This window comes from Cucumis sativus, chromosome 3 (assembly GCF_000004075.3).
Source record: "Cucumis sativus cultivar 9930 chromosome 3, Cucumber_9930_V3, whole genome shotgun sequence".
Taxonomy (NCBI): Eukaryota; Viridiplantae; Streptophyta; class Magnoliopsida; order Cucurbitales; family Cucurbitaceae; genus Cucumis; species Cucumis sativus.
In genome coordinates, this window is record NC_026657.2 from 24,389,200 (window position 1) to 24,460,593 (window position 71,394).

General features: G+C 35.0%; 7 protein-coding genes across 8 annotated transcripts; 6 read left to right on the forward strand and 1 right to left on the reverse strand.

Annotated features, from left to right (window-relative positions):
* The first annotated feature begins 1,319 nt into the window (after positions 1-1,319).
* LOC101213224 (glutamate synthase [NADH], amyloplastic) lies at positions 1,320-12,525 on the forward strand. 2 transcript variants are annotated; one of them, XM_011653296.2, is made up of 22 exons: positions 1,320-2,194; positions 2,354-2,473; positions 2,765-2,878; positions 3,070-3,222; positions 3,358-3,458; positions 3,541-3,634; positions 4,103-4,212; positions 4,327-4,430; positions 4,591-4,770; positions 4,865-5,208; positions 5,289-5,350; positions 5,438-5,907; positions 5,997-6,866; positions 7,110-7,264; positions 7,550-7,711; positions 7,800-9,401; positions 9,542-9,757; positions 9,869-10,137; positions 10,301-10,606; positions 10,704-10,971; positions 11,092-11,349; positions 11,693-12,525. In XM_011653296.2, exons 1-22 carry the CDS (start codon positions 1,802-1,804, stop codon positions 11,999-12,001), a joined length of 6,660 nt encoding a protein of 2,219 aa, XP_011651598.1. In that variant the 5' UTR covers positions 1,320-1,801; the 3' UTR covers positions 12,002-12,525. The 2 variants fall into 2 exon arrangements, with proteins under 2 accessions (XP_011651598.1, XP_011651599.1); XM_011653297.2 differs by lacking the exons at positions 1,320-2,194; positions 2,354-2,473; positions 2,765-2,878; positions 3,070-3,222; positions 3,358-3,458 and adding an exon at positions 3,696-3,758 and having other exon boundaries at positions 3,596-3,612.
* A 6,438-nt stretch (positions 12,526-18,963) lies between these two features.
* Positions 18,964-21,950, forward strand: LOC105434923 (RING-H2 finger protein ATL20). The gene is made up of 2 exons (XM_011653300.2): positions 18,964-19,717; positions 21,395-21,950. Exons 1-2 carry the CDS (start codon positions 19,030-19,032, stop codon positions 21,817-21,819), a joined length of 1,113 nt encoding a protein of 370 aa, XP_011651602.1. The 5' UTR covers positions 18,964-19,029; the 3' UTR covers positions 21,820-21,950.
* A 2,797-nt stretch (positions 21,951-24,747) lies between these two features.
* LOC116402459 (uncharacterized mitochondrial protein AtMg00810-like) lies at positions 24,748-25,755 on the reverse strand. Its single transcript, XM_031881708.1, has one exon. It carries the CDS (start codon positions 25,753-25,755, stop codon positions 24,748-24,750), a length of 1,008 nt encoding a protein of 335 aa, XP_031737568.1.
* Positions 25,756-28,089: 2,334 nt separating this feature from the next.
* On the forward strand, positions 28,090-29,508 carry LOC101216443 (putative RING-H2 finger protein ATL21B). The gene is made up of 2 exons (XM_004151212.3): positions 28,090-28,741; positions 28,920-29,508. The coding sequence occupies exons 1-2, from the start codon at positions 28,090-28,092 to the stop codon at positions 29,342-29,344; spliced, it is 1,077 nt and encodes a 358-aa protein (XP_004151260.2). The 3' UTR covers positions 29,345-29,508.
* Positions 29,509-29,796: 288 nt separating this feature from the next.
* LOC101216198 (pentatricopeptide repeat-containing protein At3g49170, chloroplastic) lies at positions 29,797-32,853 on the forward strand. The gene has a single exon (XM_004151211.3). It carries the CDS (start codon positions 29,954-29,956, stop codon positions 32,501-32,503), a length of 2,550 nt encoding a protein of 849 aa, XP_004151259.1. The 5' UTR covers positions 29,797-29,953; the 3' UTR covers positions 32,504-32,853.
* Positions 32,854-38,570: 5,717 nt separating this feature from the next.
* Positions 38,571-39,750, forward strand: LOC116402460 (uncharacterized mitochondrial protein AtMg00810-like). Its single transcript, XM_031881709.1, has 3 exons — positions 38,571-38,682; positions 38,915-39,405; positions 39,502-39,750. Exons 1-3 carry the CDS (start codon positions 38,571-38,573, stop codon positions 39,748-39,750), a joined length of 852 nt encoding a protein of 283 aa, XP_031737569.1.
* A 13,028-nt stretch (positions 39,751-52,778) lies between these two features.
* Positions 52,779-55,456, forward strand: LOC101214188 (protein phosphatase 2C 51). Its single transcript, XM_004150268.3, has 3 exons — positions 52,779-53,513; positions 54,046-54,151; positions 54,682-55,456. The coding sequence occupies exons 1-3, from the start codon at positions 52,821-52,823 to the stop codon at positions 54,990-54,992; spliced, it is 1,110 nt and encodes a 369-aa protein (XP_004150316.2). The 5' UTR covers positions 52,779-52,820; the 3' UTR covers positions 54,993-55,456.
* Positions 55,457-71,394: the final 15,938 nt, after the last annotated feature.

Genomic DNA, 71,394 nt, shown 5'->3' on the forward strand with positions numbered 1-71,394 from the left:
GATGATGTTAAAGCAAAATATTAAAATATGAATTGAGAAAAATCACTAACTATTGGCCGCGTAAATTCCAGTGGCGGCCTTTTCTCCTAAATACTATTGGCCGCGTCTCTCCCTCTTCTCTTCTTTTTATATTTATTTCCTTTTTAACTTCTCATTTTTCCCTTTACATTTACACCAACCCCTCCCTCTCTTTTACCATTTTACCCCCACCCACCAGTTCTCATACTTACCCTACTTTCACATTTCTTCTTTCCTTTTTTTAATTTCCATCTTCACACTCTCATCCATTGCTGTAAAGTAGAAGGTCAAAATTAAAAGTTGCTCTTAAAATAAAAGGAATTTTAAAAAGTTGACTATAGGATTAGTTCGAGAGCTTGTGTTGTAATATTAATAAGCGATTATATAAAAAACAAATTAGAATCACTTCAAAATTTATCCTTTTATTATTGTTCTTTCTTATCTTAGATGTTAGAGATTTTAAAAGGTATGATTTGTTATGAAAGGGTTTAATTTTTTAATTAATTTGGTAAGCCAGTAGGAACGTAAGAGATAGATTGTATATGTAGTACATTAATTAAATTACTGTTAAATTACAAATTTGACCCAGATGATAGAATCCAGTGGTTAATAAATAAAACATTCATAAATGAACGTATAAACGAATGAAATAGGGGAGAGGGTATAGAAGGAATTGAGGCCACGAGAGTGCGAGGTTGGGTATGTTAAGTGACCTAAATACCCTCATCGACGTCTTTGATTTCCAATGAAATTTAAAAAAGTTATTACATAGTTGTATGGGTAATTGGTGTTAATTTATTGGTTTCAAAAGTAAACAGAAAACAAATATTCCATGTCAGTATAGGTTTTCTACTTTTACGGTCTCTTATTACATTTTTCCTTTTTCTTTTTGTTCCCAGTGGGATGTTTGAAGGTTCGGGTCCGAGTCTAGGTGGTATAATAAAAACGGTGGCGACCTATGACGGCAAAAGGAAAAACAACCGTGGAGGAAGGGGTTGTTGTATGATTAAGATAAAAGTTTTTATGATTTTATCTACGAGTGGGGTCCACCGTAAGCGGCTGTAGCGTGCCGCATAGGCCAAAGATCCACGTGGAATATTTTGAGAAATCTGAGCTGTCACTTTGTATTATAAAAATATGAAAACAAAAATAAACAGTAAGTAAATGACGAAATTAGCCCTCGGTTCCCTCCCCTGGGCTCTTGTGGTCCCCACGCTCTCTCTCACATCTTAAGAGAAAAAAAGAAAGAAAACTTTGTTTATCTCTCTCTCATCTATGCTTTCATTGTTGGGTTTTCTTTTTCTATAAATCCTCACTCATCTTCATCCTTATATGTGAAGAAGAAGAAATAAGAAACCTAATAGCACAACTGCTGCTGCTGAATTTATCGGCCGCTTCCACCGATTTTTCGGCTAAATCTGTTTGTTTGTTTAAACCTCTTTCCTCTTTAAATCTGCTGGTCGTAAGGAGATTTTTTCGATTTTCTTGCTTCCAGATTTGAATACATCTTCCTGATTTTCCCCCTAAACATAGCACCCAATATATTATTTAAATCATACTCCTTCTTTCTTAATCTTAATACAACTTTCTGTTTCTTTTTTTTTTTCTTTTTTCTTTCCTTTTTGATAAATCCTAAACACCCATTTCGTTAATTTTGAGTTTCTGTTTTGTTCATATATTCAACTCTCAGATCCGCTGAGTTGCTCTTTGTACGACGTGGGAATTCTATATTTGTGTATTGTGACAGTATATTTGTTGTATTAATCTCGTTTGTGATTATACAATGCTGGCGAAACCTGGTTCTCTTCTTAAACTTCCGGCTGCTCCTTACACATTTAATGATAACACCTCTGTTAAGCCTCAATTGAATGTTAACCCCAAAACTCGTTTAGGAGCGAGAGCTGCTCGATGTTCCGCTTCCAAGGGAACGTCCGGGTTGTTAAATGTGTCGGAGAAGAAGTTTTTTGGAGCCCGCTTGAGGGCTCCGGGATCTGGAAGAGTTCAGTTTTGGCATTTGGATGGTCCTGGCCGGTCACCGAAGCTCCGACTTGCTGTCCGGTCGGGTTTGTCGTCTGTGCCTGAGAAACCTCTTGGTCTTTATGATCCTTCGTTCGATAAGGACTCCTGTGGAGTTGGGTTTGTTGCTGAATTATCCGGCGAAACCAGCCGCAAAACGGTTAGCATCATGAGATTTTTGTTTTCTAAATTGTTTTTGTTTTGTGTATGGAAATATTGTATGCCATATTAGGGTTGGATTCCTTTGTAACGTGGATATGTATTCGGTATATTAGTATTAAAATTCTTTTTCGAATTTGGGTGGTTTTGCTTTTTGCAGATTACAGATGCTTTGGAAATGTTGGTTCGTATGTCACATAGAGGTGCTTGCGGTTGTGAAACAAATACTGGTGATGGAGCTGGAATTCTTCTTGCTCTTCCGCACGAGTTCTTTAAACAGGCATGAATTTTCGTATCGTTTTGCTTTCATTTTTAATTTTGATTAATTTCTTTTATGATTGTTCACAAAAATGTTTTTTTTTTTTTTTGAAGGAAATCTGATTCTTCTTTTCGATTTTGATTTACCTTCTACCATTTAAATATAATGATTAATCACGGTTTCATGAATGAATTATACGATACACAAGTAATATTTTACACGGAATATTGCGAAATTAATTACTAATTACCGAAAAAGTTTTCGTAGAAGATTGGTTCTTGTTTACCGGTACTGATAGTTGTCCTCTTTTAGGCGGCAAGAGATAATGGTTTCGAACTCCCACCGGCGGGGCAGTATGCCGTTGGCATGTTTTTCTTGCCCACTTCGGATTCTCGTAGAGAAGAGAGTAAAAAAGTATTTGCACAGGTATTTTTCTGCTACTGAATTTTCTTTTCATCTTTTTCTCTTGATTTTCTGCTCTAAGTAGGTAACTTGTAATTTCGAGCTAAGTTGTTCTATTCTGTTTAAAAATGTATTAGTTTAGTAGTTAAGTATGAAGTTCGTATGATGTAATCTGTGATCTATTGATGGTTCAATTCTGTATTTGCGTGTTTAAGGTTGCTGAATCACTTGGGCACTCTGTTCTTGGATGGCGGTCTGTGCAAACAGACAATACTGGATTGGGGAAGTCTGCCCTGCTGACGGAACCTGTGATTGAGCAAGTGTTCCTTACCCCAAGTACAAAATCGAAAGTTGACTTGGAGAAACAGGTGATCTTCCCATCCATTTTGTAATTTACTGGGGTCAGTAGTTTGGTCCTGCTATTTCTTTAATGTGCAATTATGAATCTATTTGGTTATGTTTAAATCTGAACCGGGTGGTTATTTGTGTGTTTTTTCAAATAGATGTACATATTAAGAAGGCTTTCAATGGTAGCAATTCGTGCTGCACTAAATCTCGAGCACGGTGGTGCTAGAGATTTCTACATATGTTCTCTCTCCTCAAGGTAATTCGGAAAGGGCGAGAATTTTCTATAAGATTTGACTTTAATTTTGTCAGAACATGAATTCACAGCCGTAATTTTGTAGGACTATTGTGTACAAAGGTCAGTTGAAGCCTGTACAATTGAAAGATTATTACCTGGATCTTGGGAATGAAAGGTTTACGAGCTACATGGCCCTGGTAAATATTTTATCCATTCACTTTCTTCTTCTCCACTAACTTCATATACTCCAACAAACAGCATGGGAACAACCAGTAACTGAAGAGAGATGCAAGGTTGAGGAATGACTTCTGAGGCATTGAGGTTTGAATGATCTCTTAAGTTCTTCCACTCCCTTGATTTCTTGTTAAATTTGGATGCTGGATTGGATGGTTGGGTGACTTTGGTAAGAAACCTCACTACCAAGTGAATCATATTTACAGAAACACAAGGCAGCCATCTGTGATCAGTTGGTCGAGAATTCAGCCTGCAATAGTCATTTGAAAAGAAATCGTTTTGTAACTGTCTAGCTTAGGCTATAAATCACTGTCAAGGTTGACCAAAGATGATGACTGCCTGTAATTTGTTGTTTCTCTTTATATTTTGCCAAAAGAAGGAATGATACAAAGAAAAAAGTGACAAATTGGGTTTTTAAAATATCTGTGCAGGTACACTCTCGGTTCTCAACCAACACTTTCCCTAGTTGGGATCGTGCTCAGCCTATGCGTGTTTTGGGCCACAATGGAGAAATCAACACCCTTAGAGGCAACGTGAATTGGTATGCTTTCTGAGTGGACTTATGAAAGTTGCTCATTCCCTTATTTATTCTCTTTCAATATCTTGTAAACTGCTTCATAGATTATTCTGAAGAAAACTTTTCTTTGTCCCTTAGGATGAAGGCACGTGAAGGTCTGCTGAAGTGTAAGGAACTCGGCCTATCAGAAGACGAGTTAAAACATCTATTGCCTATTGTGGATGCCAGTTCTTCAGATTCAGGTGAACTACGGCTATTTTTCATTTCATCTCTTTGGGCTTGTATGCATATATCTGCTTGTGCTCAACCTGTAAAACTGCTATTGTTCTTTGCCTGCTTATTGCATGATACATGGTTATAGATATATCTATTTATATTATTTTTTGGCTTTCCACCCTACAGGAGCTTTTGACGGTGTTCTTGAGCTTTTAATTAGAGCTGGTAGAAGTCTTCCAGAAGCTGTCATGATGATGATCCCTGAAGCATGGCAAAACGACAAGAATATGGATCCTCAGAGGAAGGCATTATATGAGTACTTCTCTTGTCTTATGGAACCATGGGATGGACCGGCTCTTATTTCATGTAATACATTATGATACTTATACTTCCAAATCACTTCAAATTTTGTTTTACATGAGAATTCTGAATTTTTGATGATTTGCAATATTTTTTGTAGTTACTGATGGTCGCTATCTTGGAGCTACTTTGGATCGCAATGGACTGCGGCCTGGTCGTTTCTATGTAACTCACAGTGGGAGAGTTATAATGGCCAGTGAGGTTGGTGTTGTAGACATTGCACCAGAAGATGTTTCACGGAAAGGAAGGCTCAACCCTGGGATGATGCTTTTAGTGGATTTTGAAAATCATGTTGTTGTAGACGATGAAGCCCTGAAGCAGCAATATTCTCTTGCTAGGCCTTATGGAGAGTGGCTTAAAAACCAGAAGATTGAGCTAAAGGACGTCATTAGCTCAATTGATAAAAGTGAAATGACTTCTCCAACGATTGCAGGAGCATTGTCTGTAAGTATGGATGGAGTCAATCACCCATAGCTATTCATTGATTATACTTGTCTAATGATTAACTCATTTATGACTTGTAGGCTGAGGACAATATGAACAATATGGGCATTCATGGCTTAATAACTCCCTTGAAAGCCTTTGGGTATGTATAATGAGCTGCTGCATAACCCATCTAAATCCATTCCTGTACTAAGGCAAACTGTAATTTCAATTTGAACTTTTTGTGCAGCTACACTACTGAAGCCTTGGAGATGTTGTTGCTTCCTATGGCAAAAGATGGTGTTGAGGCCCTTGGTTCCATGGGAAACGATACTCCCTTAGCTGTCATGTCCAACAGAGAAAAGCTCACCTTTGAGTACTTCAAGCAAATGTTCGCACAGGTTACAAATCCTCCCATTGATCCCATCAGAGAAAAGATAGTGACCTCCATGCAATGTATGATTGGTCCAGAAGGGGATCTAACTGAAACTACTGAAGAACAATGTCATCGGCTCTCATTGAAAGGTCCTCTCTTATCCATTGGAGAAATGGAAGCAATAAAAAAGATGAACTATAGGGGCTGGCGAAGTAAAGTTTTAGATATCACATATCCAAAATACCTTGGTAGGAGAGGATTGGAGGAGACCTTGGATAGGATTTGTTCTGAAGCTCAGAATGCAATTAACGAGGGTTTTACCACACTTGTTCTTTCTGATAGAGGTATTCTAGTGTTTTGCATTCTCATTTATGCTTTCTACTTTTAGTTATGCATCTTCTAACCTGTTTATTTTTCTCTATTTATTTTCTAGCATTCTCAAGCAAGCGTGTTTCTGTGAGCTCACTCCTGGCTGTTGGTGCTGTCCATCAGTATCTAGTTAAAAATCTAGAACGCACTCAAGTTGGCTTGATAGTAGAATCTGCAGAACCCCGTGAAGTTCACCATTTTTGTACACTTGTGGGGTTCGGTGCTGATGCTATATGCCCTTACCTGGCTATTGAAGCCATCTGGAGATTACAAATTGACGGAAAAATTCCGGCAAAATCAAGTGGGGAATTCCACACCAAGGAGGAATTGGTCAAAAAGTATTTCAAGGCAAGCAACTACGGGATGATGAAAGTTCTTGCGAAGATGGGAATATCAACTTTGGCCTCGTATAAAGGTGCCCAAATTTTTGAAGCACTTGGCCTTTCATCCGAAGTGGTTGAGAAGTGCTTTGCTGGAACTCCAAGCAGAGTTGAGGGTGCAACATTTGAGATGCTGGCTCGTGATGCGCATAATTTGCATGAAATGGCTTTCCCCTCTAGAGCTTTCCCCCCTGGTAGTGCAGAAGCTGTAGCATTACCAAACCCTGGGGATTATCATTGGCGGAAAGGTGGTGAAATTCACTTAAACGATCCAGTTGTCATGGCAAAATTGCAAGAGGCTGCTCGAACTAATAGTGTAAATGCCTATAAGGAGTACTCCAAGCTTGTCCATGAGCTAAATAAAGCATGTAATTTGAGAGGACTTCTGAAATTCAAAGAGACGGGAGCGAGTATTCCTTTGGATGAAGTGGAGCCTGCTAGTGAAATTGTTAAGCGCTTTTGCACTGGTGCAATGAGTTATGGATCAATCTCTCTGGAGGCACACACTACTTTGGCCATGGCGATGAACAAAATTGGTGGAAAATCGAACACAGGTGTGTCTTATTCTCAACCTCAAGTTCCTTCAAGGGAAATGGAGAATTTTCTAGTAGTTTTAATTTTTCCACCCTTCTTTCTGAGACCAATTTTTTCATTTTATTGTTTCATTCTTTTGGTCTTTTAACAAATATATACTTTGTCTCTCCCTTTAAACTTTCCAAACATAATGTTTTTTAGTGATAGATATTGGCATCATTACCTTTGCTATATGCTGAATTGTACGATAATTTCTGTTGAAGGTGAGGGAGGTGAGCAACCATCTCGAATGGAGCCTCTTCCTGATGGTTCAATGAATCCAAAGAGAAGTTCTATCAAACAAGTCGCGAGTGGGAGGTTTGGAGTTTCAATTTACTACCTCACTAATGCAGACGAACTGCAGATTAAAATGGCTCAGGTATTCTTTTGATATTTTGTTTGAATTCATCTGGTTGTTCATGTTGGTGTGTTTTCCTATTTGCATTCCATTTTGCCTCTTCACTCCTATTGGAACAGAGGTTCATCTTTTTTTTATGGAACTATGTTCATGGCAGATGTCGCTGTGTCTGCAAAGCACCTCTGGGTGTTTTTGCATCTTTAATTGATATCTACATTTGAATGTGGTGAGGTTAAATAAGAATTATCGCTATTTATTGTCTGAAAATTTGCTCTATTTTAATATGCAAAATTGTTATTGTGTCAGGGTGCCAAGCCTGGTGAAGGTGGTGAACTTCCTGGTCATAAAGTGGTTGGTGAAATTGCAAAAACGAGAAACTCTACAGCTGGGGTAGGGCTTATCAGCCCACCTCCTCATCATGATATATATTCTATTGAAGATCTTGCTCAGTTAATCCATGATCTCAAGGTAAATTAGGCTGTGAAGCCAATAGTATACAAATACAAACCTCTTACAACCGACTTTTTGAGTGTTTTTCTTTCCTGTTGGCTTTCAGAATTCAAATCCAGCTGCTCGGATTAGTGTGAAGTTGGTTTCTGAAGCAGGTGTTGGTGTAATTGCTAGTGGAGTTGTTAAGGGCCATGCAGATCATGTACTAATTTCAGGTCATGATGGAGGTACAGGTGCATCAAGGTGGACTGGCATCAAGAATGCTGGGCTTCCTTGGGAACTGGGGTTGGCTGAAACTCACCAAACTCTGGTTGCTAATGACCTTCGTGGTCGTACAGTGCTTCAGACGGATGGTCAATTAAAAACCGGAAGAGATGTGGCTATAGCTGCTTTGCTTGGTGCAGAGGAATTTGGCTTCAGCACTGCACCCCTTATCACAATGGGCTGCATTATGATGAGGAAGTGCCACAAAAACACATGTCCTGTTGGAATTGCTACTCAAGATCCTGTTCTTCGAGAGAAGTTTGCAGGAGAACCTGAACATGTGATCAACTTTTTCTTTATGGTAGCTGAGGAAATGAGGGAGATCATGTCACAGCTTGGATTTCGTACCGTCAATCAGATGGTTGGTCGTTCAGATGTGTTAGAAGTTGATAAAGAAGTTGCTTGGCAAAATGAGAAGCTAGAGAATATTGATCTATCTCTGCTTCTCAGACCTGCTGCTGATCTACGACCTGAAGCTGCTCAATACTGCGTGCAGAAACAAGATCATGGTCTGGACATGGCTTTGGATCAAAAACTGATTGCACTTTCAAAGTCTGCTTTAGAAAAAAGTATCCCTGTGTACATTGAAACACCAATCATCAATGTTAACCGTGCCGTCGGAACAATGCTTAGCCATGAGGTAACCAAGCGTTACCACATGGCTGGGCTTCCTTCTGAAACTATTCATATCAAATTCAGTGGAAGTGCTGGACAGAGTCTTGGAGCGTTTCTCTGCCCTGGGATAATGCTAGAGCTGGAGGGTGACAGCAATGACTATGTTGGCAAAGGATTATCAGGTGGCAAAATTGTTGTTTACCCACCAAAGGGAAGTTTATTTGATCCCAAGGAGAACATAATCATAGGTAATGTGGCTCTTTATGGTGCTACAAGTGGTGAGGCCTATTTCAATGGGATGGCAGCAGAAAGGTTTTGTGTTCGTAATTCAGGGGCAAAGGCTGTTGTGGAGGGTGTTGGCGATCATGGATGTGAATATATGACTGGTGGCACTGTTGTCATTCTTGGGAAAACTGGAAGGAATTTTGCTGCTGGTATGAGTGGAGGTATTGCTTATGTTCTTGACATGGATGGTAAATTTGAATCCCGATGCAATCTAGAGCTTGTGGATCTAGATAAAGTTGAAGAAGAGGATGATATTTTGACTCTAAAAATGATGATACAGCAGCATCAGCGTCACACATCAAGCAATTTAGCCAAAGAAGTCCTTGACAACTTTGAGAACCTATTGCCTAGATTTATTAAGGTCTTCCCAAGGGAATATAAGCGTATTCTTGCCAACATAAAAGTTCAAGAAGCTGTCAAAGAGGCTTCAGAACCATCTGCTAAAGATGCTGAGGAGTTGGATGAGGCAGAGTTAGTTGAAAAGGATGCTTTTGAGGAGCTCAAGAAAATGGCTGCTGCCTCGTTGAATGGGAATTCCGAACAGGTAACTTTTGAGTTCCAATAGACTAATTTACTTTAAAGTTTCATTGACCACTCTCCAGTTTGGAAGTCATTTTATCTTGATTGTTGTTAAATTTGATCTCCTTGCACCGTTCTGGTCTGACTTTGAACTTTCATCTAAAGGTTGAAAAGACAGAACCTCCAAAGAGACCTACTGAGATACCCGATGCTGTTAAGCATCGAGGTTTTATCGCTTATGAACGTGAAGGAGTGAAGTACAGAGATCCTAATGTTCGAATGGGAGATTGGAATGAGGTTATGGAGGAATCAAAACCTGGGCCGCTCTTAAAGACTCAATCAGCTCGATGCATGGATTGTGGTACCCCCTTTTGCCATCAGGTGACGATCATTGATGTCTTTCTTTTACTCTTATACAACGTGTTTTTTCCTACTTTACGAGCATTTACTTTCTTTTTTCTCACCCTGATCTTTTCTAAAAACTAATTTCAGGAGAACTCGGGTTGCCCTCTTGGTAACAAGATTCCTGAATTCAATGAGTTAGTTTATCAGAATAGGTGGCGTGAAGCCCTGGAGCGGCTTCTTGAAACAAACAACTTCCCAGAGTTTACTGGCCGTGTCTGCCCAGCACCGTGTGAAGGATCTTGTGTTCTGGGCATTATTGAGAATCCTGTGTCCATCAAAAACATTGAATGTGCCATCATAGACAAGGCCTTTGAAGAGGGGTGGATGATTCCACGGCCTCCCCAAGCGAGATCCGGGTATGCTGTTTTTTCTGTCATTCGTTGTGTAAGGCACCAACTTCGTGGATAGATCAACTTTTCTGTATTAGTAACTACTTTAATATTATTAGGACACCGTTATAATGGTTGTTTTGTTTTAAACCGCTCAATTCAATTTTAATAAATCTGTTAATGAATGCAGGAAACAAGTAGCTATTGTTGGGAGTGGACCAGCTGGCTTGGCTGCAGCCGACCAGCTAAATAAAATGGGACACAAGGTAACTGTGTATGAAAGAGCTGACAGAATTGGAGGACTTATGATGTATGGAGTTCCAAATATGAAGACTGACAAAGTGGATGTAGTTCAGCGGCGGGTTAACCTTATGGCAGAGGAAGGTGTTAACTTTGTTGTTAATGCTAATGTTGGAACTGATCCGTCATATTCTCTTGATCAGCTTCGCAAGGAAAATGATGCACTCGTTTTGGCTGTTGGTGCAACAAAACCAAGGTAAGTCTCTTTAATTTCGTAACCAATTTTGATGGACAGTTCCAATCATCTTGAAGAATATCTGGAATATAAGCTGAGTAATGTTTGTCGGTCTCAGGGACCTTCCTGTACCTGGACGAGAACTAGCTGGAGTCCATTTTGCCATGGAATTTCTTCATTCAAACACAAAGAGCTTGCTTGATAGCAATCTCCAAGACGGCAACTACATTTCTGCAAAAGACAAGAAGGTAGTTGTGATTGGTGGTGGTGACACTGGGACAGATTGCATAGGAACCTCTATAAGGCATGGTTGCAGTAGGATAGTAAACCTCGAGCTTCTTCCACAGCCGCCACAGACCAGGGCTCCCGGAAACCCTTGGCCGCAGGTTTGCCTTCTTTTTCCTTTTAACCTGTCATCCTGCTTTCTATAAGCAGTGGATGATTGTTGAATTACTTTGGTTGATGGGGTTATATATTCATTAAATTCACCATTTGCGGAGTTGCAGTGGCCTAGAATATTCCGAGTTGATTATGGGCACCAGGAAGCAGCTGCCAAATTCGGAAAAGATCCAAGAACATACGAGGTTTTGACTAAGCGGTTTATTGGAGATGAGAATGGGGTAGTGAAAGGACTTGAAGTAATTCGTGTTCAGTGGGAGAAAGATGCCGACGGAAGGTTCCAGTTTAAGGAGGTGGAAGGCAGCGAGGAAATAATAGAGGCGGATCTTGTTTTACTGGCGATGGGGTTCCTGGGGCCTGAATCGGTTAGTAGTTTCATTCATTACTAGAGAAAAGGAGTGCTTTTCAAGAAAGTAATTATTAAATTAGATTTTAAAAAAAAATTCTTATTATTTAAATTCTTAGGATAAAGGTTGTTTTAAGTACTCATTGAAGTGTTTCATAAGCTTTTTTTAGTAGTTGGTCGAGTACTTCAACATTTCTAAAATGAATTATCTTAAAGTTAAACCAACCACTTGATTGTACGGATGACTTATTATTGTTAACCTACAGTAAAACATGTCTAATCCGAGCCGAACTATGACAAACATACACAACACTTGCTGAAGTTGCTTAACATGTATGCTCTTGTTTCTTTGCATTTTACAGACAGTAGCAGAGAAGCTTAGCATAGAGAAAGACAATAGGTCTAACTTCAAGGCCGAGTATGGCCGCTTCTCAACTACTGTAGACGGAGTATTTGCAGCGGGAGACTGTCGTCGAGGCCAATCCCTTGTGGTTTGGGCTATCTCGGAAGGACGGCAAGCAGCTGCTCAGGTGGACAAGTATTTAGCAAAGGAGGACAAGGGGGGTATTGTAGGTGAAGGAGGGTATGAAGGCGTTGGTAACGGCTCTCAAGATTATAAAAATAGACAACAAGATAGTAGTAGTAGCAGCAGACACACAGTAATGACATAGGCGATAAAAGCTTTTGTCCAAGCTTTCCCCAAAAATGGAGAAAAGGAAAAATTCAAAATACTTTTGGCTGAAGAAAGATTTGATAACATTTTCTACTCAATAAAAAGCCAATTCCAGAGGGAGCACCCAGAAGCAAGGTGGTGCAGCATGTGAGGATTTGGTTTCTGCTGTTGGCTCTATTACTATTATTATTATATTTTTAGAAGGGTAAGGTAAAGGGAGGAATGGTGAATGATGATGTGGAGATAGGTTAAATAATATATAGTAGAGAGGTTTGTGATATTTGTAGTACTTTTGGTGGTTTTTACATTTTGTTTCTTATCATATGTTGATAGGTGTTTTGAAAATTCTCAATCCCCCTTTCAAGTTTTTAGATAGTTGGCTCTGTTTTTCTCAAAAATGAATAATGTACAGTTTGGGTTAATCTCTTTGATTATTGTTATGGGTTGTTGGCAAGTTAAAATGTTCTTGCACTTTGAAGTTGATTAATATCAGAATTTTGAAGTCAGATGGCTATTAAAATCTTTGCTTGCTCCTTCACGTTACTTTCGAATCTTCATACTTTTACATGGTCTTCAATAAAAAAGGCTTGTCTATTATACAGTGAAGGTACAAGTGGAATAATAATAATAATTAAAAACAAAACAAAACATACTTTTAGGACCAAATTTATGGATTTGGATTAAGAAAAAAAGGCATCTTTTTCATAGACTTTTTTTGGTTCCAAGTTTACTTTCTTTTAATCCAACCTTTAGACCGATTCTTAAGTTTATGTTTTAAAATACTTTAATTTTCTGCATCATACACGAATGTGTTTTTTTTACCCTTGTTAACTTCAAATTACGTGGCGTTTGGATTGGCTCTTGCTTCTTGAGTCATTTTTTACCCTTGTTGACTTCAAATTACGTGGGGTTTGGATTGGCTCTTGCTTCTCGAGTCATTTTTTATTTTATTTTATTGGCTCTTGCTTCTCGAGTCATTTTTTATTTTATTTTATTTTATTTTTATAGAAGATAGCTTTTTATCGCATTTTCTTATCCAAAGAAATTAAGAAAAAAATTCGAAAGTTGTGAAAAAAAAGACAAATTTCAATTTTGAACTTGGAATGGGTCTCTTCAAGGATTTTCCAATATTGAATTTAAAATAATGAGGGGTAGTTAACAAAAAATAATTAAAAATATTAACTTTTCAATTGGAGCCTCAAGCATACCTACTAACCCCCAAGTGGTTGACTCAAATACCTTTTTTACTATCACAATATTCAAAAGTTGATATGAAAGCAAAGCTACCATATTTGTTTATTGTGGTGTAAAAATAAAAAAAATTCTACAAAATACTCAATGGCAAATACTAAATCTACATTTCTTTAGAAAAAATGATTTACTACTGATTTTTTGTTTTTGTATTTAGAGATCGTTTTCCAGTTAGCTATGTCAAAGTTCCATTATTGCTCATGTGTCATTAAAAATTAAATATATATATGTCACATATTGAGTTTAGTGAGTCCTTTGCATATTTATTATTAACATACACCATTTTTCATTGGCACTTGCGTTGACCTTATGTAACTCATTCGATCAGCTCCATCTTCAAATAAAATTTACTCGTGGAAAACAATTTACTAAAACAATTTTTTTTTGTTTTTTTGCAAAGGTATTGTAATAAATGCTGGGTGAGGATTTGAACCCGGGACCTTTTGATCACATGAACATACATGTGTCAATTGAGCTAAACTCATGTTGATTTATTGTAAAAGAAATATAGCTAAATTTGTTAGTTTTAACCTTTGATTTAACTAGAGTTTTAACTAAAAGTCATGTAAAAGTCTATAAATACAAGTATCACTTTGATATTTGATGACAACAAAACAGAACGGAGATAACACCTTGCTCCCAAGCATAGTGATCGTAGGTGCTTGTCGAACCACTCTAAAATCTCGTGTGTTCATCTTTAATCTTATGTTATCAACATCTACACGCAAAGTGAATAAAGGAAAAGTAAAAGACAAATGGAGAGAGAACCTATCATTACATGCAAATAGGTGGTTGCTTTGTGTTCATACACGTGGTTTCCCTTACAAATCAGTATCAAAGCCTACAGAAAGATTCAATAAAGCTCCAAGAATCACATTCTTGATTTCAAGAAACTCAAAGATGGCAGTAACAAGGTATGATATTGAGAAGTTTGATGGTAAGAGAGATTTTACCTTATAGAAAGCCAAGATCAAAGTCATAGTCGACCAACAAAAGGCATTGAAAGCCCTAACAGATCCAAAAAAGCTACCTAAAACAATGACTCAAGAAGACAAAGAAACTATGGAGAATGCAGCTTATGGTGTCATAGTTCTAAACCTAAGTGACAATGTTCTTAGGGAAATCATTGGTGAAGAAACAACTTATGGAATGTGGACAAAATTGGATGAAATCTACAAGTCCAAAGATCTACCTAATCGTGCATACGTAAGGGAGATGTTCTTTACCTTCAAGATGGATGACAACAAATCTTTGACAAAAAATCTTGGAGAATTCCAAAAGCTGTCTTCAAATTTCAAAGAATTGGAAGACAACATTGGTGATGAAAATGAATCGTTTATTCTACTCAACTCACTTTCAGAAGCATACAAAGAAGTAAAATGGCTCTCAAATATGGAAGACAAAAAATTACCACAGACGATGTTATTTCGGCAATAAAAATCAGAGAATTAAAGATCAATTCAAAGAAAAGAGATCAAGCAAATGATGAAGGTTTGTTCTTAAAAGGAAGAGCAAAAGCAACTCAAAAGAATACAAGAATCGAAAAAAGAAATCAAAGCTTGAATGCAAATTTTGCCACAAAAAGGGACATCTTAGACAAGATTGTTTCTTCCTAAAGAAAAAGCAAAATCAAAAGAAACAAAAAAAAAAAAAAAAAAACAAAAAACAAGAAGAACCCAAGGCAGAAGCATCAGTAGTAGAACAAGCCATGTTTGTGTATTCATATGCCGTAACTATCTTAAAAAATTCAATTCAAACAGAAGGTAATAAAGATACTCATGATTGGGTACTTGATTAATGATTTTCATTCCATATGACACCATTAAAGGAATGGTTTACAACATACAAAGTGTGGAATGGAGGCCTAGTATACATGGGAAATGACAATGCTTGCAAGATAGTAGGCATTGGATCCGTAAGACTCAAACTTTAGGTATCTTATATTTTTCAAAAAGTTTAAGAGGTTTCAAAGAAGGAAATTTTTTGGTAAAGTATCAAGGAACAATACTTTAGGTGTTTTGAGTGTTTAAGGTTGACGAGAAAGAAGGATCGTAGAGATTGAACGTCTTAACTAACTTCAGAAAGGAGTTTCTCACAACTCACGTGGGCGTTTGCACCCAAATTGGTCTTGAAAGTTTAGAACTTGAGTCTAGTTTATTGAGGAAGGTTTTTGGGCATTTTGGATATGAGAAAGTTGGCTTTTTGGATAAGAGAAGGCGAGAAGGTCAGTTTCCGAGTGAATCCGAGTAAGATGCACTCCCGGCTACAGAACGCATAGTTTGGCGTTTTGGTATGAAATTTTGCAGTAAGAAATTTAACTCATTTTAGAGAAACTTTGTAGAAGGAAGTTTAATCAAAATAGCTACAGATTTGAAGTTATAACTTTTTCTAAGTCGGGTTATGCAGTCTGGGCAAGAAGTTAGGCGAGATGACCTTGGAAGTTAGCTAGACATTTTGGACAACTATGTGGCATGTTTACGGGAATCAATTTATGGATTCAGTGAAGTTTCAAAGCCTTGTTAGCATACGTTTTGAAGGGTAAAAGTAAGCAGGAGGTGTCTTAAGAAGGTTTAAGGTGGATTTAAGCAAGGATGAGGTGTCAACATGTACTCATGCAAGGAACTCTATATCTATAAATAGGCCAACTTCAGTATTGAGTTTCTCACAGTTCAATTGAGCCTTTTGAGTGATTTTACTCTCAAAAGTTTTTATTTTTAGTCTATTTTCTATATTGGGATTCCTAGTTTAATTTGAGAAAGGAAAATCTGAGTTTGAGTTAAAAGAAGAGAGAACGATCATTCTCGAGTAAAAACTGAACAATCTTTACTCCAAGGAGATTAAATGATGCATTCCATTGAATCTTTCACTGAAATTTTGAGGTAATATTATTAAGACATTTTGTAACAACTTTGTAGAAGGAAATATTTTTATTTGAGTTATGTATTTTAAGTTATAAAGCTCTAAAAAAGAAGAAGAGTTCTGGCCGAGAATGAGGTTTTGGGTAGTGGTCGAGTTTAAGAAATTAGTATAGCATTTTGGACATGTGTTTTGATTTTAAAGAGGTTTTTCTAAGCATTTTAAGGCTGTGTTTGATGTTTCAAAATGAAGAAAATTAATTGGAGTTTGTTTCCCATCATTTCAGGATAAAAGGAAATCAAGCAAGCTTATCAACCAAGGGTTTGATCTGAGATCTATGAGTGGTTTTCTTAAATGATTTATGTGATTTCACTTTATTATTTTAAAGAATGACTTCAAAGACAAAATAATTTCGAAAATGATTTATATGAAAAGTTTATATGTTTCAAGTGTGATTTATAACGATGAAAGCTTGATTTGATAAAGTATGGTTTGATGCTAACTTTTATGTGCACATAAAGAGTGAAGGCCATCATGGGGTATACAAACCACATGATGAAAAAGCAGGCTTACACGTTGAAAAGAGTGTATATAGCTTAGTGGCCTGAACAATAAGGGTGAATCGGTATGTTCTCGGATACTGTTGTTATAGTAGTCAAACGCAAGGTAATGAGACCAAACATAAAGAAAGGTTTATGTGAAATGAAATAACTTGAAGTTGTTTATGCAAAATGATGTTTATGAAAAAGTATTGCGAAAAGGATTTCATAAAACCTCACTAAGTCTTTTAGAGTTATTCTTTCAAAATTTACCTTCCAGGGTTTAGACGTTGGGGCCAAAAAGAAGAGGAATTTTGGGTTTGCTAGGCGAGAAGCTGCTAGTCGTTTAAGTTTAAGGGTTGATTTTTATCTTTTGGTTAAGTGTTGTATCATTATGTTCTTGTACTAAATGCCTTGTGGAGGAATAAAAGTTTAAAGTTGTTTTTATCTTTCCGCATTAAGTTCTTTATCGCCTAAAGGATATTTGTGAAGTTAATCATTTTGGCAATTAAGCTATGTTAAGGAAGTTAAGACGAGTGTCTTTTGACGTTTGACTGCTTCAAGGATGCTTGAGTCACATCGCGTCTAGCGAGACAAGCAAGCAGGTCTGCGGGGCGGGGTGTGACAGGACCTGTTACACTTAAGTTCAAAGATGGGACAACAACACTTCTTAGGAATGTGAGATGTTCCATCCTTGAAAAGAAATCTAATTTTCCCTGGCATGCTAGACTCCATAGGTTGTGAATACAAGAGCTCTGCTGGAAGGTTTGAAATATTAAAAGACTCCAAGGTTGTTCTTGTTGGTTTAAAAATCAGTGGAGTCTTTCTCATCAAAGAAGTGTCCATGAACAATGTTGCCCTAATTGTTTATGATGATATGCTGACTGAAAGGGATTTGTGGCATAGAATACTTTCTCATATAAGTGGAAAGAGTTTAAAAATGTTGTCAGAACAAGGATCCTTCCTAAATGAGTGGCTAACAAGCTTTCTTTCTGTGAGCATTTTGTAGTTGACAAGTCTACAAGACAAAGTTTTCAAAAGGCTGATCACAACACCAAAGATATCTTAGACTACATTTATTCCAACCTATGGGGACCCTCACAAACACCATCTTTAAATAATTTCAGGTATTTTATAATATTTACTGATGATTACCCTAGAAAGAGTTGGGTTTATTTCTTAAAGTCTAAAGACCAAACTCTAGGAAAATTTAAAGAATAATGGAAAGCCATGGTAGAAAAACAAACTTCTAAATATGTTAAATGTTTAAGAACTGATAATGGTTTAGAATTTTGTAGTGATGAATTCAATAACTTTTGCAAAGTACATGAAATAATGAGACATAGGACTGTTAGATATACCCCTCAACAAAATGGTGTTGCTGAAAGGTAAAATAGAACTAGAACCATAATTGATAGGGTTAGATGTCAAATGTCTAATGATTTAATTTCAAGAAATTTTTGGACAGAAGCTGTTTCTTATACTGTTTACACCCTTAATAGGTGCCCTCATCACTCTACAAACTTCCTAACACCTAAAGAAAAATGGTCTAAACATCCTTCTAATGTCATTGTCACCGTCGAATCTCATGATAACAAACTAAATGTTAATGTTGGGGAGAAAACCTCACATTATTACCAAAGAAACATTAATATATACAAAGTGCACTTTTGGCCTTGCAGTTACCTTCTACTCACTTGACATTCATAGATTGGTTATGCCAGCAATGCTTGTTGTGAGGATGAGTTTGGTTTTGATTGCTAGTGGCCTACGACCTTCAACGTTAACAAGTAGAAAAATAAAGAAATTAAAAGAAAACAATAACATAAGAATTAAAATTAAAGGTCTAAATCGAAGAAAAAAGAAATACATATTAGAAAGGTGTTTCCACCACGTAAAAAATTAATCCAATTATGAAAGCACTTTCTCAAAACATTATGGTACTCGTAAGCTAGTATACCGAACTTTTCAGATTAGGATGCTTTTGCACTCCATCACTTTCATAAACCTTTATGAGGTGTAGGATAATTACTTCTCTAATATTTTGTCCAAAATCCAAATCCGAACCCCTTCTCTACATCGATAAGATATGATATAATTTAGAAATTCAATTTGGATTTGTTCCTTGGTTTCTTCCATTTGTCCTTAAAGATCACATCAAGTGTAGATGGTAGCTTTCTTGGTCCTTAGGCCTACCAATCTTACTTCATTTCAATAGTTTCATTTGACTTTTCCCTTAGTTAATGCCATTTGTTTAATTAGAATCTACAACCAACTTGGGATTTCTTTAGAAGACAATATATATAAATCCACAACCAATATTATACAAATCCCTTCTTCTTCTCCCCTTTTTCCTTTTCTAAAAAAGTAAAAATAAATCATGCTTCATAATCGTCTCCTCGTCCCCTGCTTTCTCTGCTTCCTCTGTTTCCTCAACCTCACAACAACCTCAGAACTCTGTTTGGACTCCACCTGCAATGGTAGTTTTCAAACCATCCGATTCCCGTTCAGAATTCAAAACCAACAACCAAAATCATGTGGATACCCCGCGTTTGACTTAACATGTCATCCCTCAGGTCAACCATTAATCCATCTCCCATTTTCAGGGGAATTCATAGTTCAATACATAGATTACAAGAACCAAGAAATTTGGGTCAATGATCCAAACAACTGTCTTCCTCGAAAGATTCTGTCTCTTATGCTTTTTGGGTCGCCGTTTGATGCGAAAAACACTGTAGATTTCACCTTCTTTAATTGTTCGGGGAGTGATGAAATCCCATATGATTTCAATTTGAACCCAATTTCTTGCCTTAGTGGATTGTCGTATGCCGTATTTGCTTCTTCTTCTTCAATGGTGAATGAGATTTTGTCGTCGAGGTGTGAGTTGGTGAAGACTGTATCGGTGCCGATGAGTTTGGAGACGTATTCATGGGATTTGAGGAATGATCTGAGATTGGGGTGGAAAAAGCCTAATTGTAAGAAGTGCGAGTTAAATGGTGGAATATGTGGGATTAAACCCAATTCAACTAATGAAATTCAATGCAAATACAATACTTCGACTCAAAGTGGTAAGTTTCTTCTTTTCTTCATATTGTCTTTTCCTCTCCCTTTATACGTAACTTTACATGTCACCTTACAGACAAGTAGCTAGTTATTATAGTTTACGATTATATAGTTTAAGGTGTGATTAATTTAATTTGGATTATAGTACGAGTTTGTGTAAACTATTTTAATATAGAAAAATATAATTAAAGCTACAACAAAACATAAAAAGTAATAAATATAAAATATTAAAAAGTTAGCCGTAGTTAATTAGAAAATAAAAATAGTATTTACAACAATCAGAGGTAATTATTATAGTCTTATTAAATTATTGTCCAAACATTTTCTTAGTGTGGAAGGAAAAAAATTGATTGGAATAATAGGTGAAAGTTTTTATCTTTCTTAACCAGCATTGTCTTGGAAAACGAGTTATAATAGTTTTCTTATTCGTACGTTTTGGCCTAGATCGATGTTGAGATGAGAAATGTTTGTTTTCTTTAAGCAATGATTAAGTGCAACTAGTTTTATACATTATCTTTTTTCTTAAGATTTTTATAAAATCCTTTTTTGATAAACAAACTACCCGAAATTTGGTAGTTTTTCATTTGACTGTTGTCTGGGTTATGCCAATATGTTACTTATACGTGTAAAACATGGAAAACTAGCAAAAAAATAAAAAATATTTATACTTGTGTATTGAATTTGTGTCATTTTGTGATTTTTTTTAGCATGAAACCTAAATAGTTTGTTTTTTTCTATTAAACTATTTTATTATACTTAATTCTCTTTTTCTATAACTACTAGTGACTTGTAAAATAATTATTTCTTGCACTTCCAATGCGACTCACACTCTGATCCTTTTTCATGTTCCACTATATCTAAGGTATGGACGGTTTGATGAAGATTTGAAAACATAAAAGATGGCATAAAATTTGAAAAGATTAATATGTACAATGTTCACTTCAGCCAGATTTTACCATAAAAATTTTAAAAGACAAAGAAAAAACGTTAAAATTTTTATTCGAATCTCGATTGTCAATCATAATTGAAAAAATTATTTCAACGAATTCTGTTAAAGAGTGGAAAGTGTGAAAAATGAAAATATTTGAGTTGTTATTTGTACCTTTTTATACTTTCAATTTAAAAGAATTTTATTCTGTGTTTGGTAGATTCCATTAGTTAGGGTTAGACCAAATTGTTAGTTGACTATCATATGGATAAAAATCAACTATCAACAATAAATTTATTCGAATCAAAGAGTTAGGTAAAGTTTCATTTTCGATTTGTCATTTTAATTAGTTTTTAAACTTAGTTATTGATGGTTGTTGCCTTGATGATTCATCATCAAACACTAGGACATATGATATTATAAAAGAAAAAAAAACTTTAAATTAAAATAGATAAAACTCTAATGAAGCAAAACAAGAAAAAAATGATAGCTATGTTTGTGATTGTTACAGCTTTATTATAAGACATATTAGGTTTAAAAAATGAATGTTTAAACTTGTCCCCTACTTTTCACAAGTAAATAATAAATCAAATTTAAAATAATTAAAGAAAAAATTGTACTAATGATCCTTAATGTCTATTTGGTGATTGAGGTTTGAAAAGAAAATTATTATAACTAAACTTGAAAGATTAAAGTGTGATTAAAGATGAAATAGACTCAAACTTGATTTTGAGTATATTTAGAATTGTTGTAGGGATGGCAAGAGGAGCTCGGTATGCAATATCAATTGGAGTTGGAGTACCAGTAACGATGTGTGTTTTGGGGTTCTTATGTTGCCTTTGTGCTAGAGTCAGATCCTCCACAAGTGGGCGCAATTCAAGCATTGAGGCCCATTGGGTTATCTCTTCTCGGCCCATTACAATGGGCCTTGATGGGCCCACTATCGATTCATATCCAAAAATTGTATTGGGCGAAAGCTTGCGTCTACCAAAGCCCACTGACAATATATGCCCAATTTGCCTGTCGGAATATCGGCCCAAAGAGACTGTGAAGACAATTCCACAATGTCAACATTTCTTCCATCAAGATTGTATTGACGAATGGCTGAGATTGAATCCCTCTTGCCCACTTTGTAGAATGCCTCCCCTTAAATCTCCACCGTCCCATTTTCCCCTCTAAATACCCTTCATCTTTCCCCACCTCACTTTACTTTCCATTTATCCAATCTGTAAATTATTGTGCATATTTTATTTTAGTTAATGTACAAATTTTGACCCCTATCTTCAATCTTTACACTTCAAATACTCTAATTTAATTTTTAATTTAGTCTCTTGTGTTAGTTTATTATCCATTTACCTTTTTTCTTTTATTTTTTAATTCCAACATTTTTACTACAAATTTTAAAAACATATTCTCATGTTATATTTTCTTAATGAAAACTATTATTATTATTATTATTTAAGCAAACTTGGTAAAAATTAATTTTGACCATCAAATTTAAGATTTATTGAAAATAGGGTGATTAAAATTGAATAAATTTCAAGATGTGAGGACTAATTAATCAACTATGCTAAACTTTTTCTAAATACCTATTAATGATATATATTATGGTCATTTTTACTAAAGGTGTTTTTAAAAATAGCAAAATAAATTCAAATATTTACAAGTTATAGAAAATTTTTGGATTCTATAAATGATAGTCATTAATAGACTTCTATCACTGTTTATATATGTCATTGATATAAGCATATAAATAGCTACCTTATTATTGATAAAATTTGCAAATTTTGTTATATGTTGTAAATAATTTTATCAAATTTGCTATTTTTGACAATTTTCCTTTTCACTCTAACTTTTGAAAATATATTTCATATATTATATTTTTTTGCATGAAAATTATTGTTACTATGTAAAAATATGATGATTTTTTTTCCAATTCCAGTTGTTCAGACGGTTAGCTTGAACATGGTCCTCTTAACGCATCCGGTCACCTTCTCGTTATGCGAACCATAAACGCATGATTGTTTTAACTCTTATGTGTACATAATATCTAGCTTATAATAGAAATAAAACTAATGGTTTACTGGCATACAAACAACATAAACTGAAATACTTTAGCTAAGAAACGTTTCCACTTGGAAGCATTCTTAAATGATCATGCTTTTCTTATTAAACATAGACAAGTTTATAAGATGCATTATTTATACATACCATGACATGACTTTGAAAAAAAAACTTTAGAAATCTTTGTTCTTTCTTGGAATGGTTACTCATGAAAAGCTTTACGTTTTCTCCTAACTCCCTTCTAACACTCCTTTTCTTCTCCTTGCTTGGTGTTCTTTTGGTAAAACTTCAATATACTTAGAACTTTTTATGACTTCTTTTGAACTCTAAGGCCTCTTTATACTCATTCTAAACTGGATTAGTCATCCTTAAACTAATATTTCTACTTAGTGCCTTACACGTGTAAGTTTGATATATATTTTAATCATGCTTAACTTAAACTTAACACATGTTTAGCTGACTAATTCTGATTAATGAGTCATTTTCCTTTCCTTGTTTGGCTCCTCCTTACGTAGATCAATACACACTAAAAAAGTCTTCTCACATTATCTTGACTTAGCACAATGTCCTAGCTTACTACTTTGCGCATTTTCCTTTATCATGTCACCTAACAAGAATACATGCTCCTTCCTCACAATGCATCATTCCTATACTTAGTCATTTTAACTTCTCTCACCTAGGACATGTAGTACCTGTACTTAGTAATTTTATAACTTCCTTTTATTCCAGAACGTGGGCTTCACAAGATATCTCCGATGCAGTTAGTACAATGAGTTAGTTTATGCAAGCATCAAACGAAGAACACATAAAATTTTTCAACCGTATTTTGAGATATTTGAAAACTACTCCAAGAAAAAGGTTCGATGTTCAAGAAGACCAACAAAAAGGTGCATTAAGGCTAGGTGCATTGAGGCCTATATGGACTCAAATTGGGATAGAAAGTCTACTTCGAGGCACTGTATTTTAATGTAGGGTAACCTTGTAACTTGAAGGAGCAAGAAGCATGGATTTTTCCTAGAAGTAGAACGAAAGTTGAATACCAAGCTATGGTTTTGGGAATTTGTGAAGAGATTTGGTTACAGAACTTTGCTTCACCAGTGGTGAGTTACCTATGAAAGCTATTATGTGATAACAAAGCCGCTATCAACATAGCTGATAACTCCTAATTTCAACATAAACATGTTGAGATTGACATATACTTCATTAAGGAGAAACTTGATAGTGGTAGTGTCTGGATTCCATAAATTCTATAAAATTAACAAATTGTCGATGTTCTTACTAAAGGATTGCTTGGACAGAATTTCGACTCATGTATTATTAGCAAGTTGAGTCTAAATGACATCTATGTCCAACTTGAGGGAGAATGTTGAAAATAATTATAATAAGGCTATTTGTGTAATCTTAGTACCCTTGTTTATCTTTTTTTTTTTTTTTTTTAATCAAGGTCCATTATGCTCTATATATATTCCATTCTTTGTATTCATTTAAGATATAGAAATATACAAAAGCTCATATCTTAGTTTTTTTCTTCCTGGTTTTCCACGTGCACAATTACTATTCTTTCTTCATCTTTTATTAATTTTTATACAGATAGAGTTGGTTTCATCATCATATAAACAAATGGAAGATGCTCATGAATATTGCTTGAACCCCCTACAAAGGACATGGAGATATCAGGTATGGGTTCTTTTAGTTTTCTACTAAAATTAACTACCTTGATGTTGAAAAATTCTCATCAGTAAATAATAAAAAAAAGGAATAAGAATTACATAAGAAATTTACTACAGACCTATGATTATTTTTCTCACCACAAAATGGAATTTATTGGAAAATGGAAATTACTGTGTTTCATGCTAATCTTATTCTTAATATAACTGTAAGAGAATATGTTGAAGAATATTCTTTCTGTATTTTATTGATAAATGTTCTATGTTTTACAAGAGTATCAATTGTTACATAAATAGCTAAATTACCCAAATTAAATAAGAAATGTAATATAATTAGCCTAAATTACAGAATTTACATTAATACCCTCCCTCAAACTCAAGGTGGTAGAGTGGCAATCAACTTGAGTTTGGTAAGTAATTGACAGAACCGATTAGATGGCAAGGCTTTGGTGAAGATATCCGTAAGTTGTTCAATAGTAGAAACAGAACGTAAGAGGAGGGTGTTGCTTAAGAGGTGGTGTCGAACGAAGTGACAATCATTTTTAATGTGTTTAGTACGTTCATGAAACACATCATTGTGAGCAATCTGAATGACACTACGATTGTCACAATGAAGGAGGGTAGGACCCTGTTGAGGGACACTCATATCAGCAAGGAGCCACCGGAGCCATATAAGTTCAGCTGTAGCATCAGCCAGAGCACGGTATTCAGATTTCGTACTTGATCGAGAGATAACACTTTGTTTCTTACTACGCCATGAGATGAGAGAATCACCTAAGTAAAAACAGTATCCTGTGGTGGATTGTCGATCAGTAGGATCCCCAGTCCAATCAGCATCAGAATATCCGGATAACACAAGGGAAGACTGAGAGGAGAACTGGAGACCATGTCCTAATAAGGTTTCTTTGACATATCGAAGTATGCGTAGAACAACAGTGAAATGAACTGTTCGAGGAGCAGCCATAAATTGACTGACAATATGAACAATGTATGCAATATCTGGGCGAGTCACTGTTAGGTATATAAGACTGCCAACAAGTTGCCGATACAAGCTTGCATCGTCTAGAGGAACACCATCAAACAGAGTTAGATGGACATGGGGATCTAACGGTGTTGAAGATGTGTTGGAGTCTGTAATTCCTGAGCGAGCTATCAGATCAGATGCATATTTCGCTTGAGATAACAGATAACCATCTGAACGGTGAGAGACTTCAAGATCGAGAAAGTAACTGAGAGATCCAAGGTCTTTCATCTCAAAATGTTGACCAAGATATTGTTGTAGATCCGATATGGCCTGTGGATCATTACTAGTAATAATCATATCATCAACATAAAGAAGGAGAAGAACAATACCATGGTTTGTCTGACGTGTAAAAAGGGGCATTGTCGTGAGAGCTGGAGGTAAATCAAAGTTGAGTAATGGTGGAGCTAAACGTGGCAAACCAAGCTCGTGGAGCCTGTTTGAGACCGTATAAAGCGCGACGAAGGAGACACATCTTGTTGGGAGGAGGAGAAGTGCCCTAAGGTGGCTTCATATATACTTCTTCAGAGAGGGTTCCGTTAAGAAAGACATTTTTGACATCCATCCGAAGAAGAGGCCACTGTTTGGCAACAGCAACAGCTAACAAGCTGCGAACAGATGTCATCCGGGCAATAGGTGCAAATGTTTCTTCATAGTCAATCCCATATTCTTGTGAGTACCCTTTTGCAACAAGCCGAGCTTTATAACGTTCAATAGTTCCATCAGAGTGAGTTTTGATTTTATAAATCCATTTGCAACCAATGAGTCTTTTACTGGGAGGTATGCGTTTTTTCAAGAGCCTGTAATTCTTCATCCATTGCTTTCTGCCATAATGGGTTAGTACTGGTCTCTTGATGAGAAGTGGGTTCAACAAGGGAAACAATGGTGGAAAAACAATGGTAATCAGTGAGATGAGTGAGAGGTTCTCTTACCCGGGTAGAGCGACGAAGAGGAGTAGCAGGTAGAGATTCAGGAACATCATCGGAGACAGACAGTGAATCCGGATTCGCAGTAGCAGGTGAGGATTGTGCAAGCTCAGTATCCAATGTGGGTTTAGAGAGAGGAAAAAAATCAACAGATGTATTGGTAAAGAAAGAATGAGGATTAGAGAAAGAGGTGTGGAAGGAGGACAAGCGAGAGAACATAGTGTGTTCCCAAAAGGTGACATGTCGAGATATCCGGAGTCGGTTGGAAAGAGGGTCCCAACAACGAAATCCTTTATGTTCGGTGCCATAGCCAAGGAAACAACAGAGACGGGCACGTGGTTCAAGCTTATTGTGTTCATGAGGATGTAAGAGAACGAAGCAGGCACTACCAAAAACTTTGAGTTTAGAGTAGTCGGGGGAAATACCATGAAGTCTTTCGAATGGAGAGGTGTTTTGAAGGACAGAAGAAGGGAGACGATTGATGGTATATATTGATGTAAGGGCAGCTTCACCCTAGAATTTTTCAGGACAAGAGGCAGAAAGAAGGAGGACACGTACTGAGTGAAGAATGTGACCATGTTTGCGCTCAGCACGCCCATTTTGTTGAGAGGTAGGAGAATATGTTGAAGAATATTCTTTCTGTATTTTATTGATAAATGTTCTATGTTCTACAAGAGTATCAATTATTACATAAATAGCTAAATTACCCAAATTAAATAAGGAATGTAATATAATTAGTCTAAATTACAGAATTTACATTAATAATAACCTTTCTTTCAAGTTGCAACGGAAGGCTTGAAAGAGAAGATTATATGTCAAGGACAACTGTGTGTCTCTGTTGACTTGTGACTTTTGGGATGAATCAAAAAACAAAATCACAAAATTTAATACCAAAGTCGTGGAAATATGAGTGGTCTGTTATATATCTAATATATTTTCATGGCCCCTTTGTTCTCTTTTAAAGTAATTTATTGATGGTGACATGAATATCAATGACATACCATACCATCCAACACAACACCTAATACTTCAGATTCTTTATGATTCATTGCTGATTCTTCTTCTGCATTTTAGATCTTTTTCTGCAGCCACTAGCTACTTGTTTCAACCAATATTTGATTGAATCTAGAATATAAAAATAGGAGAAATTTTCTGTACTAATTTCCGTTACTTTATCCCAACATTATTCATCACGTCATCAAAATAATTTCATATTTATATTAAGTGCCTTGCATATTTATTTAATTGGCTCATGGATAAGTTATTATTAATTTGTCTCCATTTATAGTTGACTTGTTGCAAATAAACACTTTGATCTGGTCAATTACCATAAATTTCTCAATTCCATGATCCATTTATGCAGCCTAGCTTGGCCGAATCAAGCATTAAACTTCACTGTCTATGCTTGATTGATTCAACCACAGCTTCCAAATTTGTGAATCCAACTACATGTTCCTGGAATTACTTTTGACTTTGTTGGATTATATTAACTGTGTGATTAAGTTTACCATAATCTATCAAATGTATTGGTGATCTAAAAAACTTCTTCTTCATGTTTACTTGTCAATTGTGCTAAGATTACATCATGTTTGAAGCTTCTTGGCTCCAATCAATCCTATTTTATTGTATATAACCTTCTTGACTTTTAAGCTTTAGTTTAATCCCATTTGGTACTCCAAGGATTCTATTTTTCAAGAGAATATTCAATATTTAGTAATCCATAGGAAGGTTTACAATGTGCCTGTACTCATTGAACATTCCCTAGTAAGAAATGATTCTTCTTCTTCTTCTTCTCTTCTTTTCTTTCATCAACCTAGCAACCAGCTCTGAATTATGCTTTGATTCTCACTGTACTGGTGATTATCAGACGATTCGATTCCCTTTTAGGATTGTAAATGGCCAACCAAAGTCTTGTGGCTATCCTGGCTTTGATTTGTCTTGCCATCCCACAGGTGAACCGTTGCTTCATCTTCCTCATTCTGGAGATTTCATTGTCCAAAATATAGATTATATGCATCAAGAAATAAGGATCAATGATCCAGACTACTGTCTTCCTAAAAAGATTCTCTACCTCAATCTTTCTGGATCACCATTTGTCAAGAAAAACAGTCAAACTGTTGCCTTCTTTAATTGTTCATCTAATTACATACCATATTGGTATAATGATCCAATTTATTGCCTAAGTAGCCATTCACACACAGTCTATGCTTCATCTTCTCCAATGCTTATAAACATGTTTGAATCAAACTGTGCTATGATAAAAACTGTTTCAGTGCCATCTTCATTTTCTTATTCGTCGAACCTGTGGGAATATCTTCTGTTAAAATGGGAAAATCCTGATTGTGGTAGGTGTGAATCAGTTGGTCAAAGATGTGAAGTCAAATCCAATTCAAGCAATGAAATTCAATGTACAGACTCTCAAGGTACCAAATGTGCAAACTTCTGAACTTAGCTAGTGAATATTGTAAGCAAGGATCTTGTAACCGTTGACCATTAATTGGCTATGATATATGTATTATTACTCTTAAGTTTATGAGGTAGATCTTGTTATATGTGGCAGTATTAATAGTTTATGACAATTAAGTTTTTGCGTTTTGTCAGGGAGATCTAGAGTTGGAGCCAATGTTGTGTCTATAGCAATGGGAGTGGTAGCTGCTGTGATATGCTTTTTGGGTGTCCTGTGCTGCCTCTGTTTCAAAATAAATTTTCGTAGGAGAGGCAGTTCCAGCAGTATAGCCCATTGGACGGTATCTTCTCAGCGTACAAGAACGATGGGCCTAAATGGGGCGACAATTGAATCCTACCCAAAATTTGTATTGGATGAAAGCTTAAGCCTACCGAAGCCCAATAACAATGTTTGCCCAATTTGTTTGGCCCAATATCAGCCGAAAGAGATTGTGAAGAGTATACCCAATTGCCAACATTGTTTCCATGAATGTTGTATTGATGAATGGCTCCGATTGAAAGCTTCTTGCCCTGTTTGTAGGAAGTCTCCCATTGAAGCTCCACCCTCCAACCCTTCTTAGCACTACATCAATATTTTTCTCGCCTCATTTTTTCTTCTAATTTGTACCTATCCATCTCTTGGTTTGTGATAATGCACTTAAATCAACCCATGAAATTGGTTCTAACACTTTTGTTGAGGAACAACACCTTTAACCCATCCATTAACTCTTTGCTCTTCATAAACCACTTCACAATTACCATTCATCACCTAAATTTCATAGAATTGAAAAGAAACTTAATTTTAACTAAAATAAAATACAATCAAGTATCATTCCTCTTTCCAAAACTTCATAAGTTTTGTAACGTAAGTCATGTTATAAAGAAATTTGATTTGTATTGTACATATATGATAAGAAAATAAAGTTTTTACATCTGTTTGGATCCGAAACTTATGATCGGAGTCCATGTTTAGGACGAAGTTATGGAAACCCTAATCCCCCAACTCCTTCCCTTAAATCCCTCTCAATCCCCCTCTCACTCTTTCCCTTATTCCCTCTCAAATTTTAAATTTGGATGTTTTGTTTTCAACCATTGAAATTTGATTGATACTCTTTAATCTTTATTGCTTAAAAATATGCCAACGACGGCCCGAAAAAAGAGCAGCCGTTAATTCAGTTAGAAGTTGAAAGATGCAGAGTCTGCCTCTTCCCACTACCCTCAAAATTCCGTTCCCTTCTTCAAACCCATCATCTTCTCTCCAATTCCCCACATTCACAAACCCTAATCCCCTCACCGGTCGTTTGATTCAAGAAATCAATAATGGCCGCCTTCACAAAGCAATCTCAACTCTCGAACACATGGTCCACCAAGGATCTCACCCTGATCTTCAAACTTACTCCCTTTTCCTCAAAAAATGTATTAGAACTCGCAGTTTTGATATTGGTACACTGGTTCATGAAAAACTCACTCAATCGGATCTCCAACTCGACTCTGTCACTCTTAATTCCTTGATTAGCTTGTACTCCAAGTGCGGGCAATGGGAGAAAGCAACTTCCATCTTTCAGCTCATGGGAAGTAGTAGGGATTTGATTTCTTGGAGTGCTATGGTGTCCTGCTTTGCCAATAACAATATGGGGTTTCGTGCGCTTCTTACGTTTGTTGATATGATTGAAAATGGTTATTACCCAAATGAGTATTGCTTTGCCGCTGCAACTCGTGCGTGTTCGACTGCTGAATTTGTGTCGGTGGGTGATTCTATTTTTGGATTTGTTGTTAAAACTGGGTATCTTCAATCGGATGTATGTGTTGGGTGTGGTCTGATTGATATGTTTGTGAAGGGACGTGGGGATTTGGTTTCTGCATTTAAAGTGTTTGAGAAAATGCCTGAAAGAAATGCAGTTACTTGGACATTGATGATTACTAGGTTGATGCAATTTGGGTATGCTGGGGAAGCTATTGATTTGTTTTTGGAAATGATATTAAGTGGATATGAACCTGATAGATTCACATTAAGTGGTGTAATATCCGCTTGTGCAAATATGGAATTGTTATTGCTAGGGCAGCAGTTGCATTCTCAAGCAATAAGACACGGGTTGACTCTGGATCGATGTGTGGGTTGTTGTCTAATAAATATGTATGCTAAATGCTCTGTGGATGGATCAATGTGTGCAGCAAGGAAGATTTTTGATCAGATTCTGGATCATAATGTCTTCTCTTGGACTGCAATGATCACAGGATATGTTCAAAAAGGGGGATATGATGAAGAAGCTCTCGATCTTTTTCGTGGAATGATCTTGACCCATGTTATACCAAACCATTTTACGTTTTCCAGCACTTTGAAGGCCTGTGCAAATCTAGCTGCTCTACGGATTGGAGAACAGGTTTTTACTCATGCAGTAAAGCTCGGTTTTTCATCAGTTAATTGTGTTGCAAACTCACTTATTAGCATGTATGCACGATCTGGCAGAATTGATGATGCACGGAAAGCATTTGATATTCTGTTTGAGAAGAATTTGATTTCTTATAACACGGTAATTGATGCATATGCTAAGAACTTAAATTCTGAGGAAGCTTTAGAACTTTTCAATGAGATTGAGGATCAAGGGATGGGGGCCAGTGCTTTTACGTTCGCTAGCCTTCTGAGTGGAGCTGCCAGCATCGGTACAATAGGCAAGGGCGAGCAAATTCATGCTCGGGTGATAAAGTCAGGGTTGAAATTGAATCAGTCTGTGTGCAATGCTTTAATCTCCATGTATTCTAGGTGTGGAAATATTGAATCTGCTTTCCAAGTTTTTGAAGACATGGAAGACAGAAATGTCATCTCTTGGACTTCAATTATCACAGGTTTTGCAAAACATGGGTTCGCAACACAAGCCTTGGAACTGTTCCACAAGATGCTCGAGGAAGGTGTTAGACCAAATTTGGTTACCTACATTGCTGTTTTATCAGCTTGTAGCCACGTTGGTCTTGTTAACGAGGGTTGGAAACACTTCAAATCAATGTATACAGAGCATGGAGTCATTCCGAGGATGGAACATTATGCCTGTATGGTTGACATACTAGGTCGTTCAGGATCTCTCTCTGAAGCCATTCAGTTTATTAATTCAATGCCTTACAAAGCTGATGCACTCGTATGGCGAACATTTCTTGGAGCCTGCCGAGTCCACGGTAACCTAGAACTAGGGAAACATGCTGCCAAAATGATTATCGAACAAGAGCCACATGATCCTGCTGCATACATCTTGCTATCAAATTTGTATGCATCCACCTCAAAATGGGATGAAGTTTCAAACATCAGAAAGGCGATGAAAGAAAAAAACTTGATCAAAGAAGCAGGTTGTAGCTGGGTAGAGGTTGAAAATAAAGTGCATAAGTTTTATGTTGGTGATACTTCACACCCAAAAGCTGCGGAAATATACGATGAACTTCAAAACTTGTCTGTAAAAATTAAGAAACTAGGATATGTCCCAAATTTGGATTTTGTGCTTCATGATGTGGAGGAAGAACAAAAGGAGAAACTTTTGTTTCAGCATAGTGAGAAAATAGCAGTGGCGTTTGGTCTCATCAGCACATCCAAGATGAAACCTATCAGAGTTTTCAAAAACCTACGAATTTGTGGGGATTGTCACTCCGCAATCAAATATATTTCAATGGCCACAGGCAGAGAGATCATTGTTAGAGATGCAAACCGGTTTCATCATATTAAAGATGGAAGATGCTCCTGCAATGAGTATTGGTGATGATGTTTTAAACTTAAAACTGGAGCAGGTATGTCTTCTTCATCCCTAACTTTGATGTTGAAAATGTGTTACCAATAATGATTCTCAACCGGATTTTTATTTTTTAATCACTGTAAAAAAAAGAAATTTATCGAGCATTAACATGTTTCATATTCATCGTAATTTAGATAACCCCTCGTAGATAGTCTGGAAGCCAACTCTGGACATGATTTTCTTCTTTCAATTCATTGGCTTTATTTATTATTATTGTTGTGATTTCTCGTGCTTATTGATATATACAAAGAAAAAAAGGCTTGTGGATGGTGTGAAGGCCAGCTTTGGGCTTGACTTCCTCGATTTTCTACACTCAATTCATTGTCTTTACTCATTGTTGTTTTTACTCATTGTTGTTGTTGAGGGCAAAATCCAGACAAGGAAACTCACATGACTTTCACCTAAAAAAAAACACGTCGGTGTAGTATTTGCAAAGGATTTGATTAAGCTAGAGATGAGTGAGAAAACTTATCTCTAGGTGTCCTCATGACCTCTATTTATAGTGTGGTGGAGTTGAATTCCCAAACCTAAAAATGATTGAAAAATGTAGGGGAATTGGATGAAATGGCAAATTCAAGGAGGGCTCTTAGATTTTTGGCAAAAAAAAAAAAACGTGCTCAATAAGTTTTATGGAAAATCACACGTAGATATTTTCAATATGTCATACTTTATATTTTATTCAATGAAATTGTCATTGTCAGAATCATAAATGAATTTTCAAAAGTCTCCGTGTCTTTTTCATGATGTGGTTAATTTACTTTATCGAACAATAAAATTACTTATTTCGAAATAATCTTGTGTTGCAACAATGGTTTTAATGGAGAGTGCAGAGTCAATTATAGAATTTAAACACCCATGACATATATAATCATAAACATAACTCAAACTCCCTATTTGTTTAGGACACTAATATGATTTCTATCGGACACAAAATTAAATAGAAGGAAGTATCATTCATGTTCCCAGTACATCAAACACTCACACATGTAGGCTACAACATATAATAACACAAAAACTCATAAATATTATTTTATTTAAAAAGATAATTTTGGTTTGGAAGGGGCGATGTCATGAAGCTTAGTTTATATTGCTTCGAGTATTGTGACGGACATCAAATAATCCTGACTTCTTTTGGTGTGAAGCCAATGAAATCCATAGATTTTGGTCTAACACTTATGTTCTATAGTCTTAATTGTATTGCAACAGTTTAAACTTAATATCATTTATACATATATCGACTGAAATAGTAATTTTCAAACAATCGAATGTTGCACCATCCAACTTAAGTCGTGTTGGTAGGCTCATTTTCAAGTCTTTAACTTGTTTATATCGTGGATGAAAAAGTCATAACAAAAAGAGAAATAAGAATAATGAGCTTTGCAATAAATTCATATTTTGGTTCGTATCGTAAGAAAATAAAGCTTCTGTGTTTGTCAATGTATTGTTTCTATTTGAACATAAAACTTAGGAGAAGGAGTCCATGTTTAGGGCCTGATTATGGAAACCTTAAGTCCCCAACTCCTTCCTTTAATCCCTCTCAATCCCCCTCACTATTTCCCTTATTCCTTCTCACTCCACATCCTTTCACGTACTGGAAGAGATTACATTCCTCGAGGGATTTGTAATTCCTGATTGAGTGGTAATTCCTCGAGGGATTTGTCCCTGAATCGATTTAGAGAACAATGTGGTGTTGATTTTGGCAAGCTTCAAAATGTGGTGGAGCGGTGGTGATGGACTTTGTTGGTGAAAGTTAAAAGGAAGTTTTGGGAATGAGGAAAGAGGAATTAAGGGTTGGATTAAATAATATAGAGATTAAGTAAGGAGATTACATGACTGAGATGAACTTTATGTATATAGGTTTGAATGATTAAGAATGAGGAAAGTGGGGGAGGAAAATTGTAATTAAGTTGTGTTAATTTAAGCTTTGTTTTCTTTCTATTCTCCTACAGTCCTATTTGTTAAGAATGTTTTCCATTTCAAAATTTAAATTTTAAATCAAATTCTAAAATTAAATAACAAAATTAGACACCATATTAAAACTATTTTGTATTTTTGTTTTTGTTTCTAAAATTCACGTTTGTTTTCTTAAAAAATAACATTTAAATTTTTAGTCCAATTTTAAAGCAAAAATGATAATAATATTTTCATTTTCAAATTTTAGTTTAGTATTTGGAAACAATGATGGTAAATGAATGTTTCAACAAATAAACTGTGATGTTTATAAATTTCTTTTAAAAAAATATTAGTGAAAAATCATGTTTAAAGCTAAATTTATGGATAATTTTTTTTTTTTTTTATAAAAAGTTATTCATAGAGTTGAAAAAAATAGCGGTGAAAAACCATATTTGAAATTAAATTTATTAAATGAATATCATAATTAACAAGATTTAATAAAATTAATTTAAGAAAAATGTGTAGTACTCAAAAAAAAAAAAAAGTGAAAAATCTAGGTTATAATAGTTTTCACCTGAAACACAGCTTTTAATAACACACGTTATAATTTCACTTTAAACACAACTTATAATAACATATACTTAGACTATGAAACACAAATTATTATTATTTTCAGACTATTATAAGTCACTAGCTCCAAGCGTTCTTGAGGGTTTATACAATGGTGTATTTTGTTTAGATTCTATATCTAGTATGGATAGATATAATGAAATGGTCTTGTAGGTTAATTTATAATGAAATATTATTTCGCAACCATTATGCCTTTTATTAATGTAAATACTGTAATTTAGGCTAATCATATTACATTCCTTATTTAATTTGGGTAATTTAGCTATTTATGTAACATTGATACTATTGTAAAAACATAGAATATTCATTCAATAAGATACAAAAGAATATTCATCAACATGGTATCAGAGCCTTTAACCTAGGGTTACTGTATAGCCGCCACCGCCCATCTCTGCCGGCTCATCTCCACTGTGAAGTGGATCTCTGCCGTGAACATCTCTGCCGTGAAGCCATCCCTGCCGCGTCCCAAGCCGCTCGCTCGCCGTTCGAACCAGTCTCGGCCCAAGAACCAGTCGCGTCCGTCTGTCTTTTCCGTTCCTGCTCCGCTTTGTCTCCATCTGCGAAGTACCCAAACCTCACCACCACCGTCGCTGCCGCCCAGATCTCTACTGTAAAGATCTTTACTCAGATCGACCGTCTGTCATCATTTTCGTCTCCATTCACAGCCGTGAACCTCTGTCCGCGTCGTGCAACCCAGCTGTGAAGACAAATATGACATGAAGACAAACTCAGCAGCGACCCAGACGTGAAGACAAGCCGTGAACCTCGAACCATTGCTGTAACAGTCACCACCCAGTCGCGAACTCCAACCGCAAACCCCAGATCTGACGAATCCTAGTCACGAATCAGTCGAAACTCAATCAGAAATCTTCGTTGTTAACCTCAGTCGCGAATCCAATTCGTACACAACTTGTGGTTAAGGTTCTTGCGTACTCAGTTGCTAGTACAAGTGAGATTTTAATTTTTCAAAATAGAGAGAGACCGTATTATTAGACTCATTAGTACAATACTTGATGGAACAAATTATATCACATGGGCAAACCAAATGAAAAGTTTTCTTATTTGAAGAAAACTATGGCGCATTGTAACTGGCGACATAATCAAACCAACTGCACAAGAAAAGGACAAGGAAGGAGATAACAAATTCATTGAACGCCTCGAAGATTGGGACAGTAAAAATCATCAAATTATCACCTGGCTTGGTAACACTTCTATTCCCACTATACATGCACAGTTTGATGCTTTTGATGATGCTAAAAAAATTATGGGACTTTTTGTCCACATGCTTCAAATCTATTGGTTTAGCCCATTATTATCAACTGCACAATACTCTTGTAAATCTTCATCAAGACATTGGTCAGTCTCTCAATGAATATTTGGCAGTTCTTCAACCCATTTGGACTCAACTTGATCAAGCGAGCATCAACAAAGATCATCTTCGCCTTATTAAAGTCCTAATGGGATTACGCCCAGAATATGAATCTATTAAAGTCGCTTTACTACACCGGAGTCCCTTACCCTCATTTGATGCAACTATTCAAGAAATTCTGTTTAAAGAAAAGCGTCTTGGCATCAATTCTACTAAACAATCTGATGTTGCCCTTGCCAACACCTACACTCCCAATAGAGCCTCAAATATGTTTTGTAAGAATTGTAAGCTCTCTGGTCACAAATTTATTGATTGCCCTAAAATAGAGTGTAGGTACTGCCATAAACGTGGTCACATTCTGGATAACTGCCCTACCATACCACCCCGACCTCCTGACACTTCCACAAAAGAGAAAAACTTCACTAAACTTAGTCCCTCCTCTGTTGTTGCTGCTACCTCAGATGATTCATCCCTCATTCAGATAAGTGATCTTCAAAGTCTATTGAATCAATTAATTTCACCATCCTCTACTCTTGCTGTCTCGTCAGGTAATCGATGGCTTCTTGATTCTGCCTGTTGTAATCATATGACCTCTGACCTTTCTCTTATGTCTACTTCTAGCCCTACAAAATCTTTACCTTCTATTTATGCTGCTGATGGTAACTGTATGAACATCTCTCATACTGGTACCATTGATACTCCCAGTTTACATCTTTCCCATACTTACTGTGTTCCAAACTTGACCTTTAATCTTGTGTCTGTCGGTCAATTATGTGATCTTGGCTTAAATGTTTCCTTTTCTCCCAATGGTTGTCAGGTTCAGGATCCGCAGATGGGACAGACGATTGGAACGGGTCGCAAAGTGGGAAGATTGTTTGAGCTCATATCACTTCGGCTTCCATCTCCTTCCTCCATCTCTGCTTCAGTCACTGATTCTGACACATATCAGTGGCATCTTCGTCTTGATCATGCTTCTTCTGAAAATATTCGTCATTTTAATTTCTATTAACAATTTAAATAATCTTACTAAGTTTGTCACTGATTCCGCCTTGTCATTTTCTCAATCCACCTCTACTTGTGATAAACCTTTTGATCTAGTGCATTATGATATTTGGGGTCCTGCCCCAATTACTACTGTGCACGGTTATCGTTATTATGTTTTATTTATTGATGACTACTCTCGATTTACATGGATTTACTTTCTAAAACATCGTTCTGAATTATCTCGCACATATATTGAGTTTGCTAACATGATCCGCACTCAAGTTTCCTCTCCCATCAAAATTCTTCGCACTAATAATGCTTTAGAATATAAAGATTCCACTCTTCTTTCTTTTCTTTCCCAACAGGGCACTATCGTTCAACGCTCTTGCTCTCATACCTCTCAACAAAATGGGCGTGCTGAGCGCAAACATCGTCACATTCTTGACTCAGTACGTGCCCTCCTTCTTTCTGCCTTTTGTCCTGAAAAATTCTGGGATGAAACTGCCCTTACATTAGTATATACCATCAATCGTCTTCCTTCTTCTATTCTTCAAAACACCTCTCCATTTGAAAGATTATATGGTATTTCTCCTGACTACTCTAACCTTAAAGTTTTTTGTTGTGCCTGCTTCGTTCTTTTACATCCTCATGAACACAATAAACTTGAACCACGTGTCAGTCTCTGTTGCTTCCTTGGCTATTGCACCGAACACAAAGGATTTCGTTGTTGGGATCCTCTTTCAAAACAACTCCGGATATCTCGACATGTCACCTTTTGGGAACACACTAAGTTCTCTCGTTTGTCCTCCTTCCACACCTCTTTCTCTAGTCCTCATTCTTTCCTTACTAATACATATGTTGACCTTTTTCCTATCTCTGAACCCACTTTGGATACTGAGCTTGCACAATCTCCACCTGCTCCTGCAACTCCAGATTCGTCGTCTGTCTCTGATGATGTTCCTGAATCTCCACCTACTACTCCTCTTCGTCGCTCTACCCGGGTTAGAGAACCTCCCACTCATCTCACTGATTACCATTGTTTTTCCACCATTGTTTCCCTTGTTGAACCCACCTCTTATCAAGAGGCCAGTACTAACCCATTATGGCAGAAAGCAATGGATGAAAAATTATAGGCTCTTGAAACGCACACTTGGGACTATGTTGACTTACCTCCCGGTAAAAGACCCATTGGTTGCAAATGAATTTACAAGATCAAAACTCACTCTGATGGAACTATTGAACGTTATAAAGCTCGTCTTGTTGCAAAAGGGTACTCACAAGAATATGGGATTGACTATGAAGAAAAATTTGCCCTTGTTGCCCGGATGACATCTGTTCGTAGCCAATTAGTTGTTGCTGCTGCCAAACAGTGACCTCTTCTTCAGATGGATTTCAAAAATGTGTTTCTTAACGGAACCCTCTCTAAAGAAGTGTATATGAAGTCACCTTAGGGCACTTCTCCTCCTCCCAACAAGGTGTGTCTTCTTCGTTGTGTTTTATAGGTCTAAAACAGGCTCCACGAGCTTGGTTTGCCACGTTTAGCTCCACCATTACTCAACTTGGATTTACCTCCAGCTCTCACGACAATGCTCTTTTTACACGACAGACACCCCATGATATTGTTCTTCTACTTCTTTATGTTGATGATACGATTATTACTGGTAATTATCCACAAGCCATATCCGATCTACAACAATATCTTGGTCAACATTTTGAGATGAAAGACCTTGGATCTCTCGATTATTTTCTCGGTCTTGAAGTCTCTCACCATTCAGATGGCTATCTGTTATCTCAAGCAAAATATGCATCTAATCTGATAGCTCGCTCAGGAATTACAGACTCCACCACATCTTCAACACCGTTAGATCCCAATGTCTATCTAACTCCGTTTGATGGTGTTCCTCTTGACGATGCAAGCCTGTATCGGCAACTTGTTGGCAGTCTTATCTACCTAACAGTGACTCGCCCAGATATTGCATACGCTGTTCATATTGTCAGTCAATTTATGGCTGCTCCTTGAACCATTCACTTCACTACTGTGCTACGCATACTTCGCTATGTCAAAGGAACCTTGGGACATGGTCTCCAGTTCTCCTCTCAGTCTTCCCTTATGTTATTTGGATATTCTGATGCTGATTGGGCTGGGGATCCCACTGATCGACGATCCACCATAGGATACTTCTTTTACTTAGGGGATTCTCTCATCTCATGGCGTAGTAAGAAACAAAATGTTATCTCTTATTCCAGTACGGAATCTGAATATCGTGCTCTGGCTGATGCTACAGTTGAACTTATATGGCTCCATTGGCTCCTTGCTGATATGAGTGTCCCTCAATAGGGTCTCACACTCCTCCATTGTGACAATCGTAGTGCCATTCAGATTGCTCACAATGATGTGTTTCATGAGCGTACAAAACACATTGAAAATGACTGTCACTTTGTTCGTCACCACCTCTTGAGCAACACCCCCCTCTTACGTTCTGTTTCTACTATTGAACAACTTGCGGATATCTTCACCAAAGCTTTACCATCTAATCGGTTCTATCAATTACTTACCAAACTCAAGTTGATCGCCACTCTACCACCTTGAGTTTGAGGGAGGGTATTAATGTAAATACTGTAATTTAGGCTAATCATATTACATTCCTTATTTAACTTGGGTAATTTAGCTATTTATGTAACATTGATACTATTGTAAAAACATAGAATATTCATTCAATAAGATACAAAAGAATATTCATCAACACCTTTTATTTTTGTATTTGTTTTTAAAAATTAAGCCTACGTAGCTTTCTCCCAATTTCATACCATGGTTTGCATCCTTGTTAAGCACAATGCAATGGTTGGATTTTTTGTCAAATTTCAAATACAAAAACAATTTTTCAAACATATATATTAAAATGAACTGTTGATTTGTAGACGGACCATTGATTTGTAGACCGTTGATTTCAAACACAATATATCTTGGGAACGTTGACAACCAACAAATGGATCGTTGGTTTGTAGACGGCAATGACTGATGACAGCTACTTGAAAACACAAACGCAGTTTCTTGGAAGATTCGGGTGCGGGTTCAGCAACGACTACTTCAACAACAGAGATTTATTTGTTTTGGTTCAAGTTTGAAAACAGGGGCTAAGGAGAAACTCAAGGGTTTCACGTGTATAGAGCTAGAGAGAAAATATTGGGAAAATTAATTAGGTTGATTTGAATTTTGACAAGTAATTAATTCTTTGTCCAGATATTGGGTTTGATTATAGTGTATTTGAGGGGTTTTTTAATCTTTTTATAGTTATTCAAATCATTGAATCGGAAGTTGTAGTTTTAGATTGGTTGATGTTAATTTTGGTATTCTATATTTTTCGTTTCTAAAATATTTTTAAATGAATCCATTTATATAAATGCTAGTAATTGGTTGTCAAAAAAGAAAAAAAAAAGTCTTTAACTAATATAGCCTAAATTGTTATATAATATTACATGAAATTTCTAATAAATTTCACAAGTCTTAAATGGACCTGTATATTACATAAATGTAGGGTACAAATTACATATATATCCATTCCTAATATTAAATTAATTATAAATAAAAAAAATAAATGGAAAAAACGTGGGTGGTTTAGAAAAGAAATCAACCACAATTCAAACTTTCCTTCTTCGAACACCTTAATATACTCTTTCCATTATAATTGCAAAAGCCACCATTTATACTAAGAAACTTGCGAGATTTCGACAATGAAAAAGAAAAAGTTCAATGGCCGACAAAAACAGTATTTTTCGACAGAATTTGGGTTTAAAATTCGAAGTTAATACTGTGTATTTCGAAAAATATGAAGATTATGGTATATTGAGTATATTTTAGATATTCCATTAATTGGTGAACTAAATAGGCAAACAAAAGATAATGAAGATTGTGGCCCTCCTGTAAAAAATTATTAGAACTATGTCATTCAATATTAATGTTGTAAATATGATGAGGTATATATATACTAAATCACATAACAAAACTATTATATTTTACAATATATATAAAGTAATAATATTAAAGTATATATTGTTTATTTAAAAATTACCGCAGGAAAAAATTTGGAGGTCTATTGTATATCATTATATATGTGTTATTGTGTATATGAAGTAGTATATGTGTATATGAAATGGTATATATATGTATAAAGTGATAATATATATGTATGATATTCACACTATATATTATAGATACATTGTGAATGTGTAGTTTACTACTGTTTTATAAATATTTACTATATAAACATATATTTTAAATCCAAATTCTGTCGAGATTACGTAGTTTACACTATATTTATTATAAATAATATGAGGTATATATATAATAAATCACATAACAAAACTATTATATTTTACGGATATATTAAATTATATATTGTTAATTTAAAAAAAAAAAAATATATATATATAAAGTGATAATAAGTATGTAAGATATTTTCACTTGTATATTATAATTTATTATTATTTTAATAATATTTAATGTATAAACATATATTTTAAAGTCAATTTTTGAAGAGTATACAATATAAGAATAATGAAAAATTACCCAAGCGAAAAATTTGGATGACTTTACTGTATAATATTATACATTTGTTATTGTGTATATTGTATATATGTCGTGGTATATATGTGTAAGCAATACAATTGAATAAAATGTTAACACGTACTAAGTAAAATACGATGTAATGGAATGACAAATAATGCAACAAATTGAGGAAGAAAACTAATCAAAAGTTTGATGAGAACAAAAAGACAAAATAAACCGAAGACCAAATAGGAAACGATGAAGAACTATATTGAAGACACCTTAATTTATGGAAGAAATGAACGAAATTGAAGGATAAAATAAACGGTGTAGAAAATATGAAGTCGTTGCTAGAAGAAAAGAACGAAAAAATTGAAGAATGAAGTGGTTGTCGACGTGGATGGAAGCTTTAGGATGTTAACGTGGTGGATAATATGTTATACAATTATAATTAATTATTATATTTTTTTCATATTATAAAAGATTTTGTTTTATACCTAATTAAAAAACTATTCCTAATTTATTTCCTTAATAAAGTTACACATTAAATAAAGAAGTTATCAAAATCATAATAAATGGAATGTAACATATATATAATTAATAATAATAAGGTTATAATTGTCCAAACAAAATATACAAATTCGTGTTTAATTAAATAAATTTTAGTTGAGAAAGTTTGTGAAATTTTTATAATCAATTTAGGTTTTTGTGTAAATCTTAAAAAAGAAAAAAGAGTGAATTAGGAAAAGTTAATTTGGGCCAGTTACATGAGGCAGAGATCAGGACCCCAAGGCGTTGGCCCTAAAGGGCTGAAGCAGGAGAGTTGTAGCCCCAACTCCCTTCTTCCGCTCCGTCTTTTCCTCCCTTCCTTCATTGCCCTGTTTCATGTGATTCTTCCATCCTCACATCACGATTGCTATTCCTCAATTCCAAATTTCTGGTCTGGGACGACCCATAACAATTATCATTATTATTCTTAATATTTTATGTGCAGTTATATATATATATATATATATTAGATATGTTGAGAAATCAAAGGATAAGAATGAAGAAGAAATGATGATGAGGAGTGAGAAAAGACAACTAGTTTTTGTTGGATATTTTTAACATTTGGAAGATATCTAATATTATTTTTATATTTATTTAAAGCGTCAATACAAACAGTTAAATCCTCCTCCCATAACACTTGTTTCTCTTTTCTGTTTTTCTTCTTTTTCCTTTTCTTTGAGCATACAAGGAAAATGGATGTTGAACTTTGAAGTAAGCGATTATCCCTTGAAGGATTGTTGTATTTTGGGAGTGGATTGATGCTAAATAGCTCAATAATTCCAATGTTAATCTAATTGTTTAAATTTAATTTCATAAATTTTCATTGTCCAATTGTCCAAATTTTCAACCCTTTTTTATTATATTTTATTTGAAAGAGAGAAATAGATTAGCTTAGAATTGTGAAATACATTTAATTTAGGTTGTTCCTCCCTAACACACACCTCAACTCTCTCTCCTTCCATCATTCAAATATTCCATGTATTTGTGAAGTCCTTTGGTCAGGAAAGAGAGGATATTTATAATTATATAGCATTCTAGGACGCTAGTTATCACACTTACAATCCACATGAAATCTTGTAGTTTTAAGTATTTTTTTATATAATCCAATGTTTTTTATTCTAATCTTATTATATATCTACCAAAGACTTACACAAAAAAAAGTGTATTGTTTTCATTCAACTTATTTTTGTTTATATATATATATATAATTTTTTTCTTTTAATTTTAAATCTCATATAATTAGTTTTTTAAGTAAAAAATGCAAGTATTTTTTTTGTGCATTTCATCCATACAGTGAAAGAATCACTGCACTCTAACAATGTATGTATGTGTAAGTGTAGCTAACTCTACCTCGAATAAAATAACATATATTGTATTCTATCTCAAGGACTAACGTCCCGTCAACCTCGATTGTATGTTAAGAGTCATCTTTACTATCTTTCAAATGAACATCTACACTTGAAAAGTCACAACCACTCGTGCAACATAAAAAATTAAAGTTACAATCTTTTGGATAATATAGAAATTTATATAAATACAAGGGTAAAAGAGGCATGGTGCAGCCCACGGCCGTGTCGTGCACACAGGTGCCACCCGCGCCCATGCCCACCATGGAACACGTGGTGGGCATGAGGGGCGCACATACTAGGCATCGGCGCGCGCATGAATGGCAGATGGGCGCAGGCGACAGCGCGCACGGTGAAATGGACATACTTGTCCAAGGTGTGTTTACCTATTACCGTATGCTCTGATTAGCCCCAATTTATCTTGTCTTTATGTCTTGTACGTAGTTTAGGTAGTTGCTTTCAATTTCAAGTTGATATGTTTGGGTGTGACGTTTCGACATTTTCATATGCAAGCCTGCCAGAGATGAAAATATTCAAAATGTACTATAGGGGAGGCATACCTGTTGAATCCCTACCAAGCCTTGTCGTACTCTTTGCAATCTATGCTTTTTTATTGCAATTGACGATCTTCAATGCTTGTTTTAACAACGTTTTCAATCAAATTAATCATCTTTCACGTTTTCTAAAAATATTTTTTCAAGAACGTGAGGGGAGGTTGAACCGTGTGTTAAAGTTGTCCACGATTTGCGGATTTTGATCGGCTGACTTGTTCGTCGAGTTAGAACAAGTGCCGCACAATCGTTCCCATATTGTTTGAAGGGTTACGATTGTGACAAGTGGTATCAGAGCCAAGTTGGCTAGTTGACAGTGCGAGACAGAAAGATGTCAGTGGCGAAACAGTCCAACAAGACCCATAATGAGCGACTTATGGGAATCGAAGAGCAAATGCTCTACCTGGTGGAAGTTCCTGATTCCATCTGGTTCTTGGAACAACGACTTGAGGATATTGCCAAGAAGGCCGATGGCATTGAAGCCGTGTCCGGTCGCCTTGACGGACTACCCATCCAAGAGTTACTGACTAGAGTCGATACTCTCGAGTCTCGAGTTATGAGAACGAGAAATGTCACCTACGAGCGTGGGGACAGCTCATCGGACTCTGTTGCCCAGATGGAAGAACGAGTTATGGAGCTTGATAACTCGCAAAAGAACATGGAGATGATCAACGACATGCCGGAGGATTTTTGAGCAACCCTCGATGTCATGAGAAATGAGCTTGCAGAGGTAAACACAAGGGTGAACCTTACTATGCGAGCACTAGCAAACCAGGCTCCAGTTAGAGGAGCCATTCCTGTTGGCAGAATCAAGATTCCTGAGCCCAAGCCCTTCTGTGGGGCAAGAGATGCCAAGACGTTGGAAAACTTCATCTTTGATGTCGAGTAGTATTTCAAGGCCACAAACACAATTACTGAAGAGGCCAAGGTGACATTGGCAACCATGCATCTGTCAGAAGATGCGAAGTTATGGTGGAGGTCCAGATACATGGACATCCAAGAAGGGCGTTGCACAATCGACACGTGGGATGCCCTAAAAGGAGAACTCTGTTCGCAATTTTTCCTTGAGAATGTCAAAATTCTGGTCCGGCGAAAGCTACGTGAATTGAAGCACACGGGGAACATTCGGGATTACGTGAAACAGTTTGTGGGGGTGATGTTGGATATACACGACATGACTGAGAAAGACAAAGTTTTCTGTTTTGTCCAGGGCTTGAAGCCGTGGGCTAGGACCAAGTTGTATGAGCAACGGATCCAAGACCTCACGTCCGCATACGCAGTGGTTGAACGGTTGTTTGACTTATCTAGCGAATCTCAGGATGCAAGACGGCATCAAGCTTCCTCCTCTGGAGTAAACAGAAACAACCGCCCAAATTCCCCGAAGACTGCAGGGGGAGACAAGCGACAAGGTGGAGATCGCAAGCCCTTCCTAGCGAATACAGGAAACAACTGGCGAGGATCAAACAATCAGAACAACACCGGTCGTTCCATCAGTTGTTTCATATGTAAAGGGCCCCATCTTGCCAGAGAGTGCCCCAACCGTACCGCCTTCAACGCTTTTCAAGTCACCCTAGCCTCAGACTCAGATGATAGATTGAGTTAGACTGAAGGAGAAGTTGGACAGATAGAAGAGGGCGAGAGTCCTTGAATGGGGCCCCTAAAGTTTCTGTCATCGCTCTAGAAGAAGATGGGAGAGACCAGTGGACAGGCGAAGAATGGTCTCATGTACGTAGACTGTTGGGTCAACCAGAAGCCACCCAAGAGCACTATGGTGGATTATGGTGCCACCCATAACTTCATTGCAGAAGTGGAAGCCAGATGGCTGAATCGCCGTTGGGAGAAGGACGCAGAAGAAATGAAGGTCGTGAACTCAGCTGCCCTACCTATCGTCAGATTGGTAAAACGAACGACAATAAGGATGGGAGAGTGGATCGGTCTCATAGATTTGGTGGTTGCAAAGATGGATGACTTCAATGTGGTACTGGGTATGGAGTTTCTACTTGAGCATCAAGTCATACCAATGACGCTAGCCAAATGTCTAGTGATTATTGGAATGACGCACACTGTTGTTCAAACGGAGATTCGTCAGCTTGATGGGGTAAAGATGATCTCGGCTATGCAGTTGAAGAAAGGCCTTGCTCATGGCGAACCAACATTTATGGCTATCCCACTGGAGTCGTTGGAAAGCCCAAGGGAAACAATCCCCAAGGACATCCTGAGTGTCTTAGAGAAGTACAAGGATGTGATGCTAGACAGCCTGCCGAAATCATTGCCTCCGCGGAGAATGATCGACCATGAGATCGAATTGCTGCCAGGGGTAAAACCGCCTGCGAAGAATGCTTATCGTATGGCGCCACCAGAGTTGGCTGAACTTCGGAAACAACTGGACGAATTGCTTAACGCGGGATTTGTGAGGCCTGCAAAAGCTCCATATGGAGCTCCAGTCCTTTTCCAGAAGAAGAAGGATGGAAGTATGCGATTGTGCATCGACCACCGCGCCCTAAACAAGATCACGATCCGCAACCGATATCCGCTACCAATAATCAATGACCTGTTCGATCGCCTTCATGGAGCAAAGTATTGCTCGAAGCTAGACCTGCGTTCAGGCTATTATCAAGTAAGAATTGGCGAAGGGGATGAGCCTAAAACCACCTACGTTACGAGGTATGGGGCGTTCGAGTTCCTTGTCATGCCATTTGGTCTTACTAATGCGCCTGCAATCTGTACGCTAATGAACCAGGTCTTCCATGAATACCTTGACAAGTTTGTGGTGGTCTATCTGGACGATACAGTGGTTTATAGCTCCACACTAGAAGAACACAAGGACCACCTCAAAAGGGTTTTTCAGAAGTTGAAGGAGAACCAACTGTATGTCAAGAGGGAAAAGTGTTCCTTTGCTCAAGAGCGGATAACTTTTCTGGGTCATGTGATTTAGTGTGCTCGAATCGGCATGAAGGAGGGGAAGATCATTGCGATTCGTGATTGGAAAGTACCAAAGTCAGTCACCGACTTGCGCTCCTTTCTCGGATTAGCCAATTATTACAGGCGATTCGTGGAAGGATTCTCTAAAAGAGTAAGCCCGTTGACTGACTTGCTGAAGAAGGACAACAAGTGGAATTGGACACCGGAATGTGAGGCCGCCTTCGATGAACTGAAGCAAGCTATGGTCAAGGAACCAGTTCTTGGGATGGCAGATATAACCTAGCCATTTGAAGTCGAGACCAATGCGTTTGATTACGCATTGGGTGGTGTACTCCTGTAGAATGGACACCCCATCGCTTATGAGAGTCAGAAGCTTAATGCTGCGGAGTAGAGGTACACCATGTCCGAGAAGGAAATGCTTGTCGTAGTACATTGCTTAAGGGCCTGGAGACAATACTTATTAGGGTCAACTTTTGTTGTGAAGACGGACAATAGTGCTACTTGTCACTTCTTTACGCAACCGAAGTTGACTTCAAAACAAGCTAGATGGCAGGAATTCCTAGCTGAGTTTGATTTTGAGTTTGAGCACAAGAAGGGGGTGAGCAATCAGGCCGCTGATGCGCTTAGTCGAAGAGGTGAACACGCTGTTTTGTGCATGTTAGCACATCTAAGCCAGATTGGTGGTCCTATGCGCGATGTCTTGAGGGAGTTCTTGCAGAAGGATTCTACGGCTCGGAGTGTCATGAGTTTAGCTGAGACAGTTTTGGGTTGAAGATGGTTTGTTAGTGACGAAGGGGAGACGATTGTATGTCCCTAGGGGAGGAAACCTAAGGAAGAAGTTGCTACACGAGTGTCAGGATACTCTGTGGGTCGGCCACCCCGGATGGCAGAGGACATATGCCTTGCTGAAGAAGGGATACTTTTGGCCCCGTATAAGAGACGACATCATGCAATACACGAAGACATGTCTCGTCTGTCAATAGGACAAAGTCGAGAAGACAAAGGTTGCTGGGCTTCTCGAACCTCTGCCAGTGCCAACGAGACCGTGGGAGAGTGTTTCTATAGACTTCATCACCCATCTCCCAAAAGTAAGTGACTATGAGACTATATTAGTCATCATAGATCGATTCTCGAAATATGCCACTTTCGTTCCCACTACGAAGCAGTGTTCGGCGGAGTTGACAACTCAATTATTCTTTAGGCATATTGTGAAGTTGTGGGGTGTACCGACAAGCATTGTGAGTGATCGAGATGGATGGTTCATTGGCACCTTTTGGACAGAATTATTCACTTTCTTAGGGACAAGCCTGAATGTGTCCTCAAGTTACCATTCTCAGACGGACGGTCAGACTGAGCGGTTCAACTGTATGCTCGAAGAATACTTGCACCATTTTGTTACTACGAGGCAAAGAAATTGGGCTCAGTTGCTGGATGTCGCCCAGTTCTTTTTTAACGCTCAGACAAGCTCGTCAACTGGAAAAAACCCTTTTGAAATTGTTTGTGGAAGGCAACCACTTCTGCCACACCTTGTTGATCACCCCTATGTGGGGAAGAACCCTCAGGCTCACAACTTTACAAGAGAATGGAAGCAGACGACAAACATCGCTCGAGCCTATTTAGAGAAAGCCTCAAAGCGAATGAAGAAGTGGACAGACAAGAAGCGGGCAGACAAGAAGCACCGCCCTCTAGAGTTTCGGGCCGGAGATCAGGTCCTCATTAAGTTACGACCAGGACAGATTCGGTTTCGAGGACGCAAAGACCAATGCCTCGTAAGAAAGTACGAGGGACCAGTGGAAGTGCTGAAGAAGGTAGGGAACACATCTTATAAAGTAGTGTTGCCCACATGGATGAAAATCCACCCAGTAATTCATGTGAGTATTTTGAAGCCCTACTACCAAGATCCTGATGACATGCAACGTAATGTCATAGTCCGACCGACCATCGACCTCAGCCAGAAGGAGAGTAAAGAAGTTGAAGAAATCCTAGTCGAACGAGTGAGGAAGGGCCGAAGACCCACAAGAAGGATCCACGAGTACTTGGTAAAGTGGAAGAACCTTTCTGTGGAAGAAAATAGTTGGGAACGTGTCGAAGACCTAGAAGCCGAGGCGCAGAAGATCGAGGAGTTCAAACTTCACCAGTCGATAGGAACGTCAACTGTTTAGGTGGGGGAGAATGTAACGGACATACTTGTCCAAGGTGTGTTTACCTATGGCCGTATGCTCCGATTAACTCCAATTTATCTTGTCTTTATGTCTCTCAAATTTCTTCTTTTGATTTACTTTTTACTATTAATTTAAAAAACCAAACCAAAATTTTAAAATTAAAAAAAAATAAAGAAAAAATATAGCTTTTAAAAACTTATAATTATTTTTTGAAATTCTACTAAAAGTTATAAATTTTGAAATTAGACTAAAAGTTAATGATTGTACTTAAGAAATATTGTAAAAAAGAAAAGAAAATAAACTTAAATTTTAAAAACCAAAAACAAAAAAAGAAATGTTGGTTAGCTTTCCAAAATTAAAGCCTCTAAGTACTTCCTTTCACACATCTAAATTTCATTATTAATTTGGCATTTATATTTTGTGAATAATAAGAATTATTAAAACTTATTTTTATTTTTTAAATTTCCTCAAGAATTCTATTTTTTTTTACTTCATAAATGCAAATTATTTTAAGAAGGTGAGAGAAAATATGTTTAATTTTTTAAAAACAAATGATTATCAACGAAGATTTAAGAGTATGTTTAGAATATATTTTCAACTATTTAGTTTAAAAAATAAGAATTTTTTTTTAAAAAAATTGAGTATATGAGAACCACTCAAAATAATTTTTAAAATATATTTTTAGAAAAGTGTTTAAATAAAAATAAGCTTTTTTTTAATAAAAAAAAAGTGGTATCTTCTTAAGTAATTATATAAGACAAGGAATTCCTAAATGATTCATTGAAAAAAGGTCATTAGAGAAAAGTATATGGTCAAACATAAGCATAGTTTAGAGATTAATACATCAACTCATTCTTCTAATATTGTTTAGGAATGAAATTGTTGCTTTTTTTTCCCCACCTTTTTGTTGAAAAAGAATGTGAACCACTTACGTAATAAAAAATGAGCATGCTAAGTTAGCTAATGACGCCACTTTTATTTATTTGGTTACATTAATTTAATCACATACTATTTAAAAAAGTAGTTAACATGACGGGTTAAGATTAAGAATCTATTTGAATTGATTTTTCCAAATGCTTATAAACATTTTTTTCTAATTTATAGACACCTAAAAAGCTAATTTAAAATATAAATATTTTTTTTAAAAAAAGATAACTCAAGAAAAAAAAAATTAAAACATGGTGTTAGATGCGTGGATTTTGCTCACATTTGTCTTTGTCACGGTCTCCTTGTAGGCCTTACTTACTGGTCATGTCTTCTAGTTTTGATTATGCTTTTTAAGTCGACTAAGTTTGATGTCTGAGTTAGAATATGAAATATATAGTCTAGAATTGTTTATTCTTTCATATTAAAGTCGTCAAATATGATTTAATGATTTACTATTTGGTATATTCATCTACTTAGTTGGTGAGTGAAGACTTGAAACTATGACATTTTGTTGAATTTGTCAATTACAGTTGGACCCATCAATAATAAATATCAGCATAGTTTGGAATAGCAGTTTGACATATATAGTATGACAACAAAGATGGTATAATTAATTAATTAATTATATATATATATGATGTAAAGTATTGAAATTGGATAGTAGACAGAAAAATATAATAAATTTATTAAATAGAAAAGTCCCCATGGTTGAGTTGAACTTAAAAGCCACAAGAAAAATATCCATAAATTTCTGACAATAAGAAAAAGAAAAGGAAAAAGAATGAGAACCATTCAAATAAACTTAATTTAAGTAATGAATAAAAATCTAAATTCCTTTCAATTGGATTGAGGGAAGGTGACAAACAACCATTGTCCTTATCCCCCATATAGAGATGTAACAACAATATTACTAATAATCTAACCTAACTCATTTTCAAAACTACATTAAAAAATTATAAATATCTAACTCCCATCTTTCTTATATTTATAAATATTTTAATCCATTCTACTCTTTTAAATCAACACATCTACACTATTTTATTTAATCCATTTTACTCTTTAAATCAACACATCTACACTATTTCTTTTTAAATATCCAATCAATTAGTGTGCACTCCAATTTTATACTTAATAAGATTTGAAACTTTCCATTTTATATCTAATACGTTACTTGATATATTTAAAATATTTTAAAAATTAATTCATTTTTAGATATGAAATTGAAATTTAGATTTAATAAAAATTAATACTTTTCCGGCTAAATAGAATCTTTTGAATTTTAACCAATATCAATTAGGTAAAGTATACATTACACAAAATTAAAAGTGGTAGGAATTTATTGAATCTAAATTAGAAATCTTTTTGGAATATCTTGATTTTGTATTTTTGTGATTTAAACGACCAAGTACGGAAGATAACGGTAGGATTGCAAAAATGTCTTTATGTGTTTTCCGTATTTTTTTTTTTTGTAATCTCCGTTTGTGACCTTAGGGTTTAGAGATATAATTAGAGTATACAAACTCTTCAAACGTTAAAGGTGCTCATTCCTTCCATTTTGATAATATTTTTCAATAAAATAATTCTCCTCTACTTTGTGGATGTTACTAACATAATGTTATTAAAACCGTGTATGTACATTTTATTTGTGAATTTTGAAAACAAAGAGGGAGAAGTTGTTGAAATAAAAATTGAAAGTTTGGGTGGATGAATGATTAGATGTAGATTGGAAGGAGGAGGGTGAAAAGTTTGAAAAAATACATAGAATATAAGGGGTGTTAGAAGAAGTTAAAAGAGAATTAATTTGAGTAGTGTGGCAGAAAGTTGTTATTTGAAAAGTTGAGGAAATAGAGAGGGGTAAAGTTGTAAAAAAAAAAAGGGTTGGGAGTTTAGGTGTGTGGAAGATTGGAAGACATAATTGGTAAGAGAAGCGTTACGAAAAAAAGTTGTTATTTGAATTTAAATTAAAAAAAAAAAAGAAAAAAGCGGGACACGTAACGCATTAAACCAACTGAGACACACAATACGAGGTCCAACTCCGACAAGATTCTCCCATCACATCACGACGCGTGTCCCTCTCTTTTAGTCAATGTTTCCCTCACAGCCAATACAAAACGACCCTTCTACCATAACGGGACGCCACGCAATTCTCTCCCCACCGGGCCCCACGCAAACCGAATCACTTATCGCCATATCAAACCTCCACGTGTTTCCCTCCCTTAATCTCAACCGCCCACGTCTTTCTTTTCAAATCCAACGCCATGTGGTCCCCGATGCCCCCAGGTGGCCTCCTTCCCCCACACACTCCTTCATCCAACGCCTCATATTCATTCTTCTTTTAAACTATCATTCAACTGCCACTTCATTCCTCTCCATCATTCCTTCCTTTTCTCTCTCTCTTTCTTTTCATGCATTCACTTCATAAGCTGCACCTTACTAATCCCACCCCGAACTTCCTCCCACCACCCCCCTCCCCAATGTGCGATCCTACTACCATGATTCCAATCAAGAATACTCGCCCCAGACGGCGTCTCAGAGTTCGTAAACTCAGGTACAAATCGCAGAGGCACCTGCACGCCGCACAGGAAACTGAGCGCAACCAGTTACGCGATAATGGACCTTCCGATTCCAACTCTGATCGCCTGCTACTCTCTCAAAACGAATCTTTTTCCGCGTTCCATTCTCTACTCTACAGTGATATGTCGATTATAGGGCGGAGAAAGGAGATGGAAGATGAAGTGAGTGTGGAATTGGGATTGACGGCGATTAATGATGAGAAGTACAATTTCTTCGCCGTCTATGACGGACACGGTGGCGCTCAGGTCGCGCAGGTGTGCCGTGAACGCTTGCATCGGATTGTGGCTGAGGAGATTGTGGGCTGGGGAGAGATGGATGAGGCGGAGTGGGGAAGGTTGATGGAGAAGTGCTTCCAGAGAATGGACGACGAAGTCAAAAGAGGTGCCGCCGCGATGAAGACCGTCGGCTCGGCGGTGGTTGCGGCGGTGATTGGAAAGGAGGAAGTGGTGGTGGCCAATTGTGGCGATTGTCGAGCCGTTTTGGCTAGGGATGGAATTGCGTTGCCCTTGTCTGACGATCATAAGGTGCATATAATCTCAACACCGGCTCTGTTCACGCTTCAAATTATTCAATTAAATTCACTTTAACAATGTCATTCAGGGAATTGAAAACCATACAAATTCAAGAAACTAATTACATTCAAACAACGATTCCATCATGGATCATAACCAATTTTGAGTACACTCATCTTCACTCTTAAATTAACTAGATTCTATAACTGAAGCTCGTGTAGATAATGAATCAATTTCCAAAAATGAGTAGATAAAGATCCTAATGTGAATCCCAATTTTAAAATTGGTTTAAGGGCTTAAAAACAATTAATTTAGCATCTTTTTGTGATGATTATAAGCATATTTGGGTATGATCATTTGATGATGTGCCCTTTCTCTGTCCCTTGATTCTTATTCTGCCCATTGGAAAAATGTATCTAGTTATATACTATGCTGATATTCATAGAACAGAAACTTTTTAGTTGTGCGATTAGCTTTAAGACTCTTTGAAAATTTGAATAATGTTGTACAACTTTTAGCTTATATGAATCCAAATTACGAGTAGCCTGGCAGAGCTGATGAGTTGAAGAGAATTGAATCTGCGGGTGGGAGGGTCATAAACTGGAATGGCTACCGGGTGCTAGGAGTTCTTGCCACTTCAAGATCCATCGGTATGTACAAAACAAAACGCAAATTAGATTTTCTGAATATATGTATGATTGTTTTCTGGACCAATTTATTTACCTTGTTTCCTGCATAAGAGGCACTGTTTTGGTTTAATGGAGATTAGGTTATGGGGAGGTGATCTTCAGAAAGAGAGTTTCGATTCAAATCTAACTTTCAGTCAAAAGAGTCTTAAAGCAATCATAATTGTTAATGAGGATTTGGTTTCTGGCATGTTGATGCAATCAAAATCTTTTTTGTTTTTCAGCAAATTGTTGTTTGCAACATTTGATTCTATAAGCTATGATTTCATTTCATTTCAATTCTATTAACGAGGATCAATTATGTTCCCGACATATCTAAATCTAATCTGTGTGGTATAATTTAATGTAATTTTCATACATAAGTTAGAAGATAGATATAGAACAATGACTTCTTGCAATCAATTATTTTCTGTTGTATGCTATTGAACGTCTTAGTACTTTTGAAAATCTCTCTGAATCTACGCTTTCAATTTATCTTCTGAGTTCTGCTGCAGGTGATGAATATCTCAAACCATTTGTTATCTCAAAACCAGAAGTGACTGTGACCAAGAGAACTGACAACGATGAGTTTCTCATACTAGGAAGTGATGGTCTATGGGATGTTGTTTCTAATGAAATTGCCTGCAACATAGTGAGGAGATGTTTTGGAGGGAAATTGAAGAGGCTTTCGTTGAAGGTAGAGAACGACAGCCATGTCGCCGAAGCTGCAGCAGTGTTGGCAGAGCACGCGGTGGCTCGCGGAAGCAAGGACAATATCAGTGTAATAGTAGTAGATTTGAGGAAACCAAAACGTTCCTCTCCATGATGCAGCACATATATCTTAATTTCTGCTTGCTGTGCCATCCATAGCATTACCGGAATCCAACGGTTTCGTGGTTCGTGTAGACTTTTTCAACTCGACTCTACTGCAAGCTCGCCATGGATTCATTTTGTCTGTGGGTATAGGTAATTCTATGGTAATCATATGCTGAAAATGGGTGTGGAACCAAGAAGTAACTGCAATGACAATATAACAGCTAATTCATTTTCTTTATAATTTGTTCTTCAATGAATGTATATTGATGATATCTTACATAGAGTGGACTTGCGTTTCTATGTTTGAGAATGTCTAAAAGACAATGTTCTTCTCAACCCGTGGATTTTAAGTTTTATGGAATGACATTACTTTGTCTTTTCATGTTATTCTAGTACACAGTAGCCAGTCAAGATTCAGGTTACGAACCCGTTGGGATATCAAGACCAACCAAAATAGAAACAGACTTCACTGAAGAATCAATTTCTCAATGTCTGAGTTGTACCATGTCGAATCAACCAACGTAATCAGTTTCTCAAAGTTCCATCTTATAAAATCAATAAAACAGAGGGTTGGTGTGATACTAAGTATGAAAAATAAAGGCAGAAAGAAGACTAAATCTTATGAAAGTGATTTAAGGTAGTTCCATCCCATTGTAATTCAAATTTCGGACTTATTGAACCGAGGTTCTAAGTATTTGGTTTAAGATAAAAAAGGCGTGACAATTTCATTTTCCTAAGTTTATTGATTATATACAAAATATATTACAACCTAAGCCGGGCACGATTGCTAGCATTCATATTAAGTTCTTGTTTTATTAAGTTCTCAACAAGATATTCATCGTTCGATGATCAAGGTAACATCAATTAGGTGATTTAGTTAGAGTTAAACATCTTTTGTTTATTTTATCATCGAGTTTATCGTGGGAGCTATATGTTATGAGTCATATAAGACACGCACAGAGTGAACTCTCACATGCTACAAAAGTTAAACAATCATTCAAAACAATTATATGAATCTTTCAATCATGGACAGTGATGATACAAGTGAATCAATACTATTGAGATGTCAACTTCAATCAATAATGGCAATGTCAATTTCAATCAATAAAAGTGCATAAAGAATGAGAACAAGAATAGGAGTGAAATAATATTTAGCATAAAGTATTGAAAGTTAACTGAGTACTGCAACAATATAACTAAAATTCTCAATGGAATCAAGTTGATGAAATAATATAAAGGGAGAAAAAGGAGAAGGAACCTCAGTCCTAGAAATCGTGTAAAAGGTTTCCCTAAAAGAAGTCTAAACAAAGAGAAAAATATGAATATTTCCAAGAGAATGATGTGCAGTTTGATGATGAGGAAAAAATTGGGTATAGACGCTTCATTCTACCTATTAATTCACTACTAAGTTACTATTCTACTTTTTTCAAGTGTGTTAGTACTTCTTTATGCATACCATAACAAATACCAACACAATTAGATCAAGATTACAAAGGACCCACACTTCTTAGTAAATGGATGATGAAATGAGTAACTAATTAAGTTAATCAAAATTTGGATCATTTAGACTTTGATTAAATTTTCAACATTATCCAACCTTTTAATTTAAATCAATGAATCAAATTTAATTTATTATTTAATTAGTATAAAATAAAATTATCATTAACCATTTATAATCTTTTCATCTTTTCAAATTTTTTACTTTCATTTATAACTAATTATTTAAGATTAAGTTACGTGGAGGTTAGAATATGAAAAAGTTATCTTTTTATTTATATAATTTAGTTTTTAAAATTTATAAATATATATTAATGATGAGATTTTAAAATTAAGGTTTTGTAATTTTTACCATCTACAACTATATAAAGAACCTTCTTCAATATTTTCTATAAACATTTGAACTTTCTCTTCTATTTGAGTTTGTTTTCTTGGTCTTTTTATTCACTATGTTTTGTTTTGTCTATCACTTCGTTTATATTGATACATATTTTTGTGTTGCAATTGTAATAATATGTTAATACTTTGAATTTAAAGGAAGACTTGAAGACTAATTGAGACTAAGTGAGATCATCTCAATCATTCACTAATGTATTAGTTTAACTAAATTAATATATATATTTTTTTAATTTTAAAAGAAAGAAAGTATAGATAATTTCAAAAGAAAGAAAAGTCTTGACACATGCAACGCATGTATGTGTATTCTAGTTGTGAGGCCTTGATTCAAAAAAATGGAATCCTGTTAAAGAGGAGTCTTACTAGAAAGTTATTTCGGATAAATTTAAGTATGGGGCATTCTGCGAGGAAGGATGCGAGAAGAGAAAAGGCGACACGAAGAAAAATGTTTGAGTCTAAGTTTTATCATGTAAGGTAAGCAACTCGATAAGAGTTGCTAGCGAGGAAGAAGCATGTGTTGAATGCCAAGAAGCAGAGTTTAGCGGCGAAGAAAGAAAAGGAGTCTTATACTCCCAAACACCTTGGCGCAAAGAGGCAGCATCTTGGTGGAAGACGAAGAACGTGAATATCAGACTTTGTTTCATTTATGTGAAGTAAGAAAATGAATGTAAATGTAATTTGGGAACTCTGTGTAAAGTGTTAAGTCATAATAAATAGAGGAAGTTATTCTTCTTATGCCGGCCATTGTATCTTATCTTTTGTACTTATCGCCTAGAGGCTAAAGTTGTTTAGAGCTTACTTGTTAAGAGCTAGGCGAATGAGCTAAGTTCATGATCAGTTGTTTTTTTGCTGCAAAGTGTTGTGGAGGTCTCTAAGGTTCAAGTAAAGAACTTTGCGAAGAGACTTGTGAAGGAAGTTGTTTCACTTATGACAACAAATAACTGTCATATTTTATTTGATGACAACAAATAATTGTCATCATTTACTTGTTAACGACAGTTAAAAAAGCATCGTGAATTCGTTTATTATGACATTTTTTATATGTCAAGGATATACCAATCGTGATCATTTTTATAAAAATAAATGTCATCCCCTTTCGATATTTACGACAATTTAAAAAATGTCACAAATTCATATATTATGACAATTTTTTTCTGTCAAAGATATGTCAATCGAGACAACTTTTATAAAAACAAATGTCATTGTTTCACTATTGGCGACAATTACAAAATGTCACGAATTTGTATATTATGACATTTTTCCCTGTCAAATATAGGTCAATCGTGAAAATTGTTTATAAAATTAAATTGTCATTGTTTTAATATTGACAACAATTACAAAATGTCACGAATACGTATATTATGACATTTTTTCCCTGTCGTTCTTCTTGTCGCTGTTCTATTACACTAACCATTTCAATGACAATATTGTTCTAATACATCGCACCCATATGGAAACAAAGAGTCGACACTTTAATATATATACGCTATAATACACTTTGTAATATTCGTAGACCCATTAAAAGGTAGTTTACATACAAAAAGAATAAACATTAAGATTTTTTGGTACCAACAAGCCTAACATCAGTATATTGAAACCAAGATTTTTCTACCAACCATACAAAAAGTCTTATATCAATCCATTGCTCCATGACGTTGGCTTCACTGCTCCAATAGATTCTTCCAAAACCTAGTAAGAAAACAAAATCACATTTAATACACAGAAGAGAACAACAACCATAGCTTCAATTATAACATTTCCAATCAAGTTTTAAACACTTCACAACTACATCAAAAACAATAGTGAGCTTATATGAGAATAACTAGAGTGTCGAAACTTGTAAGTACATAAGCGGCAATTTACAATTTTGCAAAAAATAGGTATATATAATCAAGAGGGCTGGAAACAATAATGTAAACTGTCAAGAGGGCGAGAATGCCCTTAATTTCCCCGTCTCTCTAAATGATTAATCAATTCAAATTGAGGGTTAGAAATTGACCCCATATAAACGGTCCAATTCCAACACCCCTAATTCTCCCCTCTGCCCTAAATTCCTCCCCCTCCCTTCTGCCGTAAAACCAATTCTACATTTTTTAAATGAAGAAATGAATAGGTATAGAAAGAAGCATGGTAGAGTTGAAAATACAGAAAATAAAAAGGAAGTTACAAATACATTGAGGGATGGAAATTGACCTCAATGTAAACTGTCCGATTCCAGCCCCCCGCCCTTAATTCCTCCACCCTCCCCTAACTAAAAAACCAAATCTATTTTATTTTTTAAATGAAGAAATGAATAGGTATGGAAGCATGGTAGAGTTGAAAATACAGAAAATAAAAAGAAAGTTACAAATACATTTGAGGGCTGGAAATTGACCTCATGTAAACTGTCCAATTCCAGAACCCCAGGCACAATTGGATATGAAACAACAAAATATATTCAAATTCTGAAATTACAAATAATGCTCTCCTAACTAAAACATAAGTATATCATCTAAATGAAACATAACTTAATTTGCAAACTCAACATGAAACAAGAAGCACAATTCTTCATGAAAAACATGAACTTACAGAAAATGAAAAATGAAAACCGAAGTAGATTCAAATTATCAAATTGTAAATAGCGTACCAAGTTAGAATCCTAAACAATTGTACATTCCAAGATCGAAAAACTAATGGGTAGATAGAGAGTCGAATTGCGGCCCTGAGAAAAAAAAAAGAAATGTACACACATTCATATTTGTCTAAGTTTAGTTCTTAATCAGGAACATATAAATGTGATACGAGAACTATAAACTTACCTATGTGCTTCTTTAGTTTGTTAAAAAATATGGTTTAAACATTTACATATATGTCCTTCCTGTTCAACAAAATTATATCCACAAAAAAAAAATCGACAAAATACTTTTAAGTTTACAAAAAAATCTTATTCTAAGCACGATATACGTGCTTAGATAGGAACACTGCCCATTCCGATCTAACTTCACCGATGTTAGCTTGAGAGTATGCACGAGGTAAATTTTTCATATGTGGACAATAAAGTGGTTGAACATGAGTTTGATTCAAAATAAATGATATGATGATATTTTAAAAATTGACGTACTTACGATATCTACAATAGAAGTACTCAATGACAAAATTATGTCATGCATGAACCGCATGACATTATACCCGCACTCTACTACACCTGATTGTTTGGGACACTGTGGATGCATATACAACAATATGCATGTATGTTAAAAGTAATAACTAATTTACAACTATCCCAACGGACAAATTTACATACCTTCACGACCTTTCAATTTGTTTTTTTTTGTACAATATATTGAATGACCTACAAAATAATATAGAATTGTTACCTACTTAAAGTAGTTGCATACAGAAAAAATAAATTAACGATATAAGTATGTCATACATTTCAAGTATTTCAAACATATCTTTTTCAATTTGGTTCTTCAAAGGGTCAATCCAAAACGCAGCACCCTTTGTGTGATCTACAATGACCAAACTCCAATGATTGCTACGAATATGTTTCAAACAGTATGACTTCATATTGAACTAGTCGTTTCAAACATGATTGACAGTGAAAAGATCATGATCATGCACTTACCCAGAGTTGTAAGGAAACATAACTGGTTGGTCATACTCTGCTCCAAGCAATCGAGCATTCAACAACTGTGTGCACGATTCTTTGTAGCTAAAAAAACTTACAGATCCGGCATCCAAGAACTTGTATAAATTCAAACTTCTGTCTTCATCCATAATTTGTAAAGGTACCTACAAGTGTAGTGGTAAACAAATTCAATAAAAAGGAAATACAATAAGTGGAAATGCAAAAAATATATATGCTTCTTTTACTGAATAATAAGCATATTAATAACAAATCTTATATCATGTACGGGTCGAGACATGTAGTACATGTTGGTTGCATTGATGAGAAATCTCTCAGCAACTTAATCATTACTCAACATTTCCTTCTCACGCCAAAGTCCTCAACAAGCGTGGTTATTTGAATAGGCAACCCCATATGCTCAACTAATCTTACCAAACATCAAAGGGCTACTAGAACACGCTAATATTCTGTGCTTAAGAGTGTGGGCGAATCCTTACTCAAACCCGCAGTCTCCTTGTAACACAAAGATTACAACTAGTGTTAGCATTAATTGATGTATGAAGTAGCAACGCAAGAAGACACATTACCTTCTCATTCCCGGTGATGACAAGATGTCATGGCCACATTAAGTGTGAACCCACTTCCTGTGACATTTTGATGAGTCATTTCTTCGTCGAGATGAGAATTGCACATTCACCATCCAAGACAACATTAATCGACACCTTCATGTTGTCACATACACTGTCTTCTTCTCATTACTTTGTTTCGATTTTGAAGCCGTCGGGGTGTGGAAATACTTTTTCTTCGTGACGTACTTTCCCACTCTCCGAACTATTCTCGATCGATCTTTCTGACTCAATGCTTGGGTTAGTACATTGTCACCACCTGATAAATCACGCGCCTTCTGATTGGATAATAGTTCGTCCTAACAAAGTAGGAAAAATGGAAATTATTAGTTGCGCAACAATGCAAAAAATGTTAGTAAACGTATCAATTACTTAGAATAAGATGGACAACGTCCTTCGTCTCTTTGTCTGCAAATTCTTTCTTACAATCCAAACGCGCATGTTTCCACATGACTGATCGATCAATTTGATTAGACGAAGAAGACACACACTATATAAAGAATAGATGTTATATAATATAACAAAAATATTAAAGAAATAGATCTTTACTACTAGAATAACCAAATATGATAAAAATCAACTCTTCAACCAGATTGGCATACCCCTTCCTAGATGTACGGTTGTTGTACTTATTTTCATTCTTTTTAGTTTTGTTGCTTTACTCTTTTTCTTTAGAAAAAATAAAATCAACTCAATGCATTTAGCATATGCAGGTAAGAAAGTGTAAACATAGTCTAAGAAATGGTTTGAATATGCATACTGACTTCAAAATCTTCCTTTAAGCGTGAAGCGAAAAATTCAACCCAATGGTCTTCATCGATGAATGAGTACTCAGTTGGTGGATATTTTAACTTCTACATCGTCCTTAAACGGTAGTATACGTCTTTATCAATCTGGACTTAAATCCACGAAAGCATACTCCTGCATTTTGAAGGACACTTTTCTTCGACTTTAGGTCAAGAACAAAGCCAGCCGACAATGTGAAAAATAGATCCGAAATATTCAATTTGATTCACTATAAATTTTATTATACTTAAAATGACTTAGAAGGATTCTTACGTCAATAAGTTCTAAGATCTTCACCATACCAGAACCATACCTTGTAACTTTTATCAATTCCATTGACATACAAATAATACCTAATTGTTGAGACATCCTTAAGTAAACGATTCCCGCAATTCAAACATGGACATCTAATTGAATTAGAACCTTTGGCATGACTTAAACCAAATTGAATGAACCTTTCGACTCCTAAATCATATTCTCTAGACATCATGTTTTTTGTCATCCATGACTTGTCCATTGTGTAACTGCATAAAAATTGAATCTTCTAAATTGGTCTCTAAACAAACCTGGTTACAAAAGAGATGGATAACAACTAAAGGTCCAGTGTTTGTCTAACAACTGTCTAATGTGTCTATTGTGTCATTCAAGTATTTGATGTGTTTCTAATAAGAAAAAAAAAAAAAGAACAAAGAGAAAACAAAACCAGTTACATACATTTTTTCAGAATCCGATTTACTACAACAATCATGTTTTTCATTGTAATCTAGACAATGGAATATGATAATTTCAAAATCATGACTACTTCTATGTGTACATACATTTTTTCACCTAAATTTGTTGTTTAGAGCCATGAGAGATTCAACATAATGGAATATTATTGTTACCTATAAACTTAAGCACTGTTATGTGAAGGAAAAAAGAGCAAGTAGATGAATTGAAATAGAAATGCATACACCAAATGCACCAGCAGTTTACAGAGTAAATATGATTCTAGGCTGCCACTTGGTTTCAATCATATATAAATCACAAAAGATGCTTACATTTAGTAAACATAGTTCATTGACATACTTATTGTTTTCGATAACCAAATGACATATTTTGCTATCTGTTTAATTGATCCGTGTGAAATAAAAAAAAACAATTCTTATCTTTAAATTAGTGATATAACTTAATGAAATCTATTAGACTTATCAATGTATTTTCAGTTAGCACCCCTCACAATGCAATACATGAATGACAGTTCAAATAGTAAACTCTAACAAATCACAAAACAAGTCTCCAAAATCTAAACTAAGTTAACAAATGCAAAGTCTTACTTCTTAAAAATGAACAATGTGGTATTTTGTGGCTCCTTGAATTTCAAACCAAGGAGTTACACATGATATGTCTCCTGACCACCTCATTGCTATAGAGTACACTTGAAGCTAGCAATGAAATTCACCTATGTACTTAATAATTCTTTATTGATATAGAGTAAACTCAATGCTAGCAATGTGATGATTCTATGGGCTCATGAGACCCTTTGTTGCTAAAGTAGAGTCAACACTAGCAACAAAGTAAATATATGCTCACATAGCAGCTATTCCGCAATGCTCAACTTAACTTTAGTTTCTAACACTCCCCCAAATGGCTTTAAACTAACCTATGTATGTCCAAGATACTTATTCAAATCATACTTATAACAAGGTTTTTGCAATACTACCAGCAACCATACATTAACTCCATTCAAGAAATGTTTTAGCTCTTACTTACTCATACTTTAACTAATCTCTTGCTATACTTACTCTTATTTTTATTAAATCTTAAACTTCAGCTAACCATTTGCTTAGATTTCAACTTGTAAATAACTGAAATCTCTTACTTTTCGCAATATCTTGTTTTACTTTTCTTTACTGAAAGCATTCTAGAAAACACTATTTACTTAGTCTTCTATTTAAACTTTATTTTGAACTTATGCTTGTACAAATCTTTAGACTTTTTTAACTATCTTACTAGTACTTAATTATACTTACTCACAAATTGAACAACTTCACAGAGAGAGAGAGAAATAGAAAAGGAACAGACGACTTATCGACAGAGGAGGTGAACACGGTTTGAAAGTTGAAGAGATTGCAACAGATTGGGACAGACACGTGGTTCACAACTCGAATGAAAGGGGCACGACTTATAGCTGATAGAGGAAAGGGGAGCTTGCTTGTATATATGGATCGTAATTAAAATAAGGAGTAATTTGTTCAAGTTTGTTTTTGTGTGTGCAATTGTCATAATAAAATATGCCACCGTAAAGTAAAGTTAAAGCATTAGATAGGGGAGGATCAATCCCAAGTCCCCCATAATTAAATTTGTTTGTATACTTTATATGACCCATTTAATTAATTAAGATATAGTGTCGTGATTAGCTAATTCTTTGAAAGTACTTACGAATTAACGTCAAAATTATATGACCATCAAAATCAAATTAATTGAACGAAAACAATTTCATATTAAAGGGAAAGAAAACTCTTATACCATGTTACACCAAAATGGTCATATATAGTATATATATAAGTTGCATAAACAATAATATATAAAGAGCACTTGCAAAAATAACAAAAAAAGTCACAAATATCCTCGTTACTAGTATACGTTTGATACACCTAATACTCTTTGATACACTCAATACATTTTGATAAACATATACGTGTCAGTTGAGCTAAGCTCATGTTGGCTAAGATTAACTTTATTGATATGTTGTAACAATATATTGTTGATATACTTGATAATGATACCTTAAGTTACATCATTCATATACTTAATAATACTCTAATAAACGGTATAAAATTTGAAAAAACAAAAATTACGTAGTAACTATATTAACCAACTAATACATATAATATAAGTATATCACAACACTGATATGTATATCAATTGAGACAAAGTAAAACCAAAACAAAATTAATTTTAAAAACAAAAAAAATCACGATTCAATTCAAAATACACCTCGAATAAAGTAAAAAAAAATCAAATGAAGTTAAATTACTTCGACCAACAACCATTATATTTCATATTGCAATTATTGTACTATTGATATTCTAAAATTAACATTAAGACAGAAAGAATAAATAATTTTTTTAGTATAAAAATAAACAAATAATACCAACCTGAGCTTAGCTCTGACACATGTATCTTCTTGTGGAAATTTTGTCATATTTGTATAAATTTAAAACTATCTATATGATATGTTGAGAGTGTGACCTTATTTAATTTCCCTTATATTAATATATATAGAAATGTAGGCAGAATTGAAATGATTAAAAAAAATGAAAAACTTACTAAAACTTTTGCTATATTTAAAAAATGGAACTTTTCACTATAGCAAAAATATTTGGAAATACAAATTTATATCCAATCGACTTTACTGGAAATACTACATTAATTAAAAAATGAGTAAGATATAATCAACTAATTAATTCCTTGTATAATAATAATTAAGCACCCTTTGTTTAAATTGAACTCTAAAGGAATGCTTTGAAACCAAATAATATACTCTTTTCCCAATCCCACATGTGGAAACAGCTTTCATCACTTACCTTGTTTTCAAAATGATTTAGACTCTCTAAGCTCTAAATCTACCTGTCCACAAAAGCACTTCTTTTTTTCACTTCACAACCCAAACAGTGAAGCTATCCATAATTTCTCGAAATTAAACAGAAATGATGGGGGGATACGTTGAAGGTGATTTTTAGGGATATGTTTAAAGTCACCTTTGAACTAAGGGAGAGAAGTGATGTAGAGAATAAGAGGAAGCACCCGAGTTAAAAAACAAAAATGATTAATAAAAAGACAAACAACTGGACCAAAAAAATATTTGGCTTTCGACTATGTAGAAGTCCGTCTCCCCCAAGAGTGAGGCTAAGTTTATTTTAATACTTAAACTTTCTCTATTTCCTATGTATGCCTTTTGACTTAAACATCAAAATCTATCTAATAAGTACGATAATGACGTGGATATCTTTATTTATCTTGCAAATCATATATTATTTAACAAATTATAAATTTATGGTTGATGCTATGTGAGAATGATGTGTGTTTTTCTCCACTTAAATTTTAACGTCAACCATACAAAATAGAAGATAAAAAATACCTCATTCAAACTCATGCTTTAAAAATCAATTCCTTAACTATGACTCTCGGTAAACAACATATTTGCTGGATTGCTTTTCTCTAAAGAAAATTGGGAATTGACAAAAAGAAAAAATATCGAAAAGTTTTTTTTTTTTTTTTTAATTACTATAATTTATATAGAATTGATTGAGAGGGAGAGAGCTTTGGGATGATTTAATGATAGGGAGAGTGCAACTGTCCACCTCTCCCAACCCCTACAAGAGTTATTAAATAATAAATATATATTTTTAAAAAATAGTAAAATATTAAAATTATTTATAAAATATAACGAATCAAATTGTTTATGATTTATTTAAATGTATATGCTAGGAATCATTTAGGTTATTGGTTGAATATAATGAATTGTTCATTTATTTACCAACCACAAATTAAATTAAGGCATAAGACCCAAGAACAAATATAGGTCCAAAATAATATTCCATAACATTTTGGGGTGATTTTAAAATTGATTATTTCAATGAATCACTCCAAACAAAAATCTTGAATTACTAAAAGTTTATTTTAATACATGATTTTAGGGTTGCTATATTATTAATTAAAAAATATTTACAAATATAGGAGAGATGTCAAATTTAAAATAGATATATATATTTTGGACCGCCAAAAAAGCCAAGAGGAATTTGGTATCTGTAATTGGTTTAATTTGAGGGTTCAATAGGACCATTTGTTGGATTTTGGTTGGACCCTTGATTTTGGTTTTAACTTCTATATCTTTTTTCAATTTTGATGGGCCAATTATATATATTAAATATTTAATTATACCTTGAAATTGGGCATTGATTTTTTTGGTTCAATCATGGAAATATTGTTTGGCCCTTTGCTTATGGGGGTTTTCAATATCTTTGAAATTTGATTGAACTGATGATGAATATAACACCCTCCCTGTGCAACAAAATTTAATTTGGCCTCTTCACTTTCACTTGCCAGCTTAGAATATATTGTTGGGTTGTTTATAGGTTTTTTCCTATCTTGCCTTACTTTTCTACCACTTTGGATGATGGATCAATGTTCATGTTGTGAGCAAGGTATTCAATCAAAATACGGTCATAAAACATGTAAGATTTTATAATTAAGTTAATTGTCAAGATGATAACATGTTGCTAAAAAAATGTATATATGTTTAAAAGTTTTAAATAATTTTTGAAAGGAAAAAAAAGGTTGAATAGTAAATAAATGGTTGGTACGGACATTTTAAAAAAGATTTAGCGATTGGATGAGAGTCAGGATCATATTCCTTACCTAACATTTATGGATTAGATGTAAAGGAAAGAAAATGGCATCTTCACTCTTTCTTCCAAAGAAAAAGAAGTAAAAAGGAAAAATCTCAATTCAACACGAGACAATTTATGAGGTCTATAAAATATTCCCAATCTTTCACCTTTTAAACAATACAAATATAAATTCAATAATAATTAATAATGACGTTAGTCTTTCTCTCTCTCTCTCTCTATATATATAATAATGATGATGATGATGTGAGTCTCATTTCTAATATATAAACATCTATAAATGAAAATCTATAATGTGAAAGCAAAAAAAAGGTTAGTAGAGCAGTTCGAGGTTTAATATTATTTTGTTTATTGTAGTTTTCATTGTTTTAGTATATTTAGTTTATATATTGTTAAGACGTTGGTTTTGATGTTTATATATAGTTTGAACTTTTTATTTGTTTTGATTAATGTATTTTTAGAACCTTCCTTGTTGTCCTTTAATTCTTGCGTTACTATTTTCTAGTACAATCAAAGTGGAGATGTTTGGACTACAACTCCTATTTAATCACTATAATATGATTCGTATGCTAATTAGATATAAGTTAAAAGAAGCATTTTTAAATATGATATAATGAACCAAAATATTTACACATAATATACCAAAATTTTAGATCATATCCATCATAACATTTACACATACTTTTATCAATGTCTATAAATGCACTTTATAACACTGATCAAATGTTGCTAGTATTTATTAGTAACAAAATATAAAATCTTACTATACTTTGTAAATATTTCTAATATCGACTTATAGTTTTTAACGACTTTGTTAAATTTAAGCTATATAATTATATTTTGTGGAAATTTGAGGCATGTATATATTGGCACGAGTTTTTTTTTTTTTTTTAATACGTTAAAGTCTTAATGTGACTATTACTACAATATGGTCTATGGTTCTTGTCCTATTCTATTTTTAATTTTTAATAAGGAGTTTGAGATTACATTATATTCTTTTTTAATAAAGAACATTATATTATATTTCTATCCCTATGTTTAAGATGATAATATATATACAAACATAAACAAGCACACAGGATGTGTGACATTTTTTAATAGAATAACTACTTTTTTCTAGTCTTCAAGTTTGAAAACCTGATTTTGTTTCATAAGTTTTAAAAATAGACATTTTTAGTCTGTAGATTTATAACAATAGATATATTTGATCTTCAAGTTTTCAAAATGTATATTTTTTTAGTGGAAGAATTTTTAAAACTAGGTTTATAAGGTCCTAAAATATTTCATATATTTGAATTTTAAAAATAATTATATGATATATAAAATTGGAAAAATATAGTTTTAGAGAGGATATGCTTTTTTTTTTAGTTATTTTTCTAATTTAAAATGTCATATAATTATTTAAAATAAAAATCTAAACTTATTTGAGGGGTCTTTTAAACTTATTTTTTAAAACTTAGAGAGATAAAAGAAGGTACATCTTGAAAACTCATAGACCAGATGAGTCTACTCTTATAAAAGACTAAAAAAAATCTATTTTTAAAACTCAAAGACTAAATACACGTATTCATCTAAACCTAGAAAATGTAATTTTTTTTCTATTTTTTAATCTATACATAAGAGTTTGAAAATCCCAAATTTTATTTTAGGTTAATTGATAAAATAAGTATATGAAGACTTTTAATTATATATTTCAACTTTGAAAAACTTCATTCAAATCTTGATATGGGAGGACTTTTTAGAAAACAATTGTTAAAAGTTTTTATCATTAAAGTTTATTGACAAAAAAGTAGGTTATGTGTTGCTTATATAAATAAATGTAAACGAATTATCGTAAATTTGGGAGTTAAAATACGGATGAATGGAAGACCAAAAAAGTTTTGAGCATGGAGTTAAAGAAAAAAGACGATATCATCATTTACATATACATCATGTATGTCATGCTTTTATGCTTTTTCATATAACGTGTGTTTCGATCTATGTCTTTATGCTTTTTCTTATAACGTGTGTTTCGATCTATTCACATAAATAGAATCAAACTTTTTCACATGAATCTACGTACCAAAACCTATCCGAAGCTTTAAAGAGCTTATAAAATTATTTTTAAAGTCTGGTGGTATAATGGAAACCTATCCTATGCCTTAAAGGATATTTTTTTTTAATAATATGACATTTGTTACGATTTTTTAAATCTTATTACATAAATTTTATTTTAATGAGATGAATAGAACATAAATTATGTTAGCAAATTAAATTAGACATGAAAGCTTCTGGTGAGTTGGGTTAAACTTGATATTATGTTGACATTGACACATACTCAACAGGGGAGAGTAAGAAACTTCAATCTTCAATCATTTATTACGATAATAATTGTTGGCCCATCTCTACAATTGTTAATTACTATTTAAGTATTTTTAAATTGAACTAAAAAATTTTTTTTAGAAAAACTTTTTGGTTTGTTGGATTGTATTTGAAAATATGTAGTTATTAGGACAAAAATTCATTGGTTGAGGGGGGGAACTAAATCAAGTTTATATTTTACACTATTTTGAAGTAATTTCAGGGTGTAGCGTAAGGATAGAAGATCAATAACGTAGAGAATTCAAATAAAAAATTGCGTTAAAATCAAATCACAACAATTGAAAACCAATTGAGTTATGCTTGTTCACTTCTTTTCGTTTTTTTAGTAGAAGGCTAGGGCTTGAGTGAAAAATACTCTTAATAATAATAGTAGAGTAAGAAAATCAATTCTTCAAAATGTTTACAATTTTCTTTCTTTCTTGAGTTTTTGCATTCATTGTCTAAAGATGGTAATTGCTTGGTGGGAGAGATTCAACCTCCAACCTTAGAGGGTGTATATAAAACGATAATTGGTATTTTATTTATTGAAGAAATATTGAGTTGAAAATAATTTTGCATAATATTCTAAATTTTTTTCCCAAATTTTTTATCTTAAAGTAAGTCAATATTAGAGATAAAAGAACTTAGTTCAACTGAATTTATATGTATCAAAGACTAAGGGTGTGTTTAGGCCCCATATTCTCATTGTATAGGCTTGCGTTATAATAACCTTAACCCGCCTGTGTTATGGAAACCCTAGTTTTAGGGTTTTCATTCTTTCGTTTTTACCCCTTAATCCATTGTGTTCCCTTCTCAATCGTTACCGACTTCATACGATTTTCTCCCTCTCAACTCGTCTTCATCCCTTCTCAATCGTTACCGACTTCGTACGATTTTCTCCCTCTCAACTCGTCTTCATCCCTTCTCCACTCGTCTTCAGTTTCTCCTCAACACCCACTTCATCATTTCCTCAACATGTTTCATCCTTTCCCAATATCCAAACGAAATCATCCCGACGTCTCTTGAATCCTCTTCACCCACGCTGATTTGAGTTTAATGGTCGGTAAAAATAAATCCCCATTTTTTCCTCAACTTATTTTCAACCTATTTCGGTTGTTCTTTGGCCTTTGTTTTCTTATGGGTAAAAAAACCTCTCTTCGTGTAATTTCGTTTCTCTCGTACTCTTAGCCCTCCAACCTTTCGCATTTCCTCCGAAACAAATGGGTCTCTGTTGCTGGGTTTACACTTTGCCTCTGAAACTCAACCATTTGCATGTTCACCAGTTATTTAGGTGAACATATAATTCCAACTCGGTTTACCCTTCCACTTCCCCTTACCACTTGGACTCCCATTTGTCGATCAAGTATTTTTTTTTTCGCATTGATTTGGACACTTGCTACACTATCCTTACTATCATTTTGTGCATATGGGATATTCGAGCAAGATAAGGTTTGAGGTAAGTGGTTCAATTTCATGTTTCTATCAAAGCAGATAATGAGGACTACATTTATATACCTAGTCTGAATAACTATTTTTGATTAGTTTTGTTTCTTACTTCAATTTACTTCCATATTTGTACATATTTGGGCATCTTGATTAGAAACTACAATGTTGATTTTGGTTTTCTTTGTTTTTGATTAGTTTTGTTTGTTTCAATTAAACTTTTTTACAATTTCTAGCATTCTGAACATTGCATTCTCAGGCATTTTTTTGTAATTGGTGCCTCAAATATGTTGTCATATTTATTTCTTTTGTCATTTGAGT

What these genes read in the sequence shown, in the direction of transcription:
- LOC105434923 (XM_011653300.2), top strand. Translation starts at nt 19,030, where the DNA reads ATGCTTCATAATCGTCTCCTCGTCCCCTGCTTTCTCTGCTTCCTCTGT. An exon ending in CAATACTTCGACTCAAAGTG is followed by an intron (nt 19,718 to 21,394) that starts GTAAGTTTCTTC and finishes GAATTGTTGTAG; the next exon opens with GGATGGCAAGAGGAGCTCGG.
- LOC101216198 (XM_004151211.3), top strand. Translation starts at nt 29,954, where the DNA reads ATGCAGAGTCTGCCTCTTCCCACTACCCTCAAAATTCCGTTCCCTTCT.
- LOC101213224 (XM_011653296.2), top strand. Translation starts at nt 1,802, where the DNA reads ATGCTGGCGAAACCTGGTTCTCTTCTTAAACTTCCGGCTGCTCCTTAC. An exon ending in TGGTGGAAAATCGAACACAG is followed by an intron (nt 6,867 to 7,109) that starts GTGTGTCTTATT and finishes TTTCTGTTGAAG; the next exon opens with GTGAGGGAGGTGAGCAACCA. An exon ending in TGCAGATTAAAATGGCTCAG is followed by an intron (nt 7,265 to 7,549) that starts GTATTCTTTTGA and finishes TTATTGTGTCAG; the next exon opens with GGTGCCAAGCCTGGTGAAGG.
- LOC101214188 (XM_004150268.3), top strand. Translation starts at nt 52,821, where the DNA reads ATGCATTCACTTCATAAGCTGCACCTTACTAATCCCACCCCGAACTTC. An exon ending in CCTTGTCTGACGATCATAAG is followed by an intron (nt 53,514 to 54,045) that starts GTGCATATAATC and finishes AATTACGAGTAG; the next exon opens with CCTGGCAGAGCTGATGAGTT. An exon ending in TGCCACTTCAAGATCCATCG is followed by an intron (nt 54,152 to 54,681) that starts GTATGTACAAAA and finishes GTTCTGCTGCAG; the next exon opens with GTGATGAATATCTCAAACCA.
- LOC116402459 (XM_031881708.1), bottom strand. Translation starts at nt 25,755, where the DNA reads ATGCCCCTTTTTACACGTCAGACAAACCATGGTATTGTTCTTCTCCTT.
- LOC116402460 (XM_031881709.1), top strand. Translation starts at nt 38,571, where the DNA reads ATGTTGACTTACCTCCCGGTAAAAGACCCATTGGTTGCAAATGAATTT. An exon ending in GCTCGTCTTGTTGCAAAAGG is followed by an intron (nt 38,683 to 38,914) that starts GTACTCACAAGA and finishes TGTGTTTTATAG; the next exon opens with GTCTAAAACAGGCTCCACGA. An exon ending in TTGCATACGCTGTTCATATT is followed by an intron (nt 39,406 to 39,501) that starts GTCAGTCAATTT and finishes CATGGTCTCCAG; the next exon opens with TTCTCCTCTCAGTCTTCCCT.
- LOC101216443 (XM_004151212.3), top strand. Translation starts at nt 28,090, where the DNA reads ATGATTCTTCTTCTTCTTCTTCTCTTCTTTTCTTTCATCAACCTAGCA. An exon ending in TCAATGTACAGACTCTCAAG is followed by an intron (nt 28,742 to 28,919) that starts GTACCAAATGTG and finishes GCGTTTTGTCAG; the next exon opens with GGAGATCTAGAGTTGGAGCC.